Source organism: Staurois parvus, unplaced genomic scaffold (genome assembly GCF_062004578.1).
Source record: "Staurois parvus isolate SC_StPar_1 unplaced genomic scaffold, SC_StPar_1.0 ptg000232l, whole genome shotgun sequence".
Lineage (NCBI taxonomy): Eukaryota > Metazoa > Chordata > Amphibia > Anura > Ranidae > Staurois > Staurois parvus.
In genome coordinates, this window is record NW_028318028.1 from 4,143,300 (window position 1) to 4,215,388 (window position 72,089).

General features: G+C 43.3%; 2 protein-coding genes across 3 annotated transcripts; one reads left to right on the forward strand and one right to left on the reverse strand.

Moving 5' to 3' along the window:
- Window positions 1–2,101: 2,101 nt before the first annotated feature.
- LOC149460245 (synaptosomal-associated protein 25-like) lies at window positions 2,102–36,960 on the forward strand. The gene is made up of 8 exons (XM_089679812.1): window positions 2,102–2,294; window positions 12,975–13,059; window positions 19,739–19,780; window positions 22,098–22,146; window positions 24,615–24,726; window positions 26,397–26,522; window positions 26,884–27,028; window positions 29,526–36,960. The coding sequence occupies exons 2-8, from the start codon at window positions 12,991–12,993 to the stop codon at window positions 29,592–29,594; spliced, it is 612 nt and encodes a 203-aa protein (XP_089535938.1). The 5' UTR covers window positions 2,102–2,294; window positions 12,975–12,990; the 3' UTR covers window positions 29,595–36,960.
- Window positions 36,961–40,529: 3,569 nt separating this feature from the next.
- LOC149460246 (cytochrome c oxidase subunit 7A2, mitochondrial-like) lies at window positions 40,530–51,456 on the reverse strand. 2 transcript variants are annotated; one of them, XM_089679813.1, is made up of 4 exons: window positions 51,347–51,456; window positions 45,778–45,867; window positions 44,872–44,956; window positions 40,530–40,646 (listed from the first exon to the last, which is right to left on the reverse strand). In XM_089679813.1, the coding sequence occupies exons 1-4, from the start codon at window positions 51,443–51,445 to the stop codon at window positions 40,594–40,596; spliced, it is 327 nt and encodes a 108-aa protein (XP_089535939.1). In that variant the 5' UTR covers window positions 51,446–51,456; the 3' UTR covers window positions 40,530–40,593. The 2 variants fall into 2 exon arrangements, with proteins under 2 accessions (XP_089535939.1, XP_089535940.1); XM_089679814.1 differs by lacking the exon at window positions 51,347–51,456 and adding an exon at window positions 50,395–50,545.
- Between the last annotated feature and the right edge of the window lie 20,633 nt (window positions 51,457–72,089).

Below are 72,089 nucleotides of genomic sequence, written 5' to 3' on the forward strand. Positions count from 1 at the left end.
AGACTCCTGGGATGTACAGTGCATCCAGAAAGTATTCACAGTACTTAACTTTTGCCACATTTTGTTATATTACAGCCTTATTCCAAAATGGATTAAATTATTTTTTTCCCTCAACATTCTACAAACAATACCCCACAATGACAATGTGAAAGAAATTTGTTTTGAAATCTTTGCAATTTATTACAAATACAAAATGAAAAAAAAACACATGCACATAAGTATTTACAGCCTTTACCATCACACTCAAAATTAAGTTCTGGTCCATCCTGTTCCCACTGATTATCCTTGAGATGTTTCCATAACTTGATTGGAGTCTACCTGTGGGAAATACAGTTGATTGGATATGATTAGGAAAGGTATAAACCTGTATCAAGGCAAGGTCCTGGGGAAGGGTACAGAAATATTTCTGCAGCATTGAAGGTCCCAGTGAGCACAGTGGCCTCCATCATCCGTAAATTAAAGAAGTTTGGAACCACCAGGAATCTTCCTAGAGTGGGCCACCCAACCAAAATGAGTGATCGAGGGAGAAGGGCCTTAGGTAACCAAGCACTATGAAAGCGCTCCAGAGTTTCTCTGTGGAGAGAGGAGAACTTTACAAAGAACAACAATCTCTGCAGCATTCCTCAATCAGACCTGTATGGTAGAGTGGCCAGGCGGAAGCAGGGGGGAGGGCAGGAGCCACAGACCTGTATGCTTAGGGGGACTTGACCAATCCCCTGGCAAGAGGCTGGGCATGGTGACCAAGGTAACTCTTAAGAATCACAGAGCTTGGGAACAGAGTCAGGCAGTGTTGGGTGAAAGATGGAGTGAGAGGCTGGAGTGTGGAGCCTGGGAGGGCGCCTAGGGAAGAGGCCTACCTACAGGCAGATGCTGCAGAGGAGGATCTCCACTGCACCACCATCTCTAAGGGAGGACATCCTGAAGCAGGGAAGGTGCCAGCCCAGTGAAAGGCCTGAAGACAGCCACCAACCCATTAAGCTATCAGGAGAGGACAATGTGAGTATTCTTACACCCCCTGGGCTGGATAAGGGAGAGGGCAGTCAGGTAAAAAACCCAACTAGCTTCTCTTCTGGGCTGCTGTGCAAAATTGGCAGTTTCTGGGCCCCCTTGCCCAGAGATACCCTCAGTGCAGCTGGGTGAAGAGGAGGATTCATCTGGGGTCTGAGGAGGTACATCAGAGAGCTGGAATGCTCTTAAAGGAGAGAATTTTGTCCACATACAGTATGTGCATAGTTACTAAGGAGTTTGTCCTCAAGTTTGCAGTTTCCTTGGGGATCCCATACCCTCCTCAACCCCATCGAAGTTCTAAACCCCTTAATAAAATCACAAAACCAAGTTCAAGGACTGTTTGATGACTCCTGTGTGCAAAAGTGTGGAAGAAAATGCATGTTGCTTGGCTGTGCAGAGCTTTAGGGGGACCCAGCTCAGCAACTCTTAAGGGGGTAGTGCTACATCTACATATTGGTAGAGTACTGCGCGGCACAGTTTTATGTATATTTATATTTACTCTCTATGCCGGCTGTGTGTATGAAGTTCTAAACCTGAAAGTCATGAATGTTCTTTACCCTTTTAAGCATAATATATAATACAAGTAACTTGTATTGTTTTGGGTATGGTAGCTCTTTAAGACCCTAAATGACCACCAGCATTCAGAACTACTGGCTGCACTAAAGGGCTCTATGGTGACCATTAATTACTAGTCTTGTTCTCACGAGCCAGCTCCATGGAAACACGCTGCTAAGATGAAGAATTAAAAATAATACAATATGTAATTTTGTGGAAGATGACATTCACAGGTCATGTTTTCTTCACGCTGCTCTGCTTATGATGATAATGATGGTGTCCCTCTAAATAGAACTCCCCCCTCCTTTCTCTGGGAGAAGATAAATAGCCCCTCATGCTCTGCTGTCATTACACTTTCCCGCCCTATGAGGAGGATGCTGTTTCCATGACAATGTTGCTAAGACGTTGCTAAGGCTTACTGCACCAGCTGGCTGGGTCGGAACGCTCTCGGAAGGGGCTTCATTACATGTCTTCCAACAGTACTTCAGGAACATGTAGAGTTGTGGTGACGCTTTAGATTTGGTTTGCTAAGTAGGTTAAAAATTTTAACTTACATTTTAAACACATTTGGGCTGCTGAGAGGGCTTAGGTCTCTTAGTTCTGCTCCTCCAACATCTACTGCCTGGGAGTTACACAGCAAGAGCCAACTGTAACGCAGAAGGCGTGGAACTTAGATTTCCAAGGAAACGCTTCTCGCCGTCTCGAGAAGAAGATTCCAGCGGGAGCGACAGGTGGGGTGTTTGTTGTGGCTGCCAGTGTGTCTTGTTGTGATGAAACCTGTCATTAGTGAGATATTAGGGCTCATTCACTAAAGAGGTTGTAGGTGTTGCAAAGTGTTGAATGCTCACACTATAAATTTATATTTATTCACATATGAATAAATATTCAAACTGAGCAGGAATTTGCTTTGGATATGATTGCATAATTCAACTTCGTTAAGATTTTCAACTTCTTTAGTGAAATAGCCGTGGTGTGTGTTAATGTGTTGTTTTTTTTTTGTGTGTAATTTGTTTGAGCTTGTGTATCAAGGTGGACATACTTAAAGGTTTAGTTCATCATTACAAAACAAAACTGTCTAGGCTGATAAAGGGCAGCTGTAGATAAAGACAAATTGTGCAGCTTTGACCAAATTTGAATAATGCCCTTAATAGAGGTGTAGAACATTTACAGTTGTGTTCAAAATATTAGCAGTGTGTTGAAAAAGTGAATAAAGCTCAAAATCCTTCTAATAGCTTTTATTTCCATACACACAAATGCATTGGGAACACTATACATTCTATTCCAAATCAAAACATGAAGAAAAATAAATCAAATTTGTGTTGTTCCTCTAAAAAAAATTGAAGAAAAGTGAATATTAGACTATTCAAAAAAATAGCAGTGTTTGTATTCTTCTTTACAAACTCAAACATTCACTATATAAACTGAAAAATGTTTGAAGATTTTGCTTTCCTTTGAATCACTTAATGAATATTTAGCTGTATAAGCACTGTTTCTGAGAACTGCTGTACATCTGTGTTGCATGGAGTCAACCAACTTCTGGCCCCTGTGATCAGGTATTCCAGCCCAGGATGATTGGACTACATTCCACAGTTCTTCTCTATTTCTTGGTTTTGCCTCAGAAACTGCATTTTTGATGTCACCCCACAAGTTTTCTATTGGATTAAGATCCGGGGATTGGGCTGACCACTCCATAACGTCAATTTTGTTGGTCTGGAACCAAGATGTTGCACGTTTACTGGTGTGTTTGGGGTCGTTGTCTTGTTGGAACACCCATTTCAAGGGCATTTCCTCTTCAGCATAAGGCAGCATGACCTCTTCAAGTATTCTGATGTATTCAAACTGATCCATGATCCCTGGTATGCGATAAATTGGCCCAACACCGTAGTATGAGAAACATCCCCATATCATGATGCTTGCACCACCATGCTTCACTGTCTTCACAGTGTACTGTGGCTTGAATTCAGTGTTTGGGGGTCGTCTGACAAACTGTCTCCGGCCACTAGACCCAAAAAGAACAATCTTACTTTCATCAGTCCACAAAATGTTGCGCCATTTCTCTTTAGGCCAGTCAATGTGCTCTTTGGCAAATTGTAACCTCTTCAGCACGTCTTTTTTTCAACAGTGGGACTTTGCGGGGGCTTCTTGCAGATAGCTTGGCTTCACATAGGCGTCTTCTAATTGTAACAGTACTCACAGGTAACTTTAGACCTTCTTTGATCTTCCTGGAGCTGATTGTTGGCTGAGTCCTTGCCATTTTGGCTACTCTTCTATCCATTCGAATGGTAGTTTTTCGCTTTCTTCCACGTCTTTCAGATTTTGGTTGCCATTTTAAAGCATTTGCAATCATTTTCTGCACTTTATATGTTTTCCCCCCTCCAATCAACATTTTAATCAAGGTACGCTGTTCTTCTGAACAATGTCTGGAACGACTCATTTTCCTCAGAATTTCAGAGAGAAATGCACTGTAACCAGCATGTACAACACTTGCTGCCTTCCTTCCTTAAATAAGGGCAATAATTGCCACCTGTTTTTCAAAGAATGAATGACCTCACTAATAGAACTTCACACTGCTATTATTTTGAACATGCCTCTTTCAATTAGTGATTCAATTACATAGAATCAGCAGCATGCATGTCATGACTGTTGGGTCTGTTGGATTTCTATTACTCTACTACACCTGTTAGTAAATTATTTGCCATGTAGAAATATAATTTCTACAAAAACAGTGATTGATCAGGTTAGTGATGTCTGACTGCTATTATTTTGAACACAACTGTATGTACCTAATGAAGCCTGACTGGAAAACTTCTAGGACAGTGGTCTCCAAACTGCAGCCCTTTGCTTGCTTGTATGTGGCCCTTGGGGCACTATTCTTCCCACTTACCCAAAGACACCAAAAGTGGGGTACTATTTCTTTCCACTGTCACCAATGATGGGGTACTATTCCTCCCACTGACACCAACAATGGGGCACTGTTCCTCTCACTGACACCAATGATCGGGCACTACTCCCCCCACTGACACAAATGACAAGGTATTGATCCTCCTCCTACTGACCAGAGGCACTATGTAACCGTTTTGCTTGCACTGACCACCAAGCCTGAGACTTTATCTACTCCCACTGGCCACAGTCTGGCCCCCCTGAGGTCTGAGGGATAGTAAACTGGCCCTTTGTTTAGAAAGTTTGGAGACCTCTGTTCTAGGACGTTGTCAAGAGAGTCCTAGTCATTACTGCTCACATCCACCATCACAGGAGAGCTCATCCTCTAAAAAGTGTTAGTTCACCTTTACCAAAAAACTGCCTATGCAGATAAGCCACATCTATAGACAGGTAGATAGTTTGTTCTTTGGGGGGAAGGTTCAGCAGCAGGTAAAATAAACTGCGCCAAATCCATAAAGACTGGAAAAAGGAAAACTATATGGGGTTTATTTACTAAAGCTGGAGAGTCCAAAATCAGACTCCCTTCTGCCTAGAAACCAATCAGCTTCTAACCTCTGCTTGTTCAATGAAGCTTTGGCAATGAAACCTGGAAGCTGATTGGTTTCTAGGCAGAAGGGAGTCTGATTTTGGACTCTCCAGCTTTAGTAAATAAACCCCTATGTGTCACCCATACTAAGCAATAAATCCTTAATTCTATTTTCTCAGGTCCTCTTTGAATCAGAATTGAATCTGATTTCAGTTTTCCCTTCTTCCAGTTTTTTTGAATGTGGTCCAGTACAGAAAATCCAAAGCATGAGAATTACACCGGGCATACAGGACAGGAGAAGTGGTACTGTGCAGAGTCCATACATACAAAATAAGAACAGATACTGAGAATTACACCTGGCATACAGGACATTTGAAGTAGTACTGTGCAGAGTCCATACATACAGTGAGAAACTCACAATCCGCGCACGCTACCTGCACTGTATTCAAATCGCACTGCCCTTGCGATCTGCAGTGGGTGTCAGTGCAATCTTAATGACACTGCAAATGTAGTGTATTTGCCTGCACTGGATCACATGGTAAAAAAATGACCATGCAATCTGGTTGAAGTGCGGTTCCAAAATTGATGCATGTACAACTTTAGTACAATGAAGTGTGATTTGAGCCCATTCAAAATAAATGGGTCCATATCGCAACACAGAAAATTGCATGTGATTTAAAGAGGAATGTAATATGCTTCCTGTGTGATTAATATGCGATTCATATTGTGAACTGAGGCTTAATCCTAATGGCACCCCACACACTGGGAACCGCACTATGTGGTTTCCCTGCAGACCTCTTTTCTGAAAAGGTGCAGGGACCTTTCAAATGAATGGGCTGCTGTGCCCAAGCAAACACAGTCTCTGAAAACTGCATAGATGTGAACCGAACAGAACTGTTTATACTTTCCATTTTACCACAATCAAAAGGGCCAGAGCATGCCACTGGGGGCAGCGGACAGCCCAGCCCGGCTCTGGCAGACATGTTGTGGTGCTCAGTGGTGTATTTAGGTTTTGTGCTGCCCTAGGCAACACAAAAATCAGACACCCCCCTTCCCAGCGAAAGAGAGAAAGATACTCACCTTCACAGCTCTGGACAGCCCCGGGAATGACAATTGGGCTCTGCATACACCATCAAGCAGCCCGCAGCCACTCTCAGATCCCACCTGGTCCACATGCTGCATATGTCCCTTCTTCCAGGGGGCAGTGCTGCCCCCCTAAAAAATGCTGCCTTAGGCAAATGCCTTGTTTGCCTTGTGGTAAATGTGCCCCTGGTGGTGCTGACCGCTGAATCAGAGCGCTGAGGGGTAACCTAGTGAGCACAACATGGTTGCCAGTGCCAGGCTTTACTGTCAGTAGGGAATGCCATAGAGGGTGCAATTTTCTTTCCTGCAACTATAGGTTGCAGGAAAACAAATTGCCCGATCCTCCGTTAACACAGATAATGTTGATTGGGGAATCCCTCCCGCAGAGCCATTGTGTTCTCCCAGCAGGGGGAACTATCCCTGTGGGAGAATACTGCAATTATTGCTAGCGAGGATAGCCGCTGGCAATAATTGAATACTGAAAATCTGATATGCAGGTCGTACCGAAGTCGATTGATGGATCGACTTGGGTACAATCAGCTTGCCCATAGGTTGTTCAAATCTCGGGCAGTCCCTGCTAAATTGGCTGAGATTCAAACCATCTATGGCTGGCAGCCAGCTCAACACAAGCATTGGAAAACTCAGCTCAGCCTCAGTCACTTTTTGCCAGTTTCCACACAAAGCTCCACCCCCAAGCCCACATTGGGAAGCAACACTAGAAGTGTAAAGAGCAGTGGGCAGCATTTCAGGTGTTGCCTCCTCCCTCTGTGCTCAATGTGCTCAACTGCCTTGTTACTAATAGAACTGTCTGCCTGAGTCCAACAGCCTGGCGGTGAGTGTGGCACGTCTGGTGCCTAATGATCATCTCTTACACACACTTACTAGCTGCTGCATTGTTACTATTACACTTCGCCACTGACTGCTGTGTTGGCTGTCACTGGTCCCATGTGCAGCACCAGGCAGGGAGTCAGGGACACTTTGCATTTGATTTTTTTGGCAGGATATTCTGGGGGGAGATTTGAACCCCCCTGACCCCCACCTTATCTATGTTTCTGTCTGCAGATAAATGGTATGTAAATGGTCTACACCAGACTTGGGCAAATTGAGGCCCAGGGCCACATCCAGCCCTTTGATATTCCCTATCTGGCCCTTGATGCCTCCATTGTCAGTATGCCTTTAAGTGAGGAAGCTGACAGGCTCAGAGAGGCATGCTGACAGATGTCCATGTGCAGAGCTGCAAGAACTGAACGGAGAGAGCCTGAGGAGCTGATCAGTACAGTGGGGTGACTCAGTTCTGGTGGGAGAGCATTACCTAGGAGACATTTCAATGCTCTCCTGCTCCTCTGCTACCTGGCCAAGTTCTTCTTGTGTTAACACTTGCACTTTTCAGGATCTGCATAAATTCCTGCTGTACCCACTTCCGATTCTCTCCTTCTAGTCACAGTGCTTTTAAGAGGGTATTTGACAAGCAATGAGGAGGTGTTATATTGCCTCTTCACTGCCTGATTTACCCTATAATGTCACAGTACCACCCTGCAATCATGTGCATTGCACCCAGTTGCGGTGCTGCCCCATTGAACTCAGTGACAAGTGACACCAATTGTCAAACCTGATCAAACTCTGCGGCCCAAGTTAAAAATGCTGTGGCTGCAATGCAAAGAACCATGGCCACAGCATGTGAACAGCACTAGAAATGTGCACAAGGTAAAAATATGTTTGGTTTTGTATTGGATTTGTTTGTTAAAGTGTTGCTAAACCCAGTTCATCTGTCAGTTTTGAAAACAATTTTTAAAGGCTCTCATTAAAGTGTTACTAAACCCAGGACCCTGCATTCACTATATCTGTTCTCCCACAGCACACAGAACATGGAAATGAAACTATTCTAGTAAATATAAACTGCTAAATACCCTTTCTCATCAGCAGTTAGAGCAGTCTTGTGACTTCTATCAGTGTCCAGCCGAGCACTAGCTAAAGCTTGTAAAAGGAGTTTATTTCTGCTCTAGGAGGATGCAAATACCCTCACCTCTGTCTGGACAGTGCTGATTGGCCCTGTGCTGATCATATGCACTCTCCCAAGAAAAAAAAAAACAACCTCTCTAGCAATACACACTAAATTGAGCATGTGCATGCCTACAGTTCAGTCTGGAGATAGGAGGTGGTTGCTTGAAAAAGGGGAGGAACAGAGAAGAAAGGATCAAAGAGACTTTTTACACAATGCAGAGGATTAACCCCTTAGGTTCCACATTGAATATAACAAGCATGCTTTACTGCATAGGCAGACTGATTTTACTGTTGTGGGTTCAGAATCACTTTAAGTTAACCATTTTGTTTCATCATATTGATTATGTTAGAATGATTAATTTTCAGAATTAATTTCGTATATTCGGATTCATTTTGTATATTCATTATTTTCAACTTGATTAGACATTACAATTTTTGAATTTGGCTATATTTGTTCTATTTTTTCTATTCTATTGTATTCTTTTCTATTCAATTCTACTCTATTCTATGCTTTCATTCTATTCTTTTCTATTTTTATGCTATTCTTTTATTTTATATTCCCTTTGGTTTTATTCTATTCTATAAAGCAGCCCACATAAGAATCATCATCTTATTTCATTTTTTTTACTTTACATTTTTTTTGCAATTATGTTTGAATTAAAAAATGAATTTTAATAAAAAATTTAAATAATTTGCTTTGTTATAATCCCAAGCTTGCCCTTTGAGCCCATGAGGCACACAGAGCGTGGCTTGGCGCTGCCCCCCACTCCCTTCTCGCTGGCTGTGATTGACAGCAGCGGGAGCCAATGGCTCTCACTGCTGTGTCAAAGCCAATGAGGATAAAGAGAAGAGGGGGGGGGGGGAGCTGCTTGCAGAAGGTTTTTTACCTTACTGCATAGAATGCAGTAAGGTAAAAAATCTTCTTCTTTGGAGCCACTTTAATTGCCCACCCTTGGTCTTCACCTATAGCAAGGGCATTATTCAACTTTAGTCAAAGCTGCAGTTTGTTTTAATCTGCAGACACCTCTTATCTGTATAGGCAGTTTTTTTGGGGAAAGGTGAATTATTGCTTTAACCCTTTCACTGCCAGAGCCTTTTTTTTTTTCTGTTTACATGTTTAACAATTCATTTTAGGCCTGAAGATTATATAAAACCCCCAAAACATTATATTGAATTTTCTAAAAACAGACACCCCAGAGAATGAAATAGTGTAGTTCCAATTTTATATATCATATGATATTAGGGGGGGAGCAAACTTTTGAAGTGGATTTTAAGTGCTTGGGTGGAACTTTAATTTTTTACACTTGTGTTTTGTGATGAAAAAAAAAGCTTTTAAAAAAAAAACACATAAAGTCTCCAATTTGATGTATTTTTTGGTGACAGATTCTCTTTGATGAGACATCTGGGGTCTAAAATACCTCTGATGTCTCACCTGTTCTCCAATGAAGCTGATGGAATGCAGATCGCAGTCCATTAGCTTCTTGCCTGGCCATTGGGGAAATTGACATGGGGATCTTTGCAATAGTGCAGGAAGTGTGCACAAGACATGAAAGCTTTGGGTGCAGCACAGGAAGAAACTGCAGGAAGAGATATACTGATTTCTGACTTAAAGCGAAATTTCACCCATTCTAGCAAGGACCTCTCCCCTGCCTCCTCCTCTCTCTCTCTTAGGGCTGGTTCACTTATGTTCGGTGTGTTTTGGGCACATTTTACATGCATAGGAACAATATGATTTAATTCTATATAATGTGCATTTTTATAAAAGCACATCCAAGATGCAACAAGCAGGATTTTTTTAATGCACTGTACATAAAACACACAGGTGTCTGGAGCATGGATAGGGTTGGGGTTAGGGATGAGCTCAACATTCAGTCTGAACACAGATTTGGACTTAAATTTGCCTGTTGGGCGTTCATCCACAGAAGGTGGCTGGCTATACCATAGCCCCAGCTGGAGATTTGTACATCCATGTTGTACAGCATGATTTGTGGCTGTCAAATTGGGACCAGAGGCTGTGTTCATGCACCTGCTGCATCCCAATAGACAAGCATGGGATTGTCTGTATGTAGATACACAGAACACCTGCGCGGTCCTTTGCATGAGTGTATGCATAGTTATGTCCGTGCGAATGAGACTTAACTATGTATGGCCAGCTTAAGTCTAGTTTTTTTTCATTCATCCTGCAGGCTAATCGATTTTTCTATCCACATAAACAAAATTTCCCCTCCTTCCCGCTGGGACATTATATTCTGACAGAGGCATCCACAGCTGATTGGTTGCAGCTGCTGCCTTTTTCCAGAATTTTCCAACATGTTCTGTTGACAAAAGTCCAAATGTTCAACTTCTGTTGAATGGGACAGCAACGCACTGACTGGATTTTAGCTGGTCCCTGCTGAACCGGCTGAATTTTGATTGGGGTATGGCTGGCTTTGGGAAGCATCTAGCTATATAGGACAAATAACTACAAGGGTTGGACAAACGTTATGGAAACACTAGGTAAAAGAATGAAATTGTTACCCAATATGGTGTTGGATTGCCTTTGGCATTCAAGATGGCCTGAATTATCCTGGGAATTGACAAATATAAGTCTTGGATGGTGGATCATGGAATCTGATATCACTCTTCATACAAAAATTGTTCCAGTTCTCACAGAGATGCCAGTGGTGGAAAAAGAACCCAAACCTTGTTTTTCAAAATTGCTTATAGAGGCTCTATAATATTGAGGTCTGGCAACTGCGGCACCCAGAGAAGGTGCGAGACTTCATCTGCATGCTCATCAAACCACTATTTGGCAACACCAGCTGTGTGAATCAGAGCATTATTGTCTTGGTAAATGGCGCTGGCTGGCACATGGTTAGCCAAAATTTGTACATACTTGCTGGCAGTGACTCTACCTTTCAAGGTGATGATAGGTCTGCAGAATACCAAGATATGGCTGCCCAAACCAAGATTGTACCACCACCATGCTTTACCGTTGGCACAAGACAGTCCTGGTTGTAAGCTTGGGATGGTGTTCGCTATGTGTAAACATGTCCGGTGGTTCCGAACAGTGTGAAGCTGGATTCATGGAACCATATTACAGTCTTTCATTGATCGGTAGTCCATGATTTATAGGTTTTGCACCACTCTCTTCTCTTCTGAGCATCAATATTGCTCACTAGTGGCTTGGCAATTTCCGTTTGCCTGTGAATGTTTTGTTTATGGAGTTCCCTCTGCATAGTTTTTGTGGACACAGACTTTGTAAGACTGAGATTGAGCTCTGCAGTCACTTTTGCAGCAGTTGTTTTCTTATTCCGGGTCACAATCCTGGACAATGCCCTTTTGTCTCTTTCGGTCACTTGACCATGGTTATGCTTATCAGAAAACGTTTTCCCATAAACTGTATGTAGCACTACTCTCGTGAAGGCCGCTAAGTTTTCAGATACCCCTAAGCTCCATATAGTCAGGCAACCTGCATTTTCCACACTTGCATCCACAGTCCGTGAACAGTCCATGAGCTTGATTTTTGTTATTTTTTGGAGATATAACTTGGATAGGGTAATAAGGATCATGGGATGCCCAATTTTACTGAATCAATGCACACAGACAACTTCCTTCCTATTTACAGAAAAAGATTGTGGACTATTCTTTTCCTTGAAAACCGTCAGTCTTTTTGGATCAGTAGCAACTGCCCCTTACAGACTGGGGACTCGCAGCCCCCTTGAAAGTTAGCTTAGCCTGTTGCAAGCTACATGCAGAGATATCTCCTCTCCCCTGTAGAACTGCTCCCCTCTCCACAGCCTGCAGACACTACCAGCCCGTCCTAGCTGCTCTGAAGATCTCCCATGTCAAGGATAAAGGATTAAGCACAGCACTGTCCTTTGAAAGCTTGCTACATGTGGCAGTCTCTCCCCCTGTAAATCCCAGGGTGTGCCGATGTACTCACTCTGTCCTGTTTGCTCCTACTGCTCCCAGGCCTTGATCCTGTTCATGCCACACTGCTGAATGGACCGTCCTGAGCTATGCCGAGCCCAATCTGGAGGCCAGCCCCCCTAGTCATAGGGGACTCTTCCCAGGCCAACGACAGTCTTCTCAACACTCCATATTAAACTCGATCCCCATGCCAGCCTGACTCTCCCATATTTATGGGTTGGTCCACCACTCTACCAGGGCCTACAAACCTAGGACTGGTTAGACTCCCACAAACATGCAGATTAAGTCTCCACCTCTTCCGCCCACTGGCTTCTGAAAGGTTCCATGGTCCTCCAGAACCAGGGGGAGGGCATTGAGTCCCAAACTGTTAAGCCATCCAGCTTGACCTGCAATAACCCAACCTTAATCACCGACCCACACAGTTACCATGAGTCATACGCAATAAATTTGCCTACACTATTCTAGTAGCACACTAGAGGGCGCTACATGTATATGCCGTCATAACCTTTGATACCGTACCAAATAAATTGGCAACTTCAGTCATAGAGGCACCAGCTAAGCAGCAACAACAATTTAAAGCTTAGTAAGCTCTGATATGACTCCGCATTACTAACAGGGCACGCAGTGAATGACGAAAGTGAGGTTTCCCACCTGTTAGCTAGGTGTCTCATCACACAGTGGAATCAATAGAATTCTGCTTTCAACGCAAAACATGTCATCACTTTTACACTTGCAAATCATGTAGTGTTTCCATGTTTTTGTATAACCCCCTGTACATGTAATTTGTCCCTTGGGGGCAGAACAGTGCAAAACAATTGTAAAGATTGTTCTTTAAGCCCATTCTGTGTTGCCTTTTTGCTTTTTTTGTGTACAAGTAACTTTTTAAACTCATCCTATTTCCTTTCATATCTATTATTTTTATTTTTATTTTTTTATGTTTTATCTCCAGTACAGTTTAGACTAAGATGGAGAGTAAGGGGAGATTCGATAGTGAATTGCGACTGAAACAGCGTCTGGATCAAGTCACTGATGAGGTGAGCGACAGCTAGTTGTGTGATATGGTTACCAAGCACAGGCACTATACAGGGTGTCCCTAAAGTCTGGACACATAGGAAATATCACTGTATGTGTATAATGTATCACTATATAAGCTCAACAGACCTTAACCCCCTTGACTTTGTTTTTTGCGGTATGCTAAAGGAGAAAGATGTACTCAATGAAAATCACAGATCTGAATCACCTGAAGGAACGCACTCTGAATGAATGTGCTCATATTGACAGAAATGTGGAGTTACTACATTGGGTTCATGTGAATCTTGGAAAACTTTGCATCACAAATGGTGGCAATCACATTGAAGATGTTATTGATTAACATTTCAATGAAATAAAATGTTGACAAATGTATTGAAATTTATTGAAAATATGCATTTTGCCCATGTGTCCAGACTTTAGGGACACCCAGTACTATGCCTGAATATTTTTGACACGTTTATAGATGATCCAACTAGTTTGCCATTTGTGTTAAATACCAATAAGTTATATGCCCTATGGTAAAGAAATTTAGATTGACATTAGGCAAACAGAAATTGGCGCGTTGGAAAATATCATCATCCTTATTGTTCTCTTTTTAACCTCCCTAGCGGTATGATTATTTCAGATTTTTGGTACTGAAAGCGGTACCATTATTTTGCATGGAAATATGTAGTTTTTTATTGTAGGCTGTAATTTTTAGGAATAACTCACTGAAATCTGTCCGAACAAGAGTCTATTAAACATCCCGGGTATGATAAAATTTGAAACACGAAATCATACATTATAATTTAATAAATAATCATAAAGAATAATAATATAATAATAATACATTTAATTCAATAATATAATCAAACCAAAAACACTGACGCCATGGACTTTTCTAAGTTTCCAGACAGAAAGAACAGCCAAAATGCAGACAGGGGACGGGACAAAGCAGTAGGGACAAAATGTATGTGAAATGGTTTGAAACAGCAATGTTTTACTATGAAAAATTCATTTAGAAAAAATTACATTTTTTAAAATTTTAAAATTTCCCGCCGGTTCCGGCGCCTGTACGTCCCGACATCACAGGGACTGGAACACAGAAGCTGGATGCCGGCATCGGCCGGAGGAGATGGCCTGGGACGCTGCAGGGGACACATCGCGGGAGCGAAGGACAAGGTAAGCTCTGCAGGGAATCCCTATGCAGCGCCGCATGGTAAGCCCGAGTGTAGCTCGGGGTTACTGCTTTTGGTACTGAAATTTTACCCCGAGCTACACTCTGGAATACCGCTAGGGAGGTTAAATGCTCTAATACAGTTTCCTGTCTGTGCAATTCTCAGTTGGGGAAGCTGTATATTCTTATGGAGAGGCACTGCTTTACTGTTATAATGTTCTTTAATCAGATTAACAGACATGTTATGCTTTATAAGGCTAGGTGCACACTGTCACGGCTCTGATAGCTGCGTTTGCAGGGCAGTCCATTCATTTGAAAAAGGTTCCTGCACCAATTTCAACCCGCAGCGTCCAGGAAATGCAAAAGCACCATGAGATATCCCCCGGGGCTCCCGCATCCGCAAATGCGCTGCGGTTTTAGATGCATGGGAGTGCCATTAGGAACTAATGGTAGCCCTGCACGTCCATAAAGAGCAGTGCGTTTTGGCTGCAGGTGGTTGCAAGTGCGGGAACAGCTGTGATTCCCGAACCCGGAACCACCCACAATAGTGTGAACCTAGCCTAAAGGGTAATTTTCTGCTTTTTTGTCAAGTTATATTCTAAATAAATAAATAGATTCATAAATAAATAATTGATCTATACCCCAAACTGGTAATGGTCACATCCTATGTGTCTAATACCTGCCATATTTAAAATAGAAATACAAAAAAACTAATTTTTTCTATTTTTATTTTTGTATATAGTGAAATAAAGGTTAGACTTATTATTATTATTATACAGGATTTATATAGCGCCAACAGTTTGCTCAGCGCTTTACAATATAATGGGAGACAATACAGCAACAATACAGTTCAATACAAGCAGGAAAGAAGGGCCCTGCTCCATGGAGCTTACATCAGGTCTTCACAGCAGTCCTGGGCTAGGTAGGAGGGCAGTTCTATAGAAGCATAGGAATTCTTCAGGTGCAAAAACTCATGCAAAGCGTAACGTATTGAGTGTTTACAGGAACTTCTACTAAAGTCTAAAATGGCCAAATATGCTAAAACAAATGTATTTTTTTGTGCATAGATCGACTGAACATACAGGTTTGAACAGGGGCAATTAGAAAAAAAATGGGATTTTGCATGTTAGTAGACATGTGCAATTTGTTTCGTTACCAATCTAAATTTGGACAAATTATTTGTTATTCAGATGTATGCAAATGTCTGAATAACAACAGTAATGAATTTCAATGAATCAGAAATAAATTATAACAAAACAACAACATTAATTTGTTTCATTCGGATGTTTGAGGCACCCGAAATAACACATGATCCAAATTGATTCACTAATGGCTGGTTAAGGAGTGGCTGGCTGGCTGTCATGTCTTTAACAACCATGACTCATCAGCTATCAATGGGATTCCCTTCTGAAAACAGAATGTAAACAATAAACATGACTGTGGAAAAAAGTGGGTTGGGTTCCCCTCCAAAGACCATACCAGACACTTATCCAAGCATGCAAAAAAATGTCAAAAGTAAAAAAAAAACACACAGTTTTTGATAAGTCCTTTATTAACACCCCCCCCAATCTGGTAGTCTGTTACCAGTTTATAAAGTTCAATGTATATTTAAGGCAGATGCCTAAGGTATCTGTTACTGAGTTCTCCTTCTCTGGGAGATAACTGAGTGATACATAGGAGATGATGAATACTGTCCTTCCTAGGATTTTCTGGAGCTTATCTGTTATTGATGGAGTCTATCGGATTTAGTGTATCCCTCTGTGTTTAACATGTGTTCATTATCCTTTTATCTCATGTGCTAATCTATTTTAATACTGATGATAGTTATTTGTTTTGTTCTGTCAAAACTTCAATAAAAATCTTTTGAAAGTAACCCCCCCCGCAAGAAAACCCCCGAAATGTCCCCCAAAGGAGATCCAACAAAACTTTGCCCACCAAACACAATGCGTTCTGTCCAGGGACACACTCCAAATGGCAGGTAAACACGGGGCGAGGCCACCCGGTGACATCACCAGGTGACCCCGCCACATTTCTACCTGTCATTGGGTGAGTGTCTCTCCACAGAACATGTCACCGACAGAATGACAGGGGACGGGGTCACCTAGTGATGTCACCAGGTGACCCCACCACAATGAGTTCCCCCATGGATATGGTTCCCCAGACCATCACTGACCCACCACCAAAACAGTCATGCTGAACGATCTTACAGGCAGCATAACCTTCTCTGCGGCTTCTCCAGACCCTTTCACGTCTGTCACATGTGCTCAGGGTGAACCTGCTCTCATCTGTGAAAAGCACAGGGCGCCAGTGGCAGACCTGCCAATCCTGGTGTTCAATGGAAAATGCCAGTCGAGCTCGAAGGTGTCGGGCAGTAAGCACAGAGCCCACTAGAGGATGTCGGGCCCTCAGGCCACCCTCATGAAGTCTGTTTCTGATTGTTTGGTCAGAGACATTTACTCCAGTGGCCTGCTGGAGGTAATTTTGTAGGTCTCTAGGAGTGCTCATCCTGTTCCTCCTTGCACAAAGGAGCAGATACCATTCCTGCTAATGGGTTAAGGACCTTCTATGGTCCTGTCCAGCTCTCCTAGAGTAACTGCCTGTCTCCTGGAATCTCCTCCATGCTCTTGAGACTGTGCTGAGAGACACAGTAAACCTTCTGGCAATGGCAAGTATTGATGTGCCATCCTGGAGATGTTGGACTATCTGTGCAACCTCTGTAGGGTCCAGGTATCGCCTCATGCTACCAGTAGTGACACTGACCCTAGCCAAATGCAAAACTAGTGAAAAACAGAAAAGATAAGTAGGAAAAAAATGTTAGTGGCCTCCACCTGTAAAACCATTCCTGTTTTGGGGATCGCCTTACTGTTGCCCATCTAGTGCACTTGTTGTTAATCTCATTAACACCAAAGCAGCTGAAACTGATTAACAACCCCCTTTGCTACTTATCTGATCCCCTGCAGATTTTGTAAGTTTGCCCACTTACAAAGAAATGGGTTTATAATTTTTATCATAGGTGTATTTTAAATGATAGAGACAGAATATCAACCAAGAATCCAGATAAAACACATGATACAAATGTTATAAATTGAGTTGCAGTTCAGTGAGTAAAATAAGTATTTGATCCCCAAGCAAAACATGACTTAGTACTTGGTGGAGAAACCCTTGTTGGCAAACACTGAGGTAAGACGTTTCTTGTTGTTGGTTACCAGGTTTGCACACATCTCAGGAGGGATTTTGGTCCACTCTTCTTTACAGATCTTCTCTAAATCCTTAAGGGTTCTTGGCTGTCGATTGGCAACTTGAAGTTTCAGCTCCCTCCATAAATGTCCTATAGTATTAAAGTCTGGAGACTGGCTAGGCTACTCCATTACCTTAATATGCTTCTTCTTGAGCCACTCCTTTGTTGCCATGAGGGTATGTTTTGGGCCATTGTCTTGCTGGAAGACCCATCTATGACCCATCTTCAGTGTTCTGGTTGAGGGAAGAAAGTTCTCATTCAAGATTTTACAATACATGGCCCTGCCCATTGCCACTCAGTGCGGCAAAGTTGGCCTGTACCTTTAGCAGAGAAACAGCCCCAAAGCATATTGTTTCCAACTCCATGCTTGACTGTAGGGACGGTGTTCTTAGGGTCATAGTCAGCATTTTGCTTTCTATAAACACAGAAAGACGGGTTAATGCCAAAAAAGCACAATTTTGGTCTCATCTGACCACAGCACTTTCTCCCAATCCTTCTCTGAATCATTTAGATGTTCATTGGCAAACTTCAGATGGACCTGTACATGTGCCTTCTTGAGCAGGAGGACCTTGCGGGTGCTGCAGGATTTCAATCCATGACGACTTATTGTGTTACCAATGGTTTGTTTGGTGACTGTGGTCGCAACTGTCTTGAGATAATTCACAAGCTCCTCCCGTGTAGTTCTGGGCTGATCCCTCACTTTTATCATGATCATCCTTACCCCATGAGGCAAAATATTTCATTGCGCTCCAGGCTGAGGACAATTGATGGTTATTTAGCATTTATTCCTTTTGAGAATAATCGCTCCAACAGTTGTCTCCTTCTCACCAAGCTTCTTACTGATGGTCTTGTAGCCCATTCCAGCCTTGTGAAGGTCTACAATCTTGTCCGTGACGGCCTTTGACAGCTCTTTGGTCTTGACCATGGTGGTGAGGTTTGAATGGAAGAATGAGATTCTGTGGACAGGTGTCTTTTATACACATAACGAGTTGTCATTAGGAGCACCTTCTTAAATTGACAGGACTAATCTGCGTACCACATGAGCACATAGCCAGTCTGTGGGAGTCAGAATTATTGTTGGTTGGTAGGGGATCAAATACTTATTTTACTCTCTGAACTGTAACTCAATTTATAACATTTGCATCATCATTTTGGATTTTTGGTTGATATTCTGTCTCTATCATTTAAATACACCTATGATAAAAATGATCATTTCTTTGTAAGTGGGCAAACTTACAAAATCTGCAGGGAATCAAATATTTATTTTCCCTACTGTATATATTGGTCTAGAACTATTTTTAAAAGATAAAGAAGCTTTGAAATGTAAAGTAGACTGGGGTTACAGATAAATGTAATTGGCAGAACGGTATCTTTTTTCCAAGGCAGGGAAGACTTATTGTACAAAACTGAATATATAACCATCTGTATGCTAATAAAATTAGTCTTCATTAATGCACTATTGAACAAGTAGAAGGTGTAAAAACCTGAACAAAGTAGTAAATTATTAATTAGCATTATTGTCATTTGTCAAGAGAAATAATTGGAGATGGATCACAGTGGATGGGAAATGTGTTCAGCACATAATTAGAATGTCTTATCTAGAAACCTGGTGTCACCTAGTGGCCATAGATTTATATTACACCTTCCAGAGAAATGTGAGTCCTACAGTTAGACCTTACCAGTCCTTAAATGAAAATAAAGGAAAATAAAGCACTGGTGTGGTGTCAGCTATCCATTATCTAAACCAACGTCACTCATTTAGACCTCATAAGGGTGATGATGTCCATATAGTGCAAACATGCCATTTTTTGCAGTGTCTCTAACTTCCAGGTGCTATGTGCAGGAAACCCATTGAGGTCTAATGGGAAGCAGTGGCTGCATGGACACAGTCGCTTATCCTAATGTAACAGGTATGTGAGTGCAGGTGAGTGGCCCTGAACGCAGCAAGTGTCTATGAACCTGGGGGTTAATGCAAATTTATGCAAAACTAAACTATTTGCTATATTGAGGTCAGCACATCAGCCCCCCATATTCACTAAGTTGACCCCCACTGGCCTAGATCTTCTCATTGAGGTTTACACGATCGACATGTATTTTGTCAGCAAGCTCAGGCTGGTCAATGTTCGCATGTTAAGTTAAAAATAAGAAGGTTAAACAATCTGCCAAGAGCCTTGAGCCACACTGAGTGATACATATTCATTTTAGCTCTGGAATAAGCACTGATAGAAATGTTTGTGTTGTATAGAAGGATCCAGAGTTCTTATAACCCGGACATTTTCTCTTTTAGTCTCTGGAGGTTACTCGACGCATGGTGCAGCTAATGGAAGAGGTGAGACCCTCAATGGCTGATTAATATGACTTGATGATGGGGTGATGCCATGTTACTGCAGGAAAGATTGTTTTTTTTTTTTTAATTACAGGTACTTATATACTGCTATCAATTTTCTTATAGCTTTACATATATATTGTACATTCACATTGGCCCCTAACCCTCAAGGGGCGTACAATATAAGGTCCCTAATTTACATTCATACATACACATATTAGGGCCAATTTAGACAGGAGCCAGTTAACCAACCTGCATGTCTTTGTAGTGTGGGAGGAAACCGGAGTACCCAGAGGAAACCCACAAAGGGAGAATATGCAAACTCCAGGCAGGTGGTGCCGTGGTTGGGATGTGAACCAACAACCCTAGTACTGCCAGGCGGAACCATTTAGCCACTCTGTTGCCCATTTTATTTATTTATTTATTTCAGGTATTTCTATAGCTAACAATTTATGCATCACTTTAAATTTACATTGTACATTCCCATCAGTCCTTGTCCTCAAGGGGTGCACAAGCTATGGTCCCTAACTCACATTCACACATACACATACTAGGGCCAGTGTAGTCTGGAGCCAATAACCTACCAGGCAGGTAGTGTCAGGGTTGGGATTTGAACTTACGATCCTAGTGCTTTAACTTTAATTTTCCACTCGTGAATGAGTTGTGGGCATCACCTTTAACCACTTCCCGACCGGCCGCTGCATATAAACGGCCCGACGGTGGCACACAGGGTCAGGTGGCCGTTTATAAACGGCCTCCCTGCACCCTGCTTGTGCACGCTCCCTGGGAGCATGCAGCACCGCGATTCGGTGCCCGCTGTGTCCTCCGGACACAGTGAAACACCAATCGTCGGACGGGACCTCTGTACGAGGTCCCGATCATGTGATCACTGATTGGCCAATCAGTAATCACATGCAAAGTAGTAAGCAAGATGTCACTTGTGACATCATTGCTTACTACGTGTGAAATCTGTGAATGATCACAGAGGTCACATGGTACAAGGCTATTCACAACAGCCTTGTACCATGTGACCAGCTGTCACCAATCACAGCTCACTCAGTACTTCTCAATGAGTGCAGGAATGCACACAGAGAGAAAGAGAAATGATTGCTTTTACATCCTATATGGGTGTAAAAGCAATCAGTATAAAAAAAAGAAAAAAAATCTTCATCACCCCCCACAAGTAGTACAGTGTCACCATGGTGACACTGTACTGCTAGGGTGACAGTATGTAAAAAAAAAAAAATAAAAAAAAAAAATAATATAAACATGTAAAACAAATGTTTAAAAATTATAATTTTTGGTTATAAACTAATTTGTTTTTTTGTTTTTTTTACTAAAAAGATAACGGAATAAATTTTGGCAAAGATTTATGATGAAATATTATTTATTTGCAAAATTTTATGAAAAAAACACTTTTGTTCAAAATTTTTGGACTTTTTCATTTACATAGCAAAAAAAATAAAAATCCCAGCGGTGAATAAATATCACCAAAATATGCTTTATCTGTCTCAAAAAAATGGTAAAAATGTTTTTGGGGTACAGTGTTGCATGACTGCGCAATTGTCATTCAAAGTGTGATAGCGCTGAAAGCTGAAAATTGCCCTGGTCAGGACGGGGGTAAAAGTGTCCGGTCTGGAAGTGGTTAAAGAGGCGCTTGCCCGCCCACTCCCCTTCCAAAAACAAAAATGCAGTCAGCAGCTACAAATACTGTAGCCGCTGACTTTTAATATTAGGGCACTTACCTGTCCAGGGATCCAGCGGTGTCCTCACCCTGAGCCGATTCTTTACTCAGCTATCGCCATCTTGACTAAGGGAAAGCGGCTGTGAAGCCTTGCAGCTTCTCAGCTAGTTTCCTACTGCACATTCATGAAGCGCGCTGTACTTTATGAATGGCCTGCGGTCTTCTGGGACCTGTGACGTGTCCCAGAATGCTGTAGAGGAAGGGGGGGGCGAACTTCTGGGTCAGTTTACCGTGGCGAACTGAGCCAGAAGTGGGATAAGTGGGGTTTGCACATTAAGGGGGAGTGGTTGAGGGCAGTAAAAATGCAGCACAACTCCCTATTTTTACCACCCCCAAATGAAAAGCCCTTAGAGAGCCTTAGAGGGTTACAGAAGAAGTGCCAAGTGTAACATGGATCTGGATAAACACATATACAACTCTGTAATGTCAGATCCTTTTCTAGGCTGCCTTTTTTTTTGTACGATGGCTCCATCAAGAGCTGAGTTCACTAGCTGTTAACTCCACAGTAGTCCAATGATTAATTAGTAAAATTAATTATAACATTTTTTTTTTCTTCATGGCTGTGTTTCCTGACAGAGTAAAGATGCTGGAATTCGGACGCTGGTGATGCTGGATGAACAAGGAGGTGAGGCTGCTGGTCTGTAATAGGAGGAGATCATACTACGGAACTCAACAACCCACATCTATGAAATCCATGTATAGCTCTCAGCCTACCCTTCATGTTTCCTTCAGTAACTTCCTACAGGCTCTCACTATCCATTTGGTGTGATATGTATTTCCAAAAGTAGATATTTTTTATCAGTGCAAAGGACTGCAAAGACGAGATATTTTAACTGTAGAATAAAATGTTTATCAGAGGAGAATAAAATATGTTTAAACAAAACCTACAGAAAAAAAAATCTCTCTATATATATTATTTATTCATATAATTATAACATATAAATATAATATTTATATATTCATAAATAATTAACTAAATTTATAAAATGAAATACATATCATATAAAATATATTAGAACATTTGTATATTTCTAAATATATATATATATATATATATATATATATTCATAAATATACAAATGCAATACATTATATGTATTTTACACACACATATATATATATATATATATATATATATATATATATATACATGATTTATATAATTATAATTTATACATTGTTATTATTATTTATTAATCACCCACCACCCTGATTCTTGTTGTGCCAAGTCATTGTGCCTGAGCAGCCAATCACCAGGCCCAACTGCTGTTACATGGGGGTAAGCGTGTAAAGCAGGGTGCAAGTATTTTTTCATTTAATTGATTAAATTATTGATTGATTGATTTAAAGACAGATGTACTTTAGCTATTTGAAGGTCAGTATGCAGTTGCTTGCAGTATATTATAGATACAATTTTGGGGGCTCATCTTTGCTTCACATATAAGTGTGTTGCTGCCACCTTGTGGTGTGTTGGCAGTACTACTGTTTGAAATTTTACACATTAATCCATTGACATATCAGCAATTAGATATCATTTTGGTCAGTAGGGGATTCTGTGGTCATACGTGGTGTGTATACCTGTGGTGCATGTGGAAAATAATATTCATATAAAATGTATAGATTGGCTTGCTTTTTCATCAGCTGGGTGGAATTTGTGTTAGAAGCTGTCCTGGCCCGTGAACATGTTATATACCTTACAGAGATGACTTGTCAGAATGATTGGTAAGATTTTTATCCTTTCTTGTGAAGTGATGATTTTATCACCAGCACACAGAGGGGTTTTCATTTAAGCAGAGATCAGACTTTGAAGGACTTGGCCAAAATTACAACTTATTTTTGGATGTATTTTTTTTAATTTAAACTAGAAATGGCAAATCCAACTATAATTGTTATGATCTGTTGGTGGAAGGAGGTATTCAATTAATTAATCTGACTGCCATTGGTGGGGTCAGGGTTAGCATTAGAATATGTTGAACTTGATGGACTTCAGTCTTTTTCAGTTCTAGGTACTATTGCAGCCCCTCTATACCCCCATACCCCGGACTCAGATTAGCAATCATCATTAGTATATTCAGGAGATGTCCTCCAAGAGAATATACCAGCTTTATCTGGGACTCCAACCCTGCTCCACACTCCTCAGGAGCAACTTTAAATTCCTTTCTTTTCAGGCTTCCCCAGAAAGGCAAACCTAGTATACATTTCAGATAGGCCTCTACCAGGCAAGCAGGGCCTGAGACAGCAGCTCCATGTGTTCCCACCCTAGATTGGAGCCCAGGTTGAAAAGAGCTTGCAGCAGTTCACTCCAAATAGTTATAGCCTCACCCAGCATGCACCACTGGCACAGGAACCCATATGGAAGAAAAATATACTTGAAAAATATTATATATATATATATATATATATATATATATATATATATATATATATATATATATATATATATCCTGCATGTTGAAATGTGTTTTTATTACAAAATAGATGAAAAATACATGAAAAATATTTTTAAAAATACATTTCAAATATACTGTATGTCTTTAAAAATACAAATCTACATTTTTGGACCCCCTATACCCCACCAGTACTTACCTCTGTGGATGACTAGCTTTCACTGCCCATGCAGCTGGTGCAGCAGTTTTGGAATATGAAAGCCATAGTCTTCTTTCTTTAGGAATATCGGGACAGATCAGAGCAATTCTGATTGGTCAAGCACTGGCCAATTAGAATTGCTCTGATCTGTCCAATTGTCCCTAAGGAAAAAAGGGGCAGAAGGCTTTTAAATCCCTGGACTGCTGCATTGGATGCATGGTGGGCAGTGAAAGCTAATCATTGACGGAGGTAAGTGCAGTGGGGATGTGTAGTATGTTAGTTCACCTTTTCATTTTTTGTGAAAAGTTGAACTTACACACTAATCATTCTCTCAATTATTAATATTATCAATCATTTATTCCTCTATCTACAATCATTTATTCAATCAAGCAATCATGCTATCTACAAGCATACAATCAATCAATCAAGCATTTTGTATATCTATCTTCATTCATATAATCAATCGGTAAAACAATCAACCATATTTTCTATCTTACATGATTTCAGAGCAGCTAGAGCGGGTTGATAAAGGTCTGGAGCAGATTAATGAGGATATGAGAGAAGCAGAGAAGAATCTCACTGATATGGGGAAATGTTGTGGACTGTGCTTGTGTGACAGGTAGGTGTTGGTAGTCACAACTTACCATGTCTATGTTATTGGTGTGTGCTGACTTGAGAACATCACTAAAGCCAGCCATACATGGGTCGAATTCTGAAAGAATTTTCTTTCGAAAATCTTTTTCTAAGAATTTTTGTTCGAATTTAGCAACATTAGTGGGTCATAGAAACAGCTTATTTTCGTGCTACCATTGAAATTGAGTGATCGGGCATGTTGGAAAGTTTTTGAAAAACGAAAAGGAATTTCAAATCAATGATAGAAGAATCGTGCGAGAAATAAAAACAAAAAAGAATTGAGCGTGAGCTGTGACCAGGAAAGAAAAGAAAATTCTTGGCCACGAACATTCTTTGCTGTAAGAACATTGAAGGTTTATGCAGGTCATACATGAGTTGAATTCTGAACAAATTTTCTTTGTATCAATTTTTTTCTTATCTTCGGCATTTGTTTCATATATTCATTGGTCCGGGTGGATTCAAAAAATTTTACAGTTTTTCTGAAGGATTGCTATATATATTATCGAATCAGATGAATTCGAATTTGAAGGATATTATATTTTCTTACCTTAGTAGTCCAACCCACCAAGAGATATGGCATGAGCTGATTGGATAATATCATATGCGTCTAAATTAATGAATGGCACAAAATTCAGATCCATTCGTTATCCAAATCGGATTTATGGAACAAATTTGAAAATGTAATTAATTTCCTCATTGGCCCAAACTACTATCGCATCATGTGATGTCATCCGAACGAAACAAATGCAATTGTTAATTTTATTACAACTTTTTTTGGGATTCCTTGATATTCATTATTGTATAAATCCGAATCTCTGAGAATAAAACATTTTTGACCGAAAAATTAATCGTAATGAAACGAAAGGCACGTGTCTGCTATGGGCAATGTTATTATCCAGCCTTAAAACTCCTTTATTCCTCTGCATATTTTTCAGTGAAACTTCAGCCAAACATGCCCAGATCCAGGGGGGGGTGGTGGGGTGGGCTATAGTTGTGCCCCCCAAAACCAACCCTAACCTGCCACTATATTTCTAGTTAGTATACAACCCTAACCTGCCACTATACTGCCCAAACCTGCCACTATACTGCCCAAACCTGCCACTATACTGCCCAAACCTGCCACTATGCTGACCTAAATTGACACAACACCACCCTAATCTAATACTTTACTGCCCTAGCTTGGCACCATACTGTCCTTGACTGACACTACAGTAATCTCAGTTATGCATTGTGTGGGGAGGAAGAGCTCTGCTGCCCCCCTGTTCTCTGTCCTGCTGACCTCCTAACCTCTGCCCCCCTGACATTTTTTACTGCACCCCTACATCGGACAGGCTAGATCCAGTCCTGCAGTCAAAACTCCTTTTAGTTTGAGTTGAGAGTGTTCAGTTTTTTTTATTGCTGTCTGTGTCCCTATCAAGGAGACTTCCCCATTGTTCCTGCATGCTTACTGGGAACTCTGGTGGAAATGTCACATTACAAAAATTTCAAAGAGACTCAAGAAGGTAGTCATGGTCCAAGTTGACAGCAACCATGTTTAACTTGAAGTTTCAGTTTTGAGTACAATTAAGCATTACATTGATAACCCTTCCTTATATCTTCCATCCTTGTCATTTTCTCTTCTTGTCTGTCCTATATTTGGTTCTTGTACCATCTTAGATTGATGAACAGCTCTACATACAAAAAAGTGTGGGGTAAATCCAATGATGAAGTGGTCTCCAGTCAGCCTTCTCATGTTGCTGATGAAAGAGAGCGCATGATGATGAGTGGTAGTTACATCCGAAGGTAAAAAGTCCAAAAAAAGCAGCTCAGGGAAACCAAGCTACTTTCAGTAGGGTGAAGGTCTTACATGATATATTAAGCCTCACCTCATGTTTCATCATCATCAATAGCCTAACCAGCTACATTTGTGATGTACCTCTGTCAGGTGATAGGCCAGAGGGCTCAACCTTCATTAAAAGTTTTTACTTAATTAAAAAGAGGCCAAGAATCCAGTTAGTATACATAGCTATCTTCATTACCAACAAGGCTTTGACACCACCCATTCATCAACAGCACTCCATTCCTGCATGCCATGTCTTAGGGATGTTCTCTTTTCCACTGTACCACTCTTCTAATGCTGGACACTGATGACGCTTTTCCACAGAATAACAAGGGATCCTCGTGAAGATGAAATGGAAGAAAATTTAAATCAAGTCGGGAGCATTCTCGGCAATCTCCGTAGCATGGCTCTGGATGTTGGGAATGAGATTGATATCCAGAACAAACAAGTGGAGAAAATCATGGAGAAGGTTAGTAAGAGTAGTTGGGGACACACAAGGGTAGATGTGATAAAGCCATTATAAACACTGGACAAGTAGCCATTGATGACCATATTGATGGAAATGGGTAAAAAGCATCAGGGTGAGAAAGAAAGCAAAAAACACAGGTAGGAATCAAAGGAGATCAAACCTCAAAACTGAAAATATTTTAATACGAAACAGTCTTTGTTGCCTAAACCAACCAACCAGTTTTATTCTTTCACTTGTTACGCACGTGTACATTTCTGAGTTATAAACTTTCAGTTCTGGAATCACAGTTTGCTACTGGAGTATAAAGTAATCATTTGCATATGCCCACAAGCTAGTAAAACCCTTGACATTAGCATTTGTTCTTCATATTCTTCTTCACAATATCTTAGAGGTTCTCCAAGGTTTAGCTCACAACAGACTGTGGAGTGTGTTTATGAAAAAATTGCATAGAACATGCCCAGTGAAACTGCACGTACATGTGTTCTGTGCCAATGGGGCAAAAAAAATGTTATTAGGCTAGTTTGTGTGCCTGTTGAATGTTTTTCATTGATTTAAAATAGAAAATGCCACATTTGGCCAGTAGATGGCCCTAAGTATGATATGAATTTCCTGAGATACCTATTACCATCTAGTGGCCAAATGATAGCACAGGAAATAATTGACATTTTTTTGTTGTCCCATTCACACAGAATAAATGTACATGCACTTTAACTGTGCGAATTGCTATGCAATCTTTTAATAAAATAATCCTGTTTAAAGTGTATGTAAACCCTGGCAAAGAAATTCTCTTATTTGCTCTCTTTGCCCTGTTATCTTGGCTGTGAAGTCAGCTGCTCCAACAGACTTAGAGCTGTCATTCATGTGACAGTCTATAGTATTCCCCTTCACTCCTCCCCCAGCAGCTATATAGGGAGGTGAAAGGAGAGGTGGAGCAGCTGGGCCAGCACAATAATTATACACTCGCAGAAGAGGAGAGGACTATGATGTGCAAGGAGGGACAAGGCTGTACTAGGATATTGACTAGTCAAATTTTCTCGCAATTTCATAGGCACCTTACAAGTAAATAAAAAATAATTTACCTTGGCACTATAGAACAATGAGTCTTTTTGTTTTGGAAAATAAGTTACAGAGATGATTTTGGGTAGTTTAGCAAAAGACAATTGGGCAGAGCTGACGCCATTCAATCCACAAAAATATACAGAAATGGAAAAGAAAACTTGATTGGTTTCTTGAATAGCAAACATTAGATTTGCTGTTGTTGATTAGGTATGTTATTTTTGAGTGCAGGAACTTTCTGCGGCCATTCAATAAAGAAATGGTAACCACCTAAAGAAAATCTGGTTATCACAAAATAATTTTTTAACCCTTAACTCCGAATTAAACCCCTTAAAGCAGAACTCCAGGTAAAAACTGAGACTCTGACACATTCAACGTGTACAAGCCTTGTGTACCCACCCACATTCACTACAATTCCCTGTGTTTGATGGGAACTGTAGTTTCCTTTTACTACAGATAGAGAGGAGAGGATCTGATGTAATCCCTGCTGTTATACCTCCTCCTTGGAGTAGATGCTGTTATCTCTTGAATTAAAGAGATGAGGTCATAACAATTCAATTAGACCTTTCTCCTAAATGGTAAGTATTTTCAAAATGTTATTAACTGTTTAGTATTTTGGGTGGAGGGTGTACTACTGGGTGATTTTTATTTTGACTATCCCAGAGTTCTTCTTTAAGCTAACCAAGTTCCCAAGGTATCACCAACATGGAATGTAACCCATAAAGAAGGACTGTAAAGTCCACTGGTTATTTTATGTAGGTAGAGGGAATACAAGGAATTTTGGGATTGGATTCTCCATCTTCTACGATGTAATGTACGTTACAAGGACTATTTTATTCTGAATTTTAACCCTTTGTGCCGGCGCCTCTAAGAGTTTCAGAAGATGGGAGGCGGGCGGGGTTTTAGGGTCATGTGACCGCCGTGATTCGGTCACATGATTGGAAAAGGTCCTGATTGCAAGGGGAGATCGAGACCTTTCTGTGAGTCACGGACATACGTGCTGAGAGCGCGCAGGGCGTGTGCTCTCAGCACATATGTATTTTCTAATGGTATGCAAATATGCGGCCACTCGGCATTGAGGACCAGACGCAGAGAGGCCCCATATTTGTGTGCGCTCGGTGCCTAGGAGCTAAGCAACTTTCTGCTATCAAGCTAGAAGCTTAAAGTTGATCTCCAGCTTTACCTTTTAACTAGTTATTTTGGTCCAAGCTGCCCCAAACAAACTACTCTGTTTAAAATGTCAGGCTGGAAATCAGCTTTAAATTAGGCACCAAAATCACTGAGTTTTCACTTTTGATTGCTTGGCACTGGCAACCTGAATTTAAAAAAGTAAAACAAATTTTAACATTGTTTTAATATGATATACAAATCTAAGATCTTTACAAATAACAGATTTGCTTTAAAAAGTACAAAATCCCCAATCTTGTCTTCTTCCATCCAGGTTGTAGTGAATGAAGACCGGATAAAGGAAGCGAATACCAAAGCCAAAAAGATTCTTAAGAACGTCTGAGACTTCCCTGCACTAGCATACTGATCTGTGATGAGTAGATATTGCTTTTACCAACCCCACTTTGTTGTCTGGGTTCCTCTAGGTGTGCCTTCATCATATTGTACAGTGATGTGTCCCAATATGGGACCCATCACATTGCTTGAAGATGGAGTATGAGCCTATTGCTTGTGCCTTGTGTGTAGGAAGTGGAAAACAGTCATGTATTAAAAATGCCGGAAAGGATTATTGTATTGACTGTAGCAACCATTCTGATTCCAGCTGTCATCTTAGCATAGGTTAGAAAGTTAAAGCTGGACGGCTCCCTTATATGTATTTCTGTGTATTTAAAGGTTACATGACATTTAAATTTAATTCACTGATCAATGGAATATAAGTTAGCATTTAATAAATGAGGGTTCAGCATTGAGAGGCCGATGGTCATTTTCTGAGCAGTACGTGGTATCCTATTACCCCCCCCCCCACTCTAACCCTGTAACTCCCACATTATCCTTCCTTTTAACCCCAACACGAACCCCCGTAATCCTAACCCAAAGGCTAGCTTCACATTTGTGCATTGCGGGAATACAATTCTTAATGGCACCCCAATGCACCTTGCTAACAATGTACCATGCATTTTGGGGCAGCTTAATTTAACCACTTGACCCCCACACATGGAATGGTGACAAACTAGAGTACATAAAATTATCCACAGGCGATGCTTTAAAAGCCTTTATAGGTTACCAATTTACAGTTAGGCTTCTTTCACACTGATCCACCGCAAAAACGCATATGCATATTTACAGCACTTTTGCTGCGCTTTTTGAGCTTCTTTTAAAGGACATGTGACTTAAAAAACTGCACCAAAAACACTTCACAGAGACATTTTTTAGGAGCTTTTCAGGCGCTTTTACGTATCAGAAGAAAGGCGGGAACTTCTGTCCGGGAATGTGAATGGAACATCGCATCATTACTGGGCTGTCCAATGGGACAGGAGAGCGCGGTAAAGGCACTTCGATCACTATTACACGAAAGAGAATCGCCCAGTAAAGAAACTGTGCCAGGATCGTGGTGGTAGTTGCATCCTTGATCTCGTTATAACCACCTGAATACTAGACTATACATACGATGGTACTGAAAAAAAAAAAAAAGGTCTAGAACTTCTTTTGTTTGATTTTTGCATGTTGGGCAGCCCATTGAAATGAATGAGTTGCCTTAAATTGTGCAAAAACACATGCACACTGTTGCACTTGCATAATTGTGAATTAAGGGCTCATGTACACGGGACGTTTGGAAAACACTTCTGAACGATGGAAGCTGACTGCTGAAAAATGTAGGTTAAAAAACGTCAGTTTAGCCACGTGTACATACCGTGTTTATACTCGTTTATGTGCGTTTGCGTTTAGAAGTGTTTTTAAAAGATAACCTCAGGAGACCTTCGTTAATGCCCAGAATGCACTGAAACACAGTAAAAAAAAATTAACTATTTCAGACATTTTGAGAGGAATAGAGAGAGCAGAAGCAGAGAGAGCAGTATGTGTTGAGATTACCTGTCTTTTCTGGTTGTATTCACTATGGATACCATCATGAGCATAATGTGGCACGTTCTACCATTTTTTTCTTCATGCAAAATCTGAAACTGACTGCGCTGGTGTACCGGCGTGAGATGGAGAAACAGCTCTCATTGTTTGAACACTGTGTGGAGTAAATTAAATGTTTTGACTGACATTCTGCGGTTTAGCCACAAGATGTCACTGTTTTTCTAACACAGGCTCAGACTGCATAGATATTTCTATATTCATGAAGAGGTGGGGTTTTCACACAGAATTTAGTGAGAACAGGAAGAAGAGGGAGAAGCCATGTTTAGAGGATGGTGACTGAAGGAGCCATATGAGCAGAGAATCTGATGGCATCCAGGTGTGAGAACATCCCTCAGTAACCAGAGCTTCAGCGAAGTGAAGCTGATCGTGTCCAAGACCCTGATCCTGTTCAGAGAAAGGAAGATTGCTGCCAGGAATGCTGATGAGAGCAGAGGAACTAAGCAGCACATACTGCGATGCCGCATGCTTGTTGGAGAGACATTTGTTCTATTCAGAGTCACCAGCGGATGCAAAGCAGACCTGGGTTGGTAAGATCGTGCACGCACCTCATTTCAGTGTTGGCGCCTAGAGACTGAGTCCAGGCCTATAGTTAGTTAGGGTCTCTGTTTGTGTCAGGCCACAAGTGTTGTTACTGATCATTGGAAGGACTCCACAACTTAAAGTGACATTTCACATTGGAGAGCTGATAAAATCCTACAAACTCAAGCCAGGCTGGCGTTTTGCTCAAGTAGTGCAGCTGCGGAGCCACTTCTTCAACCGACCTCAGCAAGAGGGCGAGACCCTGATGCAGTACTCCAATGCCCTACAGGAGACACTAAATGAAATACAGCGGCGAGATCCAGAGGCCATGGGAGCTTTCCGGGAGGTGGACTGGCTACTACGAGACCAGTTCATAGTGGGGCTCTCCAACAAGTTCTTATAGGACAAATTGCAAGAGATGACCCGGGCGGCGCCCAACATGACATTCTACAGCATCTACTTAGCTGCCGTGGAGAGAGAGGAAGAGTTCATACCTGTGGCGGTGAGAATAGTCAGTAGTACCCATGCTAAAAGAGGTCAGTCTGCATCTGAAGACTCAGAATCCTTAAAGGATGTGGTCCAGGCCCTGCGGACAGAATTAAGAGAACTTCGGCTGGAAGTGTCTCAGATGAAGGCAGAATCTCCCCGGTCTCCGGAAATGACCTCAGCACCCCCCGACACTCCACCCAGGATAGCTCAGCTGCGGAGGCACGTCAAAAGGGGATCCCTCTGTTGGGCTTGTCGACAGTACGGCCATATGGCCCGAGAGTGCCCAGAACAGATGATGTCGGAGCTGACGTTAAACTTCCGACCGCCACAGTAGCTGGGCATCCTGCGGCGGTACACCAGAAGCTAAGCCCTAAGCATGAGTAACACGACCTGTATGCCAGCAGCCCCATTATGGAAGCTGAGTTGGAAGGCCAGAAGGTACGCTGCCTAGTTGATACAGGGTCAGAGTGAACCCTTATGCCTCTGGAGTTCTTCGAAAGACACTTTGGACATATGATGGAGCCAGAAGATGGGAGCGTCATCAAGCTGACGGCTGCCAATAACAGAGAGATGGGTGTCCGAGGAATATTCTGGATGTAGGTCCGGCTGTGTGGGCAAGACGTCGGCAAGAAGGGGGTTGTGCTGGTGGATCATTCGTCCTGGAGAGGGATGGACGTGACAATTGGTATGAATGTGCTGAGAGACGTAGACCACCAACTTTATGCCAAAGAAGGGCTGAGGTATTGGCAACAGGCCATCACACACCGGCCAACCCAGCAGTTTCTACAGCAGATGGTAAGGAGCTGTAGTCTGCGAAAGGGCGACATGTCCGGTCGACCCATTGGACACGTGAGGGTGCCGCGGAGGACCCCCGGTGAAGATCTCGCCTCGACAAGAGTGAATATTGATGCTGCCGGTTGGGGCTGGATGACAACTGAATGGATTGGAGGTCCTGATCGAGCCCGCTTACCATGAAGAAATGCAGACTCATCCACTGGTAGCCCGAGCCCTCACTATTGTGAAGGATGGATGTGTGCCGGTACGCTGCCTCATCGTTGAAGACTGTGAGTTAACCGTCCCTGGGAATACCTTGCTGGCCGAAGTTTATGTGTCCGAAGGGGATATTCCTCGATGGAGGAGCTTCACGCTACGGCCAGATAGGAGATCAGCCTGTACCTATGCTGTAGAGGTCCATCAAAGGGAGACCCCGACAGTGGAGTGGAGCGGTCGAGTGATCATGGCCCGGATGGGGGTGAACTGCAAGATCCCGACTCCAGGACAACAGAAGTTGCTGGAAGACACCCTTTGGGAATTTCAGGAGGCTTTCTCGAGACATGATGAGGACTTCGGGTGTGCCTCCACCATCAAACACGAAATCCCCACTGGCAATGCTGCACCGATCAGGGAACGTTACCAGCAAATCCCGCCTAAAATGTACCAGGAGGTGAAGGATATAGTGGCCAGCATGTTGGAAAACCAGATGATCCAGGAGAGTCAAAGTCCTTGGGCTGCTCCAGTAGTCTTGGTGCGGAAGAAAGATGGGAGTCTCCGTTTCTGCGTGGATTATCGGAAGCTGAATGCCCAGACCGTCTGGGATGCCTACCCCCTTCCGCGGATTGAGGAGTCGTTGTCCGCCCTGAGTCATGCAAAGTTCTTCTTGACTCGAGACCTGGCCAGTGGGTATTGGCAGTTACCAGTGGCCAAGAAGGAAAAAACGAAGACGGCCTTCATCCTACCTATGGGTCTCTGAGTTCAACCGGATGCCATTCGGCCTGTCCAATGCCCCGGGAACATTCCAGCAGTTGATGGAGCACTGTCTGGGAGATCTCAACTTTGAGTCGGTATTGATATACCTGGATGACGTAGTAGTGTTTGGGGCCTCTTTTGAGGATCACCTCCAGAAACTGGGACAGGTCTTAGAATGGCTGCGAGACCATGGGCTCAAATCAAGCCCAAGAAGTGCCAACTATTTCGACAGCAGATAGAGTATTTGGGACATTTGGTCACCCAGGAGGGGGTAAAGCCAACCCCCGACAAGGTGGAGGCTGTCCAGAAGTGGCCCCAGCCGGCTACTACGGGAGGTTTATACCCAAGTTTGCTCATTTGGTGGGCTCGTTAAACGAGTTATTAAGGGGCACTGCAGGGGGCCCGAAGAATCGTCCCATCAAGTGGGGACCCCAGCAACAAGGGGCCTTTGAAGCAGTGAAGGGGGCGCTGATCAGTGCCCCAATTCTGGCTTATGCTCGGTTCGACACACCATTCCTGCTGTACACTGACAGAAGTCTACATGCTCTGGGGGCTGTGTTATCCCAAGTCCAGGATGGATGTGAGAGTGTCATTGCCTATGGCAGCCGGGCTCTGAGGGAGTCAGAGTGCAACCCTGACAACTACAGCTCCTTTAAATTGGAACTACTGGCAATGGTGTGGGCCATGACCGAAACGTTCGTGGAGTACCTGACCGGTGCAGAGGTGACCGTGATGACGGACAACAACCCGTTAGCACATCTGGAAAATGCCAAACTCGGTGCGCTTGAGCAGAGGTGGTTGGCTCGCCTTTCTAAGTACCAATACCGCATCAAGTTCCGGTCAGGTAGGGAGAACGGCAATGCCGACGCACTGTTCTGAGTCCCTGTAGGGTTGTCAGCTCAGAGTGCCGATGAGGAGCTAGAGGACACTGAAACTCCTGACCTTGGTCGATTACCCATGTTCCAGAATGTGGCACATTCAAGTGGGGTGGCGTCCGGGATGCCGATGATGCTGGGAAAGACGTTGGCTGATTGGGAGAGGGTCCAGGATAGCTGCCCGGACCTGTGGAAAGTGAAAGAATGGGTCTGGACCAAGATCTGGCCTCGTTCAGAAGAGCGGGCTCGTCTGACTCCTGAGGGCCAAAAGTTGTTGAGGCAGTGGGATATGCTAACTGTTACCCAGGGCCTCCTGTGTACTTGCAGTTAGAGTTGCAATACCAGCGACAGATTGTCATCCCCATGTCATTGGGACCGGCGGCTGCCTGGGAAGCCCATGAGAGGGGTGCCCATTTTGGGAGCGAAAAAACGTTCAAGTGGCTCCAATGGCTCGTGTACTGTCCAGATTTGGCAGACATGGTGGCCGAGGCATGTCTTAAGTGTCGGCCCTGCGGGCTGAGTAAGAATACTGAACAGCGGGCTCCTGTCCAGGCCATCCGGACATCAGCACCCCTAGAGCTCCTTATGATCGATTTATGTACAGATTGGGTACTCTACCTCGGGACACTCGTACTGTCTAGTCATGACAGATCACTTCACAAAGTATGCGGTGGCTGTACCCACCAGAGACCAGACAGGAGAGTCGGCCGCTGAAGCGGTCTGCAAACACTTTATACAGGTGTTCGGGAGTCCACAGAGAATACATTCGGACCAGGGGGCATGTTTTCAGGGTACTCTAATGAATGAGTTGTACCAACTGTATGGGATCGAATGTTCCCACACCACCCCGTATCACCCCCAGGGGCATGCGAGCGGTTCAACCGCACCTTGCTCCAGATGCTGCGGTGGCCCGAATACTTGCCTGAACTGATGTGGGCCTATAATAACAGGGTACACAGTACCACCGGATACTCCCCACATATGCTCATGTTTGGGAGAGCCGGACGAGAGATTGAAGATCACCACATGCCTGATCCGATGGAGCCACCACCAAGAAATACTACTGCATGGGTGCAAGAGCACCAACGTTGGCTGAGAGCGTTCCACAAAATCTACTCCTGAACGCAAGTTTGGTGCGTTAAAAAAAATGATTGTACACTCAACTGCCTGTAAACGACTGTAAATGACATAGTGTACATGGACACATAGGAAAACATTAGGGAGAGTTCAGTGGTTGCTGAAAAAACGTAGAACAGCTCCTGAATGTCAGTTTATCAGCTGCAGTGTACATGAGTCCTAAGCCTTGAACTTAACCTAATATTAAGTTAACTCCTTGTTTGCAACCTTACCACTCCAGCCTAGGTTCAGCTCCAGACAAAGTATTGATGCACCAAGCCATGCCAGTGGGATAAGGGTGCTATAACTGACTGTTTTGTGAATTTTTTGGATAGCTTGTTGCTAATTAAATACTGTTTTTTGCATCTTTCTTGGCTCTCTAAACTACAGTATCTGTATTTGGACATTCCTTCTATATACTATTCTACATCCGTCTCATTCCATCTTCCTTTGTGTCTCATCATTTTTTCGGAGGTGAACGCTTTTAGCACAGAATGGTGGTTCCCCATGAACGCATAGGTGCAGCAGCTGAGCTGTAGGGGCCCACCCATCCTGCTTTCCTCTCCTTTTTAAAAAATGTTTTTTTAGAAATGTTTCTATTAAAGTAGAACTATAAGCAAACCTTTTTTTCTTCATTTTGGATAGAGTAAGAGAAGGTTAAAATCCCTGACAGATTTTTTTTCCCCGCCATCTGTGTCCGGTTGCAGAGATTTACCTTCACTTCCTGTCCCAGAGCTAGACAGGAAGTGAGAGGAAATCTCTGCAAATTAAGGGAGTCTCTTGGGCATCCCCAGGTCACCAGAACTAGCGTCCCCATTGGAAGATTTTCCCTCTATTACATTTCTGGGGACAACTCAAAATTTAGGATTTTCTTTTACTTTCACTTTCAATAATAATGGTAAACAGGACAAACAGAGCAGAGGTATACTTTAAGGCATTTATCTTTAATGTGGGATGTATTTATTGCATACACTGTGTTCCAGATCTGTACAATGCATGCACTAAACTTTTCTATCTTACCACAATAAACGTATGATGTCACAATGACTGTTCTCTGTCCTGTCATTCTATATACTGTATTGCTTCTGATGGCTGGAATAAAGCAGTGCACCTTATTACTATATAATAAAATAAGGTATGGTGCTAAACATACATATTCGATAAACAATATTCCAACTGTGATAGAAACAAGTAAAAACCTAAAAGTGATATATATTAATATATTATTAAAATTAATAAAATCAACCAAATATGCGCTCACATTAGTTGGTGCCCAATCCTCGGCACTAATACACTCAGCTGAAGATGCTAGCACTGCTTGCCAGGCAAGGCGGCGTGCGTTCCATAAACTGGAAGCAGATATGACGTCACCTGACACGGATGTGGCTGGACACAATTCTGACTCTACATGTTTCACCTACCAGGCATCTTCAGGAAGAGTTGAGTGTATTAGTGCCGAGGATTGGGCACCAACTAATGTGAGTGCATATTTGGTTGATTTTATTCATTTTTTTTAAATAAACCTACTATACTATGAGACATTTCTCCTTCTGATTCTTGCTAACCTGGCTATGGAGTAAATTGGGAGACCATTGAGAAGATATACACTGATGTTTCAAATTCTTGGGGATACAAAGTGCATTAGACCTTCTTTTAATGACTAGGTCATGGATGGTTGGTGAATGCAATATATTGTCTTGATCTACAACCTGGTGTGGGACTTTCATTTTTTTGTTTTTGTTCTTGATTTTGGACTCATTAACCACTTGCCTACTGGGCACTTATACCCTCTTCCTGCCCAGGCCAATTTTCCGCTTTCAGTGCTGACGCACTTTGAATGACAATTGCGCGACCATGCAACACTGTACCCATATGAAATAGAAAACACAAATAGAGCTTTCTTTTGGTGGTATTTAATCCCTACTGGGTGTTTTATTTTTGCGCTATAAACAAAAAAGACCAAAAAATTTGAAAAAAAAAGTTTCTAGTATAAAATTTTGCAAACAGGTAATTTTTCTCCTTTACTGATGTGCATTGATGAGGCTGCACTTATAGGCAGCACTGATAGGCACTGATGAGGTGGCACGGATAGGCAGTACTGATAGGAGGCACTGATAGGCGGCAATGATAGGTGGCACTGATGGGCGGCACTGCTGGACAGCACTGGTGGATGGCACTGATGGGTGGCACTGCTGGGCAGCAATGATGGGTGACACTGCTGGGCACAGGTGGGTGGCACTGCTAGGCACAGGTGGGTGACACTGATGGGTACGGGTAGGCAGCACTGCTGGGCACAGGTGGGTGGCACTGCTAGGCACAGATGGGTAGCACTGCAGGGCATAGGTGGGTGGCACTGATGGGTACGGTTAGGCAGCACTGCTGGGCACAGGTGGGTGGCACTGCTAGGCACAGATGGGTAGCACTGCAGGGCATAGGTGGGTGGCACTGATGGGTTCGGGTAGGCAGCACTGATGGGCACAGATGGGTGGCACAGGTGGGCGGCACTGATGATCAGGGCACTGATCATCAGTGCCCTGATGATCAATGCCGATCACTTCTCTGATAATTGCTGGTTATCGGCAGTACTTTCCTCACGCAGTGACAGTGTGAGGAAAGTGCTGCCGATAACCGGCAACTGTATTTACCCAGTGATCTGCTGTGTCATTGGACACAGCTGATCACGTGGTAAAAGGCTGCTGTGATTGGCCATTTACCATATCACGTGATCAGCTGTGACAAGCAGGAGGCATGTTCCAGAATGACATCCATGGACGTTGTCCCAGAACTAGACAACCGCGCTGTAACTGTCTTTCGGCTATAGCGTGGTAGGGAAGAAGTTAATATATATCACTTTTGGATTTTTACATGTTTCTATCACAGTTGGAATATTTTTCATCTAATATGTATGTTTAGCGCCATACCTTATTGTATTATGTGGTCACAAGTGATTTTTCACTTCAAGGGGCAGCTAACATTTTTTGTATTATATTTATTTTTGTTGGCACACTAAATGGTTGAGTAATTATTTCTATTTTATTGCATAGAAGATACAGTGTTTGTGTAAGGCAGAAGGCACTTAGTTTCTCACTAAAGTGCACCTTGTTAGCTTGTAAGAGGGTGCCAGGAAGCTACAGGGAGTTTATTGGTTATGATTGGTTTGTGGGGCAAGGTACATTTCCCTTTTCCACCTGTAGATATCACCCTTCCCCTAGAGTATGGGTGTCAAACTCTTTCATTGTGAACAGCATGAGCAATATGGTTGCCCTTAATATGCCTGTTGTATCTGTAAGACTAGATGTCAAGAGCCCTCCAACATCAGAAGTCAAGAATCCTCCACCCTCCCTTACATCACAGTGTACCCCTTTACCTTGTGCTGCTGCCGGGAAGAAGCTGGAGGTGGAGCTGAGAATCAGAAAGTGCAGGGTCTAGAGAAGGACCAGAGGAGGGCTGGAGTCTGTTGAATGCTGAGACCAGGGGAGGCAGAGACGAGGGAGTGCTGCGGCTGCACAGAGAGGTGCAGTTTCTGTAGGAGGAGTTCTGTCTTGCTCACTGTTGCCAACTGCTGAGACAAGAGGTGGCAGGGGGGTGCAGCTGCAGGAGGTTGGATCCAATTAACATACCAGCATGTCTTTGGTGTGTGGGAGGAAACTGAAGTACCCAGAGGAAACCCACACAGGCACAGGGAGAACATGCAAACTCCAGGTAGGTGGTGCCATGGTTGGGATTCGATCCAATGACCCTAGTACTGCCAGGCAGAGGTGCTAACCAACATATATGCATTGAAAATATATGTATATATTTTAAATCAGAGTTTTTAGAAGTGCTAACCATTTAGCCACTGTGCTACCCATAGTCATTAATTCCAAGTCACGGTTGTCAGCGTTTGTCCATTGCAGGGAATTCTTCCATTCTGTCTCCTTAAGCTGAGCCCATCTAGGGAACAGGATGGCATGTTGTTCCCCAGCTGGGAAAGGCCATCTCTAGATTGTACGCCACAGATTTGGGAGTACATTACTTTTGTTCTCCTGTGACTCAGAGTCAGCTGATAGTGGGCTATTGCCAGCTATCAACTGATGGGATAGGTTCGAGAAAGGACCTGACATTATTGTTGGGATTCACCCCACTTCCTGAATGACAGCTTTCAGGGTGTGGCTGGCAGCAACAGTCTGCTGTGTCTGCATCCTCCCAAGCCAAAATTAAAGCCAAACTCCAGCTTTCATTTTTTAAGCAGTTACAGCAACAGTTTTTTTTTCCTTCAGCATTCAATTTGGTTGTTCTACATCAATGAATAAAATCTGACCGTTGTAAGTACCCCGTGTTAAATGGTTTGTCTCAACCCTCTAACTGCCAATTTCACTAGACAGTTAAGGAAATTGAAAAATAACAGACTTACTGGTAGGATCACCAGGTGAAAATGAAGGAAAAGAAAAAGAAAAACAGCCAACACTTCTAAGAAATGGTAGACTGCAATATATGATATTTTTGTTTTTTCCCTTATGTTTGGGATCCCGATAGAGAGGACCCTCATCCCTGACACAAGGATCATAGTCTGAGCCCAACCTTTCCATTGATCTGACATTTTTGTAAATAAATTAACCTACAAAGCACACTGATAACCGACACACTCATTTTTAATAAAATAACATTCTTCAGCAGATTCTTCACTCAATCAGATGTTTACTTCTTTGGGAGGGATGCCTTGACTAAAGTATATACACTCAGGCAGCACCCTGCAATGCAAACAACACATTTAATACTGTGTGCCACTTAAAAAAATACAAACCTTTCCAGATTCTAATATTCAGTGATGCCTTGACAATGGACATTAAATGCATATTCTCAACAAGCCTTAAAAACTTTAAAACAAACAATCTCTTACGGTTTTAAGCTGCATGTACTGAGCAGTAATTCATTCTTAAAGATCACAAGAAAGACCCTAAATAAACTCAGTTGGTTATTAACAGCTTAGAAACACCTGATTTTGCTACCATTAGTCCTCAAAAGTCTGCCAAGATTCTGCTCTCCATAGAAAATAACTGAGATTTGAGTACTTCTATGTGAACTTTAAAGATGAATTACTCCACAATGCTTATGGATACAGAAGTGATTGACAGTTTGTTTTAAAGGGCTTTTACTGCTTGTCCGGAACATGTAAAATTTATGTAAATCATTTGGTGTACATAGTCTGGGACCAGGTTCAATAGATTAAATAGCAGCCTAGCCATATTTGTGAATATAGTGGAAAAGGGTTAGAGGCTTTGTAAGGTGTTTACTGCTGACTGTGTCAAGGTTTCTGATGTGTTTATGATACTGCTGGACCGATAAACGTGAAATTTGGTTCTGATGGAATTACCATAAGGTGTGTTCCTTCAAAGAAGCAGATCCATTGTGAAAATATAGCTATAGCTGGGTGCTACCCCTCCAATAGTGAGAAAGGGAGCTCTCGCCAAATGGTACATTTTTGTATGTGTACAGAAGAGCGCATGGTACAAAAAGTTCATTTAACTTTTAAGGTCTTTTTGTAACATAGTGTGGAGCATCAAATACAGCCAACACATTTCAGTCCCCTAATCCCTCCCCTTCTTCAGGGATTAAGCAGTCCTTATCAAGTATTAACACCCTTAGTAGTTTCCATCATGATTCTCCATGGAGGGTTACAGTTTTCCTGGAGCTTCTGCTCCTGGGACATAGTTAGTGAGACAAGTAATTGCAGTTTGGGTCTTAATAGGAGTTGAGCTGAGGGCCTGGAGAAGATTGCTAAAAAAGCTTGATTGAGGTCCTGGGGAAGACTGATGAAGGGTTATTTGGGGGAAGGCACTGTTCTGAAGTCCTGGTCTGGAGAAGGATCTTTTATATCACTCATGGAGGATCTCTTGGTGGAAGCTGGATGGTGGTCAGCTCCTTGGACAGTGTGAGTAGGACCCAAATTGGGACTTTCATGTGTGACTATGATTTAGAAAAATTTAGTGAGGAACTCTCCTCCTATTATTTTTTTGTTTGGAGTATCTTAATCCCTGAAGCCTCTTCTATTAAAGTTACTCAGCAATAAATTCTAAAAAGACATTCCCTAGACCAAGCCATTATTGTCGGTGTGTGTGAATCTGTGCTTATGACTGGTGGCCTCTGTACTAGCAAGGGAGACCTGGGTATATTCTCAGTGACCCCTCTGGGGGTGAGCGATACATGTACAGTGGGGATCAAAAGTTTGGGCACCCCAGCTAAAAATTTGTATTAATGTGCATAAAGAAGCCAAGGAAAGATGGAAAAATCTCCAAAAGGCATCAAATTACAGATTAGACATTCTTATAATACGTCAACAAAAGTTAGATTTTATTTCCATCATTTACACTTTAAAAATAACAGAAAACAAAAAAATGGCGTCTGCAAAAGTTTGGGCACCATGCAGAATTTATAGCATGCACTGCCCCCTTTGCCAAGCTGAGACCTGCCAGTGTCATGGATTGTTCTCAATCATCGTCTGGGAAGACCAGGTGATGTCAATCTCAAAGGTTTTAAATGCCCAGACTCATCTGACCTTGCCCCAACAATCAGCACCATGGGTTCTTCTAAGCAGTTGTCTAGAAAACTGAAACTGAAAATAGTTGATGCTCACAAAGCTGGAGAAGGCTATAAGAAGATAGCAAAGCGTTTTCAGATGTCAATATCCTCTGTTCGGAATGTAATTAAGAAATGGCAGTCATCAGGAACAGTGGAAGTTAAAGCAATATCTGGAAGACCAAGAAAAATATCAGACAGAACAGCTCGCAGGATTGTGAGAAAAACAATTCAAAACCCACGTTTGACTGCACGATCCCTCCACAAAGATCTGGCAGACACTGGGGTTGTGGTACACTATTCCACTATAAAGAGATACTTGTACAAATATGGTCTTCATGGAAGAGTCATCAGAAGAAAACCTCTTCTACGTCCTCACCACAAAAATCATCGTTTGAACTTTGCAAATGAACATATAGACAAGCCTGATGCATTTTGGAAACAAGTTCTGTGGACCGATGAGGTTAAAATTGAACTTTTTGACCGGAATGAGCAAAGGTACGTTTGGAGAAGAAGGGGCACAGAATTTAATGAAAAGAACCTCTGTCCAACTGTTAAGCATGGGGTTGGATCAATCATGCTTTGGGGTTGTGTTGCAGCTAGTGGCACAGGGAACATCTCACGAGTAGAAGGAAAAATGGATTCAATAAAATTTCAGCAAATTTTGGATGGTAACTTGATGCCATCTGTGAAAAAGCTGAAGTTAAAGAGTGGATGGCTTCTACAAATGGATAATGATCCTAAACACACCTCGAAATCCACGGGGGATTACATCAAGAGGCGTAAACTGAAGGTTTTGCCATGGCCTTCACAATCTCCTGACCTCAACATAACTGAAAATCTATGGATAGACCTTAAAAGAGCAGTGCGTGACAGACAGCCCAGAAATCTCAAAGAACTGGAAGACTTTTGTAAGGAAGAATGGGCAAAGATACCTCAAACAAGAATTGAAAGACTCTTGGCTGACTACAAAAAGCGTTTACAAGCTGTGATACTTGCCAAAGGGGGCAGTACAAGATATTAACTCTGCAGGGTGCCCAAACTTTTGCAGACGCCATTTTTTTGTTTTCTGTTATTTTGAAAGTGTAAATGATGGAAATAAAATCTAACTTTTGTTGACATATTATAAGAATGTCTAATCTGTAATTTGATGCCGTTTGCTGATTTTTCCATCTTTCCTTGGCTTCTTTATTCACATTAATGCAAATGTTTAGCTGGGGTGCCCAAACTTTCGATCCCCACTGTATATACAACTACTAATGGTGCACTTTATCTTTTATTCAACTTCTAAATGATTGCATTTGTAACTTTTACATTTTAATATAAAGGAAAAGTAGTGTTGAGAAAAACACTTGTGAGTTTAACCAATCATATGTACTGTACTTATTCCTACAATCGGAATAGAGCGAATTAGAGCATATTAGAGCAAGCCAAACCTTAGAAAACCTCCAGATATGTGGCCTTATTTATAGCTGGCAGTGTACTGCTTTCTATGTAAGACCACATTTCCTTATCGTGAAATAACATAACTTACTGAAGAGTGTTTTTATTAATGTAACCAAATACATCTTAAAGCATTTAAGAATTTGTGTCCATGTGGACTATGAAACATAAATCTACAGTTATTTTAGGAATGGGGTGCTTATGCTCAACACATTTAAAGTGGTTGTAAACCCTTACATATACCCGATGCAGTAACTGGCCTCAGGTGATGCACAGAGAAGGGTTATAAGATGTACAAGGTATGCCCTAAGCCCTAAAAGTGGTTGTAAACTCTTCCATATACCCAGTGAAGTGACTGGCTTCAGATGATATAGAGATGAAACAAATCCTCCTACCTAAGTTGTACTTGTTTATCTGCAGCATCTCCTCTACAGCCTTCAAAGTGCAGAATTTTTACAGCTTGTCCGAGCTTTCAGGAAGCAGGGGTCGAGAAGCTAAAGTTACACTCTGCAGAGCTCAGTGAGAGCTGATTGGAGAAAAGGGACACCCGTCTCCCCCTTCATACCTCACACAGGAACAGAGCCGAGGCTTTCAGTCACAGGCCTTATGCTGGAGTTTCCTCCTCTGTCACCTTTTTATCTCTTGGTGTCAGGATCAGAAGTGACCCATGCAGATAGCAAAGGAACTAGACTGCAGATAGAAATTACACTTAGCACTCTGGATTTGAACAAGCACACACTATAGAAGGATATGTTTTGTTCATATTCCATATCTGAAGTTTGCAACCACTTTAAGGATATCCAATATAGAGTTAACAACAATTATGACATAAATGGAAAACCATCTTCTAAGTAAAAAATGAAATTTCCATTTTCCACAATGCTCTTTTAGGTAAAAGCTACTGGATCCTACACAGTGATGATACAGTCTATATATTATAAACTCTACTGGTCTCACCTACAATGGAGATACCCATTGTAATTCGATAGAGGATGAGGTCTCCTTTACCACCCTTCAGGTGAACTGGCAAATTATTGTCTGCCTGCAGAGAAAGGGGAGCATTAGTTGTACACTAAATATGTTGCTCCAAATATTTACAGAACATATTTTAACAAAAGTGTAATTAGAGCAAAAATAGATCATGGAAGTTTGACATTTTAGGGCTTGTTCACACTTTCGGCAGCCCTTGTCACCCCTCTGAAAAGTGATCCGCAGTGGATTGCTATTCAGAGAGCGGTTGGCAGTCTGCTGGGAGGTGATATGTTGCGTCCTCACTTTCTGTATTAACACTGAAAAGCCTACATCACTCTGCCCCAACCATGGGCATTACATGTGGTTGCAGGACTGTTGCCTCATTTGCTTGGGTGGGTCGTGTTCAGCAGTGGCTTTGCCCACTAAAAGCGACATGAGGTACAATTTGTGTAAAACCTTGTCTTGCTGCCACTGCAGATATGGAAATAGGTGTTTGAGCTGCAGGTATACCATTCTCCTTGTTTCCCTGACCTTAAGTGTGAATGAGCCATATGGACCTACCTAGTGTCAGGCTGGGTTTAGATATACGGCTAAATTGCTGTGCCCCTGAAAAGTGATACACATCCACATTGTTTTTTCATTTGACAGGTGGTGAGGAGGTATGACGCCTCCTCACCACCTGTTTTAACCCCATAAATACCACACTAACACACCTCAGCTGGGACATAGAGAGAATTTTTGCCATGTGCGTCATGACTGTGGTAGTGAACACACCCGTATACTTGCAGCATAATGGGGGGGGGGGGGCGGTGGGGGCCACTAAAACTGTGGCTCAACTGCATGTTTTAAATGATCCCCTAACCCCTAAGTCTGAACAAGCCCTGACAATACCTGGAATATCTTCTGTTTCTCCAGAACGTGATTCTGTAGGTGGACACGGCTGGAAGTGGACAAAGATCTGGAGATTCTCTGACCTAATACCTGTAAAAGATTTACAAATTATGTGCATATAACCAAGAGTATAAAAAAAGATTTGATGGGCATATCTATGCTCCACACACACACTCCTCTGCTCTCTGCTACACATTGTAATACACTTGTAATACAAACATAAATGGTTAGTTAATGCTGCTGTGACAGTAGGAGAGAGAACACAGTGCATGCACATTTGTAAACAATTTTGAGGGCATGTTTCTGTGATACTGTGGACATGCTCAATGGACAAGGTGTCCTAGCTTCTATATACTAAACACAAATACTCCTGCGCTTGGGGGTGAACTCGGTGTAGCTACGGATCTATGTGGGAGATCCTCGATGTGGCACACCTTGCTGCCCTCAAAAGACTGGGGAAGTCCAGAACATTGAATGCAAAGAAAACAAAGGGCGCACCGGCCTAGTGCATTGCCTAAATACATTTACGCGTTAGCCTATTGGAGGTCCAGTGTTCCTGTGGGGAGTACCATAACAGGCGGACCTGGAGCAGTCCCTGTCTGGAGAAAGGAGTCCCAGTGGGGTTGGTTAACGCTCCTAATGAATACTGGGCATAGGATGGAGTCCCAGTGGGGTTGACTGTCTCTTCTAAAGAATACTGGGCATTGAATGGCATCCCAATGGGTTAGTTAACTCTCCTAAAGGAAATTGGTCATAGAATGTAGTCCCAATGGGGTTGGTTGACTCTTCTAAAGAATATTGGGCATAGGATGGAGTCCCAATAGGGTTGGTTTACTCTCCTAAAGAAAATTGGTCATAGAATGGAGTCTCAATAGGGTTGGTTGATTCTCCTAAAGAATGTTGGGCATAGGATGAAGGGGTGGAGTCCTGGTGGGGTTGGTTGACTCTCCTAAAGAATATTGGATTGACTCTCTGAGAAAAGACTAGACACAGGATGGAGTCCCAGTAGGAGTTGGTTGACTCTTCTGGAGAAGAATATTATTGCTGTCCACAATATCTGCTGGAAGTTACTGGAAGACAGGAGTGTCTGTCCCATCTTAAATGCCCTTTCATGTGCAGCAGCAGGTGGAATTCTGGAGATCTGATGAAGTTTTGGAGCATCTGAATCCATTTCCCTCTCTCCTGTGATGTGTGAGTAATAAACCTATTCTTTATTTCATGAAAGTAACTGGTGCCCAATTCAGATCCCCAAAACTAGCCAAGGATCCAGCTCTGAGGTGAAATGTCAGCCTTCTCTGTCTCTGGGAGTACTCCACCTGTCCCTAGAGGTCAAGGGGTGCTACACCAGGGTGAGGCAGATCAGCCAGGATGATAGTATTTTGGCCAGGCTTTGGGAAAGTAGAGCTTGGCCTACTGGTATCTCATGGTAACTAAGCTCCATTATTAAAATTTTTCCAGTTTTACACTACTGTAAATGGTGAACTAACTTTATCAAAGTGATACCGGTTTGATCATTCCCTCGTCTATCAAAAACATGTAAAATACTTAATACTTACAGAAAGAGAGCAAAAAGTAGAATTGCAAAGGCTATTAAAAGTAGACCCCATGATTCCTTAACAGGTTTTCTTTAAGGGATCTATGTAAAAAATATTCTATTATGTGTGGTTTCTATATCATTAGCACCATCTAGTGGCCACAATGCGTTTGTTTCCTGATTCATGTATTTCTTGAGAAAAAAATGGATGGCCACTAGGTGGCACTGGTGATATAAGACCTTCACATATTAGAGCAAATACAGTCATTTGTGTTCTGGTTGGGTGGATGTTTGTCACATCTGCACAACAAAATATGTATACATAGACCTCTAAACCTATGTAAAGGTAAAACATTTTTTTCTAGTTTTAGATAGAGGAGGGAATGCTTAGAGTCTCTGTCAAGTTTTTAGTGTGGTCTGTGCCCCCAATGGGGACAGTCACCCCTTTTCTTGCACTGGTAGCCATTGTCACCTGCAAAAAAGGGAGACATGTTAAATCTTAGGGTCATCATAAGAGCAAGGGAAAAGGAAAATTCCAATGAATCCAAATTTTCTGATGAGAACTTTAAAAGATTGGTGTTCTCCTTGCGTTTGGTAATTTCTTCTCGCTTCCTGTTACACATCCAAGACAGGAAGTGATGAGAAATCTCCCCCACTGAACAAAGACAGCGCAAACCCCCCAAAAAAAACACCTAATAGGGGTTTGACCCTTCCCTACTCCATCTTAAACTGAAAAAAAATGGTTTTGGCTATATACTGTATGTACATTTTAATGTGTATCTAAACACTGTCATCTTTAGATTTACTAAAATGATGTAATGTAAGGACCTGCCTAAATCATCCAATCAATTTGCATCAATTCGGAGAGGCACATGTACTAGTTATTGGAGAGATGTAGAATTAAGGCAGATTGTTCAATCAGATTGTAACGTGTGGTGAGCTCTAACTCCATCACATCACAGGGAGCCGATGTAGGTTCCAGATCACATGACCAGTGTGGTTGGCTTTCACAGTGGTCACATGAGCCCATCCTATAGGCTCCTTATTGGAAACCATGACAGCTCAGTCGGTGTGCTGGGAGCATTCAGTAAGTGATCTCTGAGCACTCAACCTCAGACCACTGTGGATGCCTATGTGTGGCGGCTCAGTGTTAAGGCCTGTTCTACCTGCAGCTACACAAATGAGTTAAAGGTTAAAGAAGAGGCTATAGGTTTACTTTTCAAGCAGATGATCCCCGACTCCTGCATGCATCATGCATCTCCAGGTGTTTAGAATGCCCATTCCTCCTGCCACACACAGTGGTCTCTCCCGTGGGATCATAGGCCGCTTACAGGATGTAGAAGCCAGTAGGAGGAACCATAGCATGTGGCAGGGGGAGCAGATGTTTGACACATCTGAAGTGTGATATACCTATAGTATCCAAGAATCAGCAAAATGGCTGCATTTCTGGTGATCACATATAAATTTACCCTCCCTCTTAGATTGTAAGCTGTAATGAGCAGGGCCCTCTGATCCCTCCTGTATTCATTTGTATTGTATTTGTACTGTCTGCCCTTATGCTGTAAAGCACTGCGTAAACTGTTGGCGCTATATAAATCCTGTATAGTAATAATAATCTGTAAATTCTTAGATTGTAAGCTCCAAGGAGCAGGGCCCTCCTAACCCTCTTGTATTGAACTGTATTGTTGCTGCATTGTCTCTCTTTATATTGTAAAGCGCTGAACAAACTGTTGGCGCTATATAAATCCTGTATAATAATAATAATAATCTGTAAATTCTTAGATTGTAAACTCCAAGGAGCAGGACCCTCCTAACCCTCTTGTATTGAACTGTATTGTTGCTGTATTGTCTCTCTTTATATTGTAAAGTGCTGAGCAAACTGTTGGCGCTATATAAATCCTGTATAATAATAATAAGTAGTATACAGTTCCCTTTTAACAGACTATTTAGCATGCATAGGACAGAGCTGACTTTGCATTTTAGGTTTTTCTAAACAAGGGATAATTCCGAAAGCTGTAGTACAATTATAGTGACCATACATACTTTAATGATAGATTTCTTTTCCAATCATTCTTTTCAGTAGGAATAACCAATCTGCAGTCGACAACCCATTCAATCAATATGCCACAAACGGGAAAGTGGATTTCGATCAATAGTTAAGATACTATCATAACTTATGTTTGTAAGTCATTGATAATATTTCTGTTTCCACCAAATACAAAAATTTACCATAAAAACAGTAATATTGACAATCTAAATTAAATCTAAAAGGCACAAAATGGAAATGATGACTGTTTGATCGTTTGCAGATTTGATCATATTGATCAAATTACACATTTATTGGATTAAAAAAATGGAAATGTTTGTGGCCTCCCTTTGACTCAATTTAGATTGAATTAGAGTCAATCAGCCAAGGTGCAAAATGATTGATAGCAGGGGCCGACTGGCAACTCATGGGGCCCCCAGGCAATAGGGGATCATGGGGCCCCTGTGTCCTTGCCCACACCAAAATAGGTACCAGGGGCATCTCATGGGGCCCCCTACTGACCCACGGCCCTTGGGCAGTGCCCGAGTGCTCGAATGGTCAGTCCACCCCTGATTGATAGTTTTGCACGGATAGGCAGCGCTAAGGTGAATATGATCCTATTTCAATTGAAACAAACAAACCACTAGGCACTAAATCTCACACCCAACATTGGGTAAAGCAAGACAAAAAGGATGGGGGGGGGGCTGGTTCCACAGCTGCTCCAGTGACCATTAGAAGTGTGATGTGATATGGATAAAACCAAGAAAAATAAAGCACCAGAGTGATGATACAATGACATACACAACCAACAGTCAATATGTCCAATTCCAATGCTTTAATACAGGGGTGTCAAACTGGCGGCCCGCCAGCTGTTGCAAAACTACAAGTCCCATCATGCCTCTGTCTTTGGGAGTCATACTTGTAACTGTCAATTTTGCAATTCCTCATGGGACTTGTAGTTTGGCAACAGCTGGAGGGCCGCCAGTTTGACACCCATGCTTTAATAGATCCCAAGTGATACTACATCGAGCTATTGGTCTGTGGATATAGTCCTTACCATCCACTGCCCTTCTTCCATCCTTCCATCTATTGAGTTCACCATCCAGACTCTCCACAGCCATGTTATCATCTCAGTAAGTCGCTCCCATTACTCCTTTTCAGCATGCGACTTGTGCCAGTTTTTCATTCAGTGCCATATTACTACATGGGATTCCTGAAACATAGTTATTATGGTTTTATCGATCTATTAAAGCACAGGTGTCAAACTGGCGTCCCTCCAGCTGTTGCCAAACTACAAGTCCCATGAGGCATTGCAAGACTGATAATTACAAGCATGACTCTCAAAGACAGAGGCATGATGGGACTTATAGTTTTGCTACAGCAGGAGGGCCCCCAGTTTGACACCTCTGTATTAAAGCATTGGAATTGGACATATTGACTGTTGGTTGTGTATGTCATTGTATCATCACTCTGGCTTTCACTACGAGCGCTGTTTTTCTTGGTTTTATCCATATTTTAATTGATCAGATTATGAGATTGCTAGAAACAGAGATGCGATCAATAACTTTTTAACGTAAGTTATGATCATTACCTAACTATTGATCAAAATCCACTTCCCTGAGTGCGGCGTATCATTTTAATGGGTTGTCAACTATAGATCAATTATTCCTACTGGAAAAGACTGATTGCACAGAAATTGGTGATTTATCAAAGTGTGTAACGATTGGAAAGGAAGTCATGGCTTTTCAATTGCTTGTGTATTAGATAGTTTTGATTGAATCACACAACAATCAGGTGATAAGATTGAAGCGTATATGGCCACCATTAGCTGGTGCTAGTATACGTCAAGGGCTAGTTGCAGTAAGGTGACCTACACCAGGGGGTTACTGGTGAACTTCAGCTTTTCTAAAAGAATATATGTGTTAATAAAGTAAGAAAACATGGATCTATTTAATAATGTAATCTTCTGCACACCAGACAGGTGGTAGAGGGTTCGGACTTTTACATACCATGAAGTTCCTCATACTGCTGGTCTCTGCTCTCTTCGTCCTCTCTGCGTCATCTGACAAGGACATACGTAGATGATCTACCCTGCCAGAAATAGACATAGCAGGGCAGGCCAAACACTGCCTGGAACACCCGGCTAACCTGACTCCGGGGTGGGAGGGAGACAGGGGGGGTCCTGGCAGAATAAAAGAACAATTCACTTCATTATAATACAGGAATGAAACAGTAGAATACTTTGAGTGAGCAATTTCTCTAAATTATTATTTGAACATTATATGAGTATACTTAAAGGATAACTCCAAGTTCATGGAAAAATATAGCAAAAAAAAAAAGCATTTACTTATGCTAGACAAACAATATTCTAATTTCTTGTTATTAAAAATTGCCTTTCCTTTTTTAATCTGCAGCCGCTGTAATTTTCTATAAACCAGTCCAATATGGCAACCAGGAGATAAAGATAAAATACCAATGCGCTGCTACAAATAAAGGATGAGGAGCTGCTGCAAACACCTAAATTTGTTCCCACATCAATAAATCAAATAAACTCCCCTAGTGAACCAAATGCAAAACAACTCAACTATTGCATTTTGTCAAGAATAAAAAAATTAAAAAAAACACCCTCCTGAGCCTCCAACCCAAGAAATAATATATAAATCAGTAAATGACACCGAAAAATAAACTAGAACAATTCACACAATAGGCAAAAGTTATAAAACCAGTGCAAAAAATAAACTAAAATAAATACTTGGCTGAGCCAATAAATTAAATAAGGTAAATCATATTCAACCTAAGCATAAGGCACATCCTTATAAAAGTGCAATAAAGATAGCAATGTAAGTACATATTCAAAAGACTGAGAGATAACCCTCAGAGTGAAGTTAACAATAATAAACATCCGGCTGAGCTAAAAATTATGAAAAATATGATATTAAAATAATACAAGATGTTGTGAAACAAAGAATGATATAAACTTGCAGTAAACACCCAGTTGAGCAACCAACCTCCAGTGCAAAAAATTAGAAACAATCAAAAATCCTATAAATAATGGTGAAATTATGATGTAAAATAAAATAAATAATCAATAGAATGAATATGCGGCTGGGCTGAATAAACAAATATCACACATCTAAATCAGCAGGATAAACTCCACAGTAAATCAAACTATTATTATTATTATACAGAATTTATATAGTGCCAACAGTTTGTGCAGCGCTTCACAATATAAGGGAGACAGTACAATTCCAATACATTTCAGTACAGAAGGAATGTGAGGGCCTTGCTCATGGAGCTTACAATCTAAATAGAGATATTCCATGTAGATACATAAACACCATGCTAGAACACCAAACAAAATAACAAAAAGTGATATTATATAAAATAATATACACCTACAGTATATATAGGTGCCAAATAAAGTCCAGCAAATGGTCAAACTGTCTCTTTCTTGAAATCTTCAAAATAATGCGACCGGGTCATTTATTTATTTTATCAAAAGGTCACTGGTTTTCTAACTTTTGTACTTGTTCCAGTTTATTTTTTTGAATTGTTCTAGCTTATTTTTCCATGTCACATGGATATTGCAGATACATGAGTTGCAGGCTCAGGAGTGTTGATTTTTTATTCTGTGCAATATGTTGAGTTGTTTTTTGTATTTGTTCCACTAGGGGGCAGCACAGCACTATTTTAGTTTACATGGCAATCAGGAGGACTTCTGTATGCCACAGGTATATGGAACCCTCCCAAAAATGTGCTGTCCTGTCCTGCCTCTATGATTGTCTCACTTTGCATAAGGAGCTAAATAAGTGAGCATGTAGTTTATATATATATATATATATATATATATATGCACCGATATAGTTTTTTTATCGGCAAGTACTAGTTCCGATACTTTCGGTCAAGTACTCGCCAATACCGATTACCAATACTTTGCGGTGCGATTTGTGTTAACGGACGAAAAATTGGACCACAAAAAATAGCATGCGATTTTAACAGGAATGTGATTCCTGTACAAATCGCATGCGGTTTCCCAACTGCTCCTGTGTGAACCTAGACTTGGTGGGGGAAACCTCCCTGCAGGCATCCCATGCTGAGTCTCAGTGGTAGGAGAAGGGAAAAAGCGAGGGAGATTATAAATCCCGGCCGATTTCTTTCCTCTCCTTGCAGCGATGACAGTTCGGGCTAGATGGCATCTGATTGGTCAGCACCGTCCATGTGATGGTGCTGACCAATCAAAAAACCCTCTAGCCCGAACTGTCATTACTGCAAAGAGAGGAAAGAACTCAGACTATGACAAGACTGGGTTCACACAGAAGCATTGGGGAAACCACATTCCTGTTCAAATTGCATGCTAATCTTTGCGGTGTGTATGTGTATGTATATATATATATATATATATATATATATATATTACCTTTTCAGCCTGGGTGTGTCAAAGAGGGTGGTGCTGCTTCCTAAGTTATGGGCTCTGTTAACAGGGGAGCTATTCGGAGGTAGATAGGTAGATGCTACAGTTGAAACGTAGTAGTCTTTTTTTTATTATACTTTTTTTTTTTTTTTGGTTATTTTGAATTTGCAGCTCTGCTCATCAGTTCCTCCCAGGAAATGTGTGTAGTGTCATTTTAGATGTTTATAACTGTGGCTTAGGGTTTTAAGATACAATCTTGGGAATAAAGATTTTTTTGCACACTATTGATTTTTGGTTTTGTGTGTTGGAGTTTTTTTTTGTGGGAAACCTGAAGCTTTTCATACGTATATTATTGTTTCCACAGTTAAAAAATGAATAGATAAACTGGTCTTCTTCAGCCAGGGTGTCATCTGGGTTTTCAGGGGCACCTTGGCCAAATGCCTAAAAATTGGCTAAAAATTGTAAGCAAGCTAACTGGTGGATCAAGTCTGCCTTTTTTTTGTTACACAAAGATTTTTTGTGTGGCTCACACTGTAGCAGCTGATAGCCGGGAGAGCCACAAAAGACTGCTTCCAGTAATTTGCCGCACTGATCACCCCCTCCTGTGCACATGTGATTTCCCTGCTGCCTGGGCCCTCCTGTGTGCCACCCCTTCCTCCACAACACTGCCGGCCTACCTACCTCCACTACTCTCCTCCCAGCTGCTGCAAGGGATCTTTTTGATGGAGAGCAGGGGGAAGGAGCCAGTAATTATGTCATTTACTGGCTTCTTCCTTTTCTAAATAAACAAAGTGAGTGATTGATACCGATCATTCATTGTGTTAACTCATAATGGAAGCATAGTAAACTGTGTTTACTATGCTTCAGTCTATGCAATAACAGGAGCCTCTGTCTCCTGATCATTCATCTGAAGTGTAGCTGAATGATCATTCATCTGCAGAGAAAGGGACTGGGGAATGTTTCTTCAGTCACTTTCTCTCTCTCTCAAAAGTGAGATTTCAGGGGTCTGTTTAGACCCGTCATATCTCACCAAAGACTTCCCCCCACAAAAGTGTTGTGAAAAAAATTATAAAAGATTGTAAACATTTTTTATAAAAATTGTAAAAGAAAATCAGACTAAAATACCTAATCAGACTAAAAAGCCACACCCAATATGTAGCATAATATAATATAGCCATATCCACTGTTAGTCATGGCACACAAACAGTGAATCCCAGGTAGGGGCCCCATCTTCCTGTTAGGGGCCCTAGTGCATTACTTTTCTCAGGTGCCCATGATGCTATTTAGATGGCACTGGTCTAGGGCACCATGCGGGCCAGTGATCGGTGTCCTGACTCCAGCCACAACTAATGTAACTGGGGTCACATTAGGGAAAGAACCTGAGAAAAGAAACACGGGCATACTAGTCAGTACCAGTGTACAAAGGTCTATTTGCTTTGTAAAAATAGTGTCCTATGCTGTTGCGTTATGTAAAACTATTCATTTTGATTTTTACATTTTAGAATGGGGTGTCTTGAGATTGTGCATCATTTTAAAAGGTGTCTTGACTGAAAAAAGTTGAGAACCATTGAGACAGCCTAAAACACAAACACACAATAGAAATGCAACTACTCCAATAATCCAGTTATTACAGTACTACTCTAAGCAGGTCACTAGAGGGCGCTGCTCTGCAACATTATAAATAGCTGCCAATGCAGTGGCTAGTGCACTGTATGGAATCCACATGGCCCTCTGCATAACCCCCAACTGTCCTTGATGTAAAGGGACAGTCCGTCTTTTGGAATCAATTCCTTCTGTCCCTCTTTCTTCCTCAGTTGTCCCTCTTTTTGGTGTGATGTATAGATCACTGTAAAGAAAATACACATATTAATAAAAGTGTTGATGGGAATGGAATTAAACACATAGTTAATATATCACTCAGCTGTCATTTGCATATTAAAAGGAAGCCTGTCCTGAAACAAACATGGAGACTGCCATTGCTAACCTCTCTCTGAAAATACTTGAAAATACTAATTACCTGGCTTTCTGGGATTTCAATGCCTTCTGAGGTACTGATCAGGAACAGCAATGAAGATCAGGAGTTTGGCTTTTGCTCTGACTTCACTGGCTGCATACTTGTTCTATTTCAATGACAGGTACAGTGAGGCAACTTGCATTTTCAGAGGGAGGCCAGCAATAGCAGCCCGCTTAACGTATAACTAAAGGCAACAATTTTTTTTTTTTTTTTTACATTTTGGATAGAGTGGAGAGGGATTAGAACACCTTTCAGGTTTTTCTTGCTGTCTTTGTCCCCTTAGGAAAATCCACTCTCTCCCTATTTATCCTGCTGACCATTTTCACTGAAAGTAAAAGAAAATCCAAAATTTTGGGTTGTCACCAGAACAGGAGCAAAGGAGAGATCTTTAAATGGTGACACTAGTTCTGGTGACAACTGGGGAATTTCCTCACTTCCTGCTCTGGCTATACGGCAGGAAGTGAAAGGAAATCTCCCCAATGGGACACAGATGGCAAAAACACCCCAGAACAAAAACAAAAGAAACAAAAACCTGGCAGGGGTTATAGTTCTCCTTTACTCTATTGAAGATAAAAAAAATAGCTTTGTCTTTAGTCCGACTATATATCTTCTAGTACAAGTGACCCCATCAGGGGGTGCAAAAAATAAATGTCTACTTACCTGTCTGGCAGCCAGTATGCTGAATCTTCTGACTTACAGAGCTCCAGTACCACACTTCTGGTTGCATGGAATAGCATGCCCCCTACTGGACACTCTGGCTCCTTCAGCCAACCCATACATTACTACTGTGTCCTGCAGTGACTGGAGGTCTAAACTAGCCAATCAAATTGTATCCAATCAGACAGAGCTTTGCACTGCATGGTTGATGGTAGATCTAAGGCTCACCATAGAAGTTACAGTCTGACCATGCAATCTTCATCCTATAATGTAACTATAATTAAATAACTCTCCCGTTCTGAGTCCCTGCTTTTCTCCTCCCCCTACCTACCTCCGAGCACCGTCCCTTGGCTCCACCCCCTACTCACCTCCCAGTACCACCCCTTTTAGAGAATACAGAACCAAGTATAATTTTGTGGTGCTAAGTAATTTGTATGGAATTTGTTAATAACAAGAAAAGCAGTAAAATAGATCCCCCACAGCCAGCAGCAATAACCCCCCCCCCAGCAACAATAGATTCCCCTAGCAACAATAGACCCTGGGCAACAACAACAGATTTCCCAGCAGCTAGCATCAATAGACTCTTCAGCAGCCAGCAACAACAGACCCTTCCCTCAACAATCTGTTCCAGCAACAATTGACCCCCAGCAACAATGGATTCCCCACCAGCAACAATAGATCTCCCAGCAACAATAGACAGCCACACAAAATATCAAAAATACACAGTGTAGAGATTTATAAAATTAAACTAATATTAAATATATGTAAAAAAACAACAGCATAAGTGATAAGCATAAATATAAGTGCACCACACTCGATCCCCCCTTAAATCCACACTTGAGGGATCTGAATGAATGATAATGATAGCACGTGACTTCCTTAGGGTACCCTGGGGAAGTCACGTGCTAAGCGTGACGCGACGCGGCGGTATGCAAATAGGCACTTTTGGTTACGCGGTGACGTCACTTCCAGCGTGGCGGTCATATTGGAACACCTTTTGCAGATACCCATGCAGTACACCCTTAGCATGAGGTAGTAAAGTGGATTTGTAAGGGAAAAAATGTGAGTGGGCATTTCTTTTGTTATATATGCACATTCGAGTAATAAAACAGATTGCACTATGGAGGATTTTTTTGTTTTATTATGATTCTGCGAGAGGTTTGCTGGTAGCTGAGTGGAGGCTTGGAGTGAGGAGCGCATACCATCACTGAGGGGAGCCTGAGAGGAGTCTGTCCTTTTTAGGATCGGTGTGATCCTGTAACCTCCCTGGCGGTATTCCCGAGTGTAGCTCGGGGTAAAGTTTCAGTACCACAAGCGGTAACCCCAAGCTACACTCAGGTTTACCATGCTGCGCTGCTCCGGGACCCCTCGATCACTTACCTTGTCCTGCGCTCCCGCGATGTCCCTCCTGCAGTGTCCCCTGTAATGTCCTCCGGCCGATGCCGGCATCTGTCATCTGGGTTCCGTTCCCTACGAGCGTCGGGACGTACGGGGGATGGAACTGGCGTGAAATTTGAAAATGACAAAAAGTGACATTCACTAAATTCACTAAAATCACATAGTATAACATTACTGTCTCAAACCATTTCACATACATTTTGTCCCGAGTGCTTTGTCCTGTGCCCTGCCTGCATTTTTACCGTTCTTTCTGTCTGGAAACTGAGATATGTCCATGGCGTCCAAATAGCGTCCCTTTAGGTCAAAAGCGGTTTAGACCAGCTAGAGAACAGCGATAGTAAATCAGAACCACTTGCAGAATTGAGTGATAATGATTCGTGGGGAAATTCGTCATCAGACACTGAAAACGATTTTGCGACTTTGCTCAGCGATGTGCGAACCTGGTGCTATATTTCAAATTTCAGTGTTTTTGGTTTGATTATATTATTGAATTAAATTTATTATTATTATATTATTATTTTTTATGATTATTTATTATATTATAATTTATGATTTCGTGTTTCAAATTTTAACATACCCGGGATGTTTACTAGACTCTTGTTCGGACAGATTTCAGTGAGTTATTCCTAAAAATTACAGGCCTACAATAAAAAAAACTACATATTTCCATGCAAAAAAATGTACCGCTTTGAGCACAGAAATATGGACATAATCAGACCGCTAGGGAGGTTAAGCGAGCTGGCCCTTTGGGGTCTATGTAAGGAGGTGAGGGGGCATTTTGGCCACTGAAGGATTGTCACGTATCGATCACCTACACATTATCACGTGCATAAGAGTGGAACTCCATTATATATATGTTGCTGACTTGGGACTTATATGGGTGTATATTTGTTTGCTTAAGGATTTGAGTATATCTTTAGTGCTGTTCACTATTCTGTTGTGTGATGTATGACACATAGCACTGTTTGCACTAGTTATGTTCCCATAGAGGGAATTCACGTATTGCACTTATCATTCATTCGGATCCCTCAAGTGTGGATTTCAGGGGGGATCGAGTGTGGTGCACTTATATTTATGCTTATCACTTATACTGTTTTTGTTTTTTTGCATATATTTATTATTAGTTTATTATTATATAGCGCTACACTGAGTATTTTTGTCATTTTACTTATTGGGTATTTATTTATTTATTATTTATTACATCGAGTTTATATAGCGCCAAAGGGTTTGCTCAGCGCTGTACAATAGGGGGGACAATACATGGCACAGTACAACAAAAACAGACAGCGTACGAGGGGTAAGAGGGCCCTACTCTTTCAAGCTTACAATCTAGGAGGGAGGGGGTAGTGGAACAATAGGAAGTGGCTGAGGGGAATGAATTGGCTGAGGGGGATGAAGTGGTGGGAGGAATGAGGGAGGATGGCCGTTAGGTGAGGGTGGGGTAGGCTTCCCTGAAGAGATGGGTTTTGAGGGAGCGTCTGAATGTGGGGAGGGAAGGCGACAGTCGGATGGATTGGGGCAGTGAGTTCCAGAGGATAGGGGAGGACCTGGAGAAGTCCTGCAGTCGTGCATGGGAGGAGGAGACCAGGGAGCAGGATAGAAGGAGGTCCTGTGAGGAGCGAAGGGTACGGGTAGGGTGGTACTTGGGGATCAGGTTGGTGAGGTAGTCAGGGGCAGTGTTATGAACAGCTTTGTAGGTCAGGATTAGAAGTTTAAATTTGATGCGTTGGGCAATCGGGAGCCAGTGGAGGGAGAGGCAGAGGGGGGTGGCAGAGGTGGAGCGGGTGGTGAGGTGGATGAGTCTGGCCGCTGAGTTCAGGATGGTCTGGAGCGGGGAGAGCCTGCACTTGGGTAGGCCAATGAGAAGAGAGTTGCAGTAATCAAGGCGTGAGATGATGAGGGAGTGTACAAGAAGTTTGGTGGTGTCAAGGGTGAGGAAGGTACGTATCTTGGCAATGTTGCGAAGATGGAGCCTGCATGTGTTTGTGAGTGATTTGACATGAGGGAGGAAGGAGAGGTTCGAGTCAAGAATGACGCCAAGGACTTTGGCTTGCGGGGCGGGAATGATAGTGGTGTTGGTGGTGGTGATGGATAGGCTGGGGGGGGTGTGGGCAGGGGGAAAAACGAGGAGTTCAGTTTTGGAGAGGTTAAGCTTGAGGAAATGGAGCGACATCCAGTCTGAGATGTCGTTTAGGAGGTGAGTGATGCGGGCGGAGGTAGTGGGGGTGAGGAGAGGGGTGGAGAGGTAGATTTGGGTGTCGTCAGCATAGAGGTGATAATTGAAGCCATGGGAGTGTATGAGTGTGCCCAGGGAGGAGGTGTAGATGGAGAAGAGAAGGGGTCCAAGGACAGAGTCTTGGGGGACCCCAACAGAGAGGGGGAGGGAGGGGGAGGTGGTACCATTGTAGGTGACGCTGAAGGAGCGTCGGGATAGGTAGGATGAGAACCAGGAGAGAGCGGTATCTCTGATGCCAAGGGAGAGTAGTTTATTAAGGAGGAGGGGGTGGTCGACTGTGTCGAAGGCCGCAGAGAGGTCCAGGAGAAGGAGGACGGAGTAGTCGCCCTTGGCTTTGGCGTTTAGTAGGTCGTTAGTGATTTTGAGGAGGGCAGTTTCAGTGGAGTGTAGGGGACGGAAGCCGGACTGTAATGGGTCAAGGAGGTTATTGTCAATAAGGTGGGCGCTTAGGCGATCGTAGACTATGTGCTCAAGGAGCTTGGAGGTGAGTGGCAGCAGGGAGATGGGTCTGAGGTTGTTGCGGTCCGCGGGATCCAGGGAGGGCTTTTTGAGGATGGGGGTGATATGTGCGTGCTTTAGGGGGGAGGGGAATGCGCCAGTAGAGAGGGAGAGATTGAAGATGTGGGTGAGGGAGCGGATGAGGGAAGAGGGGGGTGACCGGAGGAGTTGAGAGGGGATAGGGTCCAGGGGGCAGGTAGTGAGGCGGGCTTCTGAGAGGACCTTGACAATTTCCTCAGTAGTGACAGGGCTGAGGGAGTGCAGTGCAGGGGGGGTTACGGTGGGCAGGGCCATGGGAGCGGTGGAGGGCAGTGCGGTTGTGAGGGCAGAGGAGGGGGGAGAAGAGGGGGTGACGGGGGTGGGGAGGCTAGGTGGGGAGGTAGATTGCGAGTTGACAATATCCTTACGGATAGTGTCAATCTTGTTACAGAAATGGGTGGCAATCTCGTGGGCGGTGAGTGAGGTACTGAGTGGAGGACGGGGAGGGTGAGAGCAGGGAGTTGAAGGTGGAGAAGAGTCGGCGAGGGCAGGAGGAGAGGGTGTTGATTAGGTTAACAAAGTAGGCCTGCTTGGCAGCGTGGAGGGAGGAGGTGTAAGTGAGGAAGGCAGATTTGTAGAGGGAGAATGCGTGAGGGGACCTGGTTTTGCGCCACAGTCTCTCCAGTGCGCGACTGCGACGTTTGAGGCGTTTAGTGCTGTCAGTCTGCCATGGTTGAAGCGGCCTGGGTTTGATGATGCGTGTGGTTAGGGGTGCCAGAGTTTCTAGGGCAGCTGACAGTGAGTCGTTGTACAAGGTGGTGGCTATGTCAGGACATGACAGTGGGAGGATGCTGTCGTGTAGGCGGTCGGCGGCTGAGTGGAGGGGGGCCGGGTTCAGGTTGCGGAGATTGCGGCTGGTGATGGCTTGGCGTTTTTGGGGGGGGGAGTTGGGGGAAGGGGAGATGGAGAACGTGATGAGGTGGTGGTCAGAGAGAGGGAAGGGGGTGTTAGAGAACTGGTTGAGGGTACAGAGGTGGGAGAAGACGAGGTCCAGGGTGTTCCCTCCGATGTGGGTGGAGGATTGCGTGTGCTGTGTGAGCGCGAAGGAGGAGGTTAGGTGGAGGAATTGGGAAGTGGCCGGGTTGTTGTCGTTGATGGGGATGTTGAAGTCCCCGAGGATGATGGTCGGTAGTTCAGAGGAGAGGAAGAAGGGGAGCCAGGCGGCGAAGTTGTCCAGGAAGTGGGGTATGGACCCAGGAGGTCTGTAGATCACTGCGATCCTTAGGGGGGTGGGTGAGAAGAGTCGGATGCAGTGCGCCTCAAAGGAGGTCTTGGCGAATGGGTCCAGATGAGACCTCCATGGGTGAGTACCGCAGGGGAAGTGAAGTCGGTGGCCTGTACCCAGGTTTTGGTGACTGCTAGGAGGTTTAGGGCGCGGGAGATGAAGAGGTCGTGGATGGCGGTAAGTTTGTTGCAAACCGAACGAGCATTCAGGAGTGCAACCGAGAGAGGGGGGATAGGTATGGGGAGGAGGGGTACATGTATGAGGTTGAGGGGGTTGCGTCGGCTGGCGTGAGCAGGGGGGGCTCTAGGGGGGGGGTGGGGTGGTGAGGGGCCAGGGTTCGGGAAGATGTCCCCAGCTGATATGAGAAGGAGGAGGGTGAGGAAGGTGGCATGGGAACGGGAGGTGTAGGAGCGTGTGGGTCTGGAAGTGGTGGCAAGTGGGTCAGCGGGGAAGTGGAGTAGCAGGAGGAGGTGGTGGGTGCCATAATGGGGAGAGGGGAGAAGCGAGGGGGCGATATGGAGCTGCTTAGTGGGGGTGGGCGGGTAGAGGGAGGCGGTTTTAAGGATGGAGGAGAGGACGAGGAGGAGGAGCGCGGGCGGCATGTTGGGGTGAGCGGGGTGCTGGAAAGGTCAGGGGGTGAGGGGGTGCTGGTCAGGGATGGCAAAGCGAAGTGTCCGAAACGCCGTGGGAGGTGAGGGGGTGCAAGTCCGGGATGGTGAAGCAGAGCGTCTGAAGCGCTGTGGAGGAGACTATTGAGTTCTTCTGGGAGGGGAGAGGAAGAGTGGAGGGCAGCAAGGGTAGCAGCTGGTTGGTAGTAGTCTGCGGGTGAAGTAGGTTGGTATCCGTGGGTGCGGCGGCACGTCATCAGTGGGTGCGGTGGCTCGTTGAGCGGAGGGGTCGTAGGGCGCGATGTCTGGGGTGCAGTAGGCACGGCATCTGGTGATGCTGGCGGCTTGGAGACCGGAGAAGTTGAGGCCAGGTGTTGAGGGCTTGGCGTCGGGAGGCGCTGAGGGTGCTGAAGAGCCCGACGTCGGGAGGAGTGGAAGGGTCGTCGTCAGGAGGTGGTATGGATCAACGTCTGGAGGTGGAGTAGGCTAGGCGTTGGCAGCTGTAGTAGGCTAGGCGTTGGCAGCTGTAGTAGGCTCAGCGTCCGTGAACGAAGTGAGCCGGCGCAGGCGGATGTAGAGGGCCAGGCGCTAAGGACTCGGCGTCGGGAGGCGCTGATGGTGCTGAAGGGCCCGGCATCAGGTGATGTATGAAGGGACCGGCGTTAGGCGGTGTAGAGGGGCCGTTGGCGAGATGAGGACCGACGTCTGGAGGTGGAGGAGGTGGTGAGGACCGACGTCTGGAGGTGGAGTGGGTTAGTCGCAGTCTGGCTCAGCGTCCGTGGGTGAGGTGAGCAGCGCAGGTGGATGTTGTGGGCCAGCGACTGGGGGCCCTGCGTCGGTGGGAGCGGTAAGGCCGCGTGGTAGGCTTGGCTCCGCCGAATTGGATAGGGTTTGGGCAGTTCAGTGGTAGGTGCCCCAAAGGGGAGGCTTACCCTCTCGGTGCAGGTAGCAGAGGTGCGGCGGCGTCCTGGAAAGGTCCCTGGTCTGGGGGTGGCTGGTGCAGGGCAGCTCGCAGGGTGCTGGGAGGCCCAAAGCAGTTCCCAGGCAGGGTCGCCGGGTGCGGGCCGCTGAGTGTTGGATGCTGGACTGGGTGCCCCGAGGTGGCGGCAGGGTGTCAGCAGCTGGACGCGGGCGGTCTGGGGTATAAGGTTAGTGTTAGCAGCTTTAGGGTTAGGGCTCCATTTAAGCGCAGGAGGATCCTCTTTACATTACAGTCACACAAAATATGTCTTCCAGCAACAATAAACCCCAGCAGCCAACAACATAGACCCCTCCTTCAACAGTAGATCCCTTCGAGCAACAAATGACCCCCGTAAACAATAGATTCCCCACCTGCAACAATAGATCTCCCCAGCAACAATAGACCCCAGCAGCTAGCAAAAATAGGCCCCCTCCCTCAACAGTAGATCTTTTCCAGTAACAATTGACCCCTTCAGCAACATAAGCCGCGCCCAGCAACAATAGATCCCCCACCAACTACAATAGACCTTTGCAGCAACAATAGACCACAATGCAAAAATAGATTGCCCCCAACAACAATAGACCACCCAACAGCCAGCATTAATAGACCCTCCAGCAAACCCCAGCACCCCTTGCCATTACATATATTCAGTGCTGGAGGTGCAGAAACTGCAGTCCTGCTGAAAAAAAGCCCTGATTATACATCATTAAAAATGTTTATTAATAAGTATAATAATTATACATTTTAATGATAGGGCTCATATACATCTGTGGGGATGTGTTCTGCTCCAGTATAATGCACATTCGCAGGCGTGCTCTGTGTCGGGTGATGCAATACATTGTTACAATAAATTTTCTTTTTTACTTTATTGAAGTGTCACAAAATATTTCATTCGGTTCTATGCACCATGTGCTGCACTATATAAAAAGGCACACATGATATATTTTTACACAAAACATGCCATTGCACATGTCTGGTGTGAACAAGGCACATAGTTAACAATTGATTTCTATGTACCCTTTGTGTTCACCCTGTGTTGATCAATGCTGATTAACCACTTGCCTACCAGGCACTTATACCCCCTTCCTTACCAGGCCAATTTTCAGCTTTCAGCGCTGCCGCACTTTGATTGACAATTGCGCGGTCATGCAACATTGTACCCATATGAAATTTTGATCATTTTTTTCTCACAAATAGAGCTTTCTTTTGGTGGTATTTAATCGCCACTGGGCGCTTTACTTTTTGCGCTATAAATTAAAAAAAGTGCAAAAAATTTGAAAAAAATTAAAAAGTTTATTTGTTTCTTTTATAAAATTTTTCAAACAGGTATTTTTTCTCCTTCACTGATTTGCGTTGATGAGGCGGCACTGATGGGCACTGATAGGCGGCACTGATGGGCACTGATAGGCAGCACTAAAGGGCACTGATAGGCAGTACTAATGAGGTGGCACGGATAGGCGGCACTGATAGACAGCACTAATTAGGGGTCACGGATAGGCGGCACTGATATGCAGCACTGATAGGCGGCACTGATAGGTGACACTGATGATGGGTACTGATAGACGGCACTGACTGGCATCACTTCTGGGCACTGACTGGCGGCACTGACTGGCACAACCCCTGGGCACTGACTGGTGGCACTGACTGGCGGCACTGGTGGGTGGCACTGGTGGGTGGCACTGGTGGACAGCACTGGTGGGTGGGCACAGGTGGGTGGCACTGGTGGGCACAGGTGGGTGGCGCTGGTGGGCACAGGTGGGTGGGCACAGGTGGGTGGCACTGCTGGGCACATGTAGGTGGCACTGCTGGGCACAGGTAGGTGGCACTGCAGAGTGGCACAGGTGGGGGCACTGCTGGGCACAGGTGGGGGCACTGCTGGGCACAGGTGGGGGCACTGCTGGGAATGGGTGGGCGGGGCTAGTGGGCGCACTGCTGATCGGAACTTGCGGGGGTCACTGCTGGGCACCGATCATTAGGGCACTGATCATCAGTGCCCTGATGATCGGTGACGATCCCCGCTCTGACAACTGCCGGTTCTCGGCAGTACTTTCCTCACGATCTGACAGCGTGAGGAAAGTGCAGCCGAGAACCGGCACTTGCATTTTCCTGTGATCAGCGTGTCATTGGACACCGCTGATCACGTGGTAAAAGGCCGGTGGGATCGGCCTTTCACCACATCTCGTGATCAGCTGTGTCCTTAGGACACAGCGATCACGGAGATCGCCGGGTGCGCGCCCCCTGGGGCGCGCAGGAGAGCGCGTTCTGGGAGGACGTCATATGACGTCCACTCAGAACTGGCCGGCCGCGGTGAAGCCGTCATTCGGCTATGCGTGGTCGGCAAGTGGTTAATGCACGTGGTGTGAATGAGCCAATCACGCAGGCTGTTGTGCTACTGCATTTTTTGCTGGTAACTGACTCCACTCCTCCTCTGGTCCTCCTCATGACCCTGCACTTTCTGATTACCAGATCTGCCCCCAAAGGGGGTGCACGGTGATGTTAGGGAGGGTGGGAATTCTTGACATCTGATGTAATGGGGGGTGGGGTGCTCTAGTCTTACAAATACAACCGGCCGTTCGATGGCAACCATAATGCTGATACAGCCCACGATGAAATGGAGTTTGACACCCCTGCTATATAGGATACATTATTCCTATGCAGGATATTGTCATATGTAATAATTAGCGTTGCAGAATTATATTGCATTTAAAAATATAAAAGTCATATGACCTTGCAGCAATAAAAATGTATTTTCCTGGAGCCAATTCATGACAGCATACTACCACATGTATGCTTACATGGATTGGTGCCAAGAAAGTAAAAGTAACTTCCCTGACGGTATTCCCGAGTGTAACTCAGGGTAAGGTTTCAGTACCAAAAGCGGTAACCCCGAACTACACTCGGGCTTACGATGCGGCGCTGCTCCGGGATCTGTTCTTCTCTTACCTTGTCCTGCACTCCCGCGATGTCCTCCCTGCAGTGTCCCCTGTAATGTACTCCGGCCGATGCCGGCATCTGTCTTCTGGGTTCCGTCCCCTGCGAGCGTCGGGACGTACGGGGGACGAAACTGGCGGGAAATTTGAAAATGACAAAAAGTGAAATTCACTAAAAACACTAAAATCTGATAGTATAACATTACTGTATCAAACCATTTCACATACATTTTGTCCCTAGTGCTTTGTCCTGTGCCCTGCCTGCATTTTTACTGTTCTTTCTGCCTGGAAACTGAGAAACGTCCATGGCGTCCAAAAGGTGTCCCTTTAGGTTAAAAGTGGTTTTAGACCAGCTAGAGAACAGCGATAGTAAATTAGAACTACTTGCAGAATTGAGTGATAATGATTTGTGGGGAAATTTGTCATCAGACACTGAAAACGATTTTGCGACTTTGCTGAGTGATGTGCGAACTTGGCGCTATATTTCAAATTTCAGTGTTTTTGGTTTGATTATATTATTGAATTAAATTTATTGTTATTATATTATTATTTTTTATGATTATTTATTAAATTATAATGTATGATTTCGTGTTTCAAATTTTAACATACACGGGATGTTTACTAGACTCTTGTTCGGACAGATTTCAGTGAGTTATTCCTAAAAATTACAGGCCTACAATAAAAAAAATACATATTTCCATGCAAAAAAATGTACCGCTTTCAGCACAGAAATACGAACATAATCAGACCTCTAGCGAGGTTAAGGTAAATATTTGATACAATTTTCCATTTTTGCTGTTGGAGAGATTACATCATTTGCTGTCTGATAAAATGGTTGTCCCCAGCACAGGAGGAGAGGGGACTCTATCTAAGGCTACATGTACACTGAAGCGCCATTGGACACCAAGCTCTCCTGGCTCCTAAAAAAACGGCAAATGTGATGAAAAGGTGTGTAAACGTGGTATCACACTGAGCTGCGATTACAGCGTTTAGCCATGTTTAGTGCTTGCACTTTTATTCATTTTCTTGGTCAGAGTACATGCCATGGAAATGAATAAACACCCAAGAGCTAAACGTGGCGCATATACACGCGTTTTGTTTTTTTTGGCCAAAACGTTCCTCTCCTGAACGCGATTCTTCTGCGTTCAGGAGAGGGACTTTTAACTGCCTCTAAACGATGCTGCTGCTAAACTCTAATTAAAGCCCATGTCTGCACGAGTTTAGAGGCTTTGGCAAAAAAAAGCTCCTAATCTCACCTTTAGAAGCAGCGGTGTACAAGAGGCCTAAAGCTGGCCATAGATGAGAAGAAAAACAAACCAATGTGTAAATGTTTGTTTGATATAATATTTAACCACTTCCCATCTGGCCCATGTACATAAACGGAAGGATGGGAGGGCTGCCGGTGCGGGGGGATGTTTGTAAACGTCCCCCCGCATCCATTGCCTGTGCACGCTCCCTGGGAGCCCGCGGCACCGCGATCCGGTGCCCACTGTGTTTGATATAATATTTAACCACATCCCATCTGGTCCATGTACATAAACGGAAGGATGGGAGGGCTGCTGGAGCGGGTGGATGTTTGTAAACGTCCCCCTGCATCCATTGCCTGTGCATGCTCCCTGGGAGTGCGCGGCACCGCGATCTGGTGCCCATTGTGTTTGATATAATATTTAACCACTTCCCATCTGGGCCATGTACATAAACGGCCGGACGGGAGCGCTGCCAATGCGGGTGGACATTTCTAAATGTCCTCCCGCATCCATTGCCTGTGCATGCTCCCTGGGAGCGCGCCACACCGCGATTGGTGCCCGCTGTGTCCTCCGGACACAACAGAACACCGATCGCTGTATGGGACCTCTGTGTCAGGTCCCGATTCATGTGATCCTTGATTGGCCAATCAGTGATCGCATGAATAGTAGTAAGCAAGATGTCACTTCCTGACATCATTGCTTACTACGTGTAAAATCTGTGAATGATCACAGAGGTCACATGGTACAAGGCTATTCACAACAGCCTTGTACCATGTGACAAGCTATGACCAATCACAGCTCTCACAGTATTTCTCAATGGCTGCAAGAATTCAGCCAGAGAGAAGGAGAAATTATTGCTTTTTTAGCCTTCATAAGTGTAAAAGCAATCAGTGTACAAAAAAAAAAAAAAATCTTCATCACCCCCCACAAGTAGTACATTGTCACTATAACACACAAGTAAAAATAGAAAAAATAAAGTAAAAATGTAAAATCAATTTTTGAAAAATTATAATGTTATAAACTAAATTGGGTTATTTTTTTTTTTTGCTAAAAAGATCGATGAATACATTTTGGCCAAGTTTTATAAAGAAAGATTATTTATTTGCAAAATTTTATAAGAAAAACACTTTTTTCAAAATTTTTGGACTTTTTCATTTATATAGCAAAAAAAATAAAAAAATCCCAGTGGTGAATAAATACCACCAAAGTAAAGTTTTATCTGTCTCAAAAGAATGCTAAAGAATCCATATGGGTGCAGTGTTGCATGACCGCGCAATTGTCATTCAAAGTGTGATAGCACTGAAAGCTGAAAACTGGCCTGGACAGGAAGGGGGTGAAAGTGTCCAGACTTGAAGTGGTTAAATGAGCCATCATTGTTTCAGAAATTTTCCAAAGAACATCAACATTTTTCTGATTGTTTTCAACTTTAACGGGTGGTTCAAACCAGAATGCAGTGAGGGAAATGCATGCTCCGTGCACATTTCCCGCATTGCATTCAAAACTTACTGTCTTTGCGATCTGGTGCCAAAACATTGTTAACGGCTCCCAAAGGCAGTGAGTTTGTTGGCACCACATTGCATGGTACCTCAGTACCATGTGATTTGGTGCAGCATGTTTTTCAAAAGTAGTGCAGGCACTACTTTTGCTGCGATTCGCTGCAATTTCAGCCCATTCAAATGCACAGGAATCACATAGGAGCTTGGTGCGTGTTCTTGTGCAACTCTGGTGTGAACCCTAAAAGCTCTAAAGCACTGTTATCTTGGGCAGCACAGTAGCTAAATGGTTAGCACTTCCGCTCGGCAGTACTAGGGTCATTGGTTTGAATCCCAACCATGGCACCAGCTGCCTGGAGTATGCATTTTCTCCCTGTGCCTGCGTGGCTTTCCTCCAGGTACTCCGGTTTCCTCCCACACTCCAAAAACATGCTGGTCAATTAATTGGATCCCGTCTAAATTGGCCCTAGTATGTGTATGTATGAATGTGAGTTAGGGACCTTAGATTGTACACCCCTTGAGGGTTAGGGACTGATGTGAATGTACAATATACCGTATATGTAAAGCGCTGCATAAATTGACAGCACTGTATATGTATCTGTAATAATAATATTTTCCGTTCAATTTTTTATGGGCAGAAGTGATGCAATGTAATTTCAAATTTTTTTTCCAGAATGATGGAACCACTAATGGTTTGAAATGTGTTTGTTTGAAAAGAAATTTCCAACATGACCATTTGTTTATTGTGGAAATAGTAGAAAACGAAATTCAAAATTAGCGCATTAAATATGTGACTATTGAACGATCATGCGTCTGCATACAAAATTAATTTGAATTTCTACTACTGTATGGCCAGCTATGGCCACAGAATCTTCGATGGCAGTAAAACCTGACAGGGGTTCTAATCCTTCCCCACTCTGTCACTTCCTAATTGGAACGTGATACCAAACCGGTAGGAAAAGCATGGAGGGAGAGCATCCCCTGTCCCAGCAGATCGTAATTTAGGGCCCATTCACCCCAGACGCAGTTGGATGCATGTTTGACTGCATTCCAACTACATAGACAGGAAAAAACTGTGTGTAAGACATCACTGATACAAAATATGGAGTTTGGTATCTCTGGAGGTGATCCGTAACAGGGTGCTCTTCAAAGGGATCCTATGGGTAGATGAGGGTGAAAGGAAGGGTAGTCTTGATGAAGACTTGACTGCCTCTCGTAAAATCGCTCTGCAGGGTCTAGGTCAGCAATGGGCAAACTACGGCCCGCGGGCCGTATACGGCCCGGCGGACCTTTTAATCCGGCCCGCGGAGCGTGATACTGTCAGGATGGCTGTCAGGATGTGTGTAGGCGGGGCAGCGTGACGAACGTGAGGGGAGCTAGGCTCCTCTCACAGTCCGCCCTGAAGACCGGAACTGCGCGGGAACACGGCGAGAGGAACGCGCGGAGCAAAGGTAAGTAAATTGACACAGGGGGGACTTGGGGAATTAATATGGGGGATGAATTAATATGGGGAATGAATTACTATAGGGGGGATGAATTACTATAGGGGGGATGAATTACTATATGGGGGATGAATTACTATGGGGGATGAATTACTATATGGGGGATTAATTACTATGGGGGGGATGAATTACTATATGGGGGATTATGTACTATAGGGGGGATGAATTACTATATGGGGGATGAATTACTATGGGGGATGAATTACTATATGGGGGATTAATTACTATGGGGGATGAATTACTATATGGAGGATGAATTACTATGGGGGATGAATTACTATATGGGGGATGAATTACTATGGGGGATGAATTACTATGGGGGATGAATTACTATATGGGGGATTAATTACTATGGGGGATTAATTACTATGGGGGATGAATTACTATATGGGGGATTAATTACTATGGGGGATGAATTACTATATGGGGGATGAATTACTATATGGGGGATGAATTACTATGGGGGATGAATTACTATGGGGGATGAATTACTATATGGGGGATGAATTACTATGGGGGATGAATTACTATATGGGGGATTAATTACTATGCTTACTATGGGGGAATATTACTATACTTACTATGGATGACACATACACATCATTCATCTACTCTTGGTCCGGCCCCCGGGTCCAATATATGAACCCATTGCGGCCCTCAAGTCAAAAAGTTTGCCCACCCCTGGTCTAGGTAGATGAGGTAGGTAGGAGGTAAGCGTGATATGCAGCAGGAACGTCACACTTCAGGCTTTTATACAATGTATTTAATGAAGTTTTCAGTTCATAGTGTACAAACTGAGCCAACGCGTTTCAGGGGAAAAGCATCGCCCTTCATCCGGGCTTAGGTGGCGGATTATTTAACAATTGGTCTAGGACTGGAGATGAGTCGTCACCAGAGTTCTTGTGAAGCTGCAGAAAATGGAACACAGCCAGCCAAAGTGAGGCAAACGGTTGGTGGGTGTATTTGAAATGATGGGGGGAGGGGGGTACACATGGATCCAGTGACAGGCAGATGTTGGGGCAAAATTGTGTCCCATTGAGTTTTTGGAATAGTATGGGGAACTATATAGGCAGTCCAAAATCCAGGTAATTCTATGGGCTTAGTTCACACCATTACAGTGCTGTGCAGTGAAAAAAAACGACAGCATACTGCATATTTTTGCACAGCAAACGTGCACAAACGCACACAAACACATGCAACTACACCACAACGGATTGTAGTGCAGATAAAAGCCCTAAAAAAGAAAGAAAGAAGAAGGACAAATGTGGATGGAAAAAAGTGCATCAACTGCATGCAAACATGTAAGAAAACATGCACTAAATGCATGCAAATGTGCATTAAAAAACATGCAGTAGACATGCAGTTTCTGGTGTGAATGGACCCTAAGAGGACTGCAGGAAGGGATGAGGGACATGAAAGATGGCTATGATATTTTACATTTGAGAAGGAGTGGACTTCTATCTGCAATGCACAATGACACTTCCCATCCATAAAGATCCCTTCTTATCTCTTAGTTTTATGAGTATATGGTAT

Bases quoted from the DNA above. Each gene is read 5' to 3' on its own strand.
- LOC149460245 (XM_089679812.1), top strand. From the start codon at position 12,991: ATGGAGAGTAAGGGGAGATTCGATAGTGAATTGCGACTGAAACAGCGT. The intron at 24,727-26,396 runs GTAGGTGTTGGT...GTACCATCTTAG, and splicing joins GGACTGTGCTTGTGTGACAG to ATTGATGAACAGCTCTACAT. The intron at 26,523-26,883 runs GTAAAAAGTCCA...GCTTTTCCACAG, and splicing joins AGTGGTAGTTACATCCGAAG to AATAACAAGGGATCCTCGTG.
- LOC149460246 (XM_089679813.1), bottom strand. From the start codon at position 51,445: ATGTCTATTTCTGGCAGGGTAGATCATCTACGTATGTCCTTGTCAGAT. The intron at 45,868-51,346 runs GTATGTAAAAGT...AATCTTTTACAG, and splicing joins GCAGTATGAGGAACTTCATG to GTATTAGGTCAGAGAATCTC. The intron at 40,647-44,871 runs GTGAGACCAGTA...TTTGCATTGCAG, and splicing joins AATGGGTATCTCCATTGTAG to GGTGCTGCCTGAGTGTATAT.